The sequence below is a fragment of the Magnolia sinica genome, chromosome 12, assembly GCF_029962835.1.
Source record: "Magnolia sinica isolate HGM2019 chromosome 12, MsV1, whole genome shotgun sequence".
NCBI lineage: Eukaryota > Viridiplantae > Streptophyta > Magnoliopsida > Magnoliales > Magnoliaceae > Magnolia > Magnolia sinica.
In genome coordinates this window covers 6,059,749-6,131,837 of record NC_080584.1, presented here as the reverse complement: position 1 = coordinate 6,131,837, position 72,089 = coordinate 6,059,749, and the positions used below count along the sequence as shown (strand labels likewise).

Sequence of the window (72,089 nt, the reverse complement as noted above, 5' to 3'; positions counted from 1 at the left end):
AAAATCAAATACACTTTGATCATCAGATCATTCTGAATGGTGTAAAATCATGCCTAAGAGTTCTAATGGCCCACATGAGTTTTGGACTGTACTGATTTTTGGGATCCATCGATCATGGTGTGGCACGTCAGATTGGATGGCATATATACACCATGGTGGATCGGGTGCATAATTTGGACAATTTTAATGGTGGGACTTTGCATCTCAACCGTTCCATGTGTTTTAGACCATTTGAGTTTTGAATTGTCCTGATTTTAGGGGACTGGCCCAAACACAGGGTGACACACCTAACGGGACAGGGTGGATTTCATCCACGTCCACATGAAGTCATGTGAAGCGGATTGGCTGGTGTACCACACACACCAGCGATATAGCTGGTGTGGGTACATATCGTGCCAATACAAGCGCTGACACTCCAGGAGCTATGATTTGTACCAACGGTTCAAAGGAGATCAAAGTTAAATGAGCCCCAAATGTATTTATTATATCCACACCATTCATCCATTTTTTAATATAAATTTAGAGCATGAGCCAAAAAATAAATTATACCAAAATCTCAACTGGACCATGTCACAAATAGCAGCGGGGATTATGATTTTCAACGTTAAAACATTTGTAGGGGCCCACGTAATGTTTATTTTCTATCTAATCTCTTCAAAAGGTTGCAAAGACATGGACGATGATGAAAAACAAATATCATATTGATCCAAAACTACTGTGACCCTAAAAGGGTTTCAATGGTACACGCAATCCCCCACTTCTTTTTGCAGTGTGTTCCACTTGACTTTAGATCTGTTTTATTTTTTGGCTCAAGCATTATGATGGACATGATGGGACCACTAACAGGTTTAGTATCGATTCGTGATGTCACCGAGTTCTGTGGGTCCCACCATGATGTATGTGTTGTATTCACACCATCCATCCATTTGAATAGATTATTTTTGGGCACGAACCAAAGAATGAGCCAGATCCAAGTCTCTAGTGGCCATCACCATAGAAAATGGTAGAGTGAGTGATGCTCACCATTGAATCCTTCACAAGATCCACCGTGATGTTTATTTGAGATCAACTTGTACCTTAATAAGGTAACACAGGCATTAAAGAAGGGAAACACAAATATCAACTTGATCCAAAACTTTTGTGGCCCTTGGAAGTTTTGAATGGTGTGCCTCACTCTCTCCACTGTATTTTGTGTTTCCTGCATTGAGGTGTACTTGAGCTTTGGATATAACTCATTCATTGATCTCGTCCTAAAATAGTCTCTCACCCCATTCTTTGGACTCACATATAACTTGGTGATGTGACTCTAGTGTTGAGTCCCACTACGAAATTTGTTTTTCCTCTTCATCCAAGTCTTCATGACCTTATGAACAAATTGGATGGAAAATAAATATTATGGTGAGCCCTAAGAATCTTTTAACAGTGAAAATCATTATCTCTTCTGCTATTTGTGTAGTCTAGATGATCTTTAGACATGATTCATTTTTTGGATAATGTTCTAAAATGATCTCTAAAAATGGATGAACGGTTTAGATCTAATAAATACATAATTGTGGAGCCCATGTAACTTTGATCACCTTTGAACCATTCGAAAAACTTGGAAGCTCAAGGAGCACAGTGCTCGTCTTCGCAGCTATATAACTGCTGTGCGGTACACTAGCGAACCGGCTTCCACAAATTTCATATTGATGCAAAACTTTGGGACCCCAAAAAGGGTTTCACTGGTACACGCTTCAATCTGGCACTGCCTTTTGAAGTCTCAAGCCTTAAGTCAAGCATGCAAAATGGATGGGCCGTTTGAAAATAACACTAATCTCATGACCAGACGCACGTAACTTGCTGTCCTCAATGCAGGCTATACAGGTGGTGTGAGGTACACCAGCCGATCCTTCTCAACCTGTCCACATCCAATCTACGTCGTATGCACGAATATCAACACATCCCCCACTAAAGTCAGTTATGCACGAACATCAACACGTCCCCATTAAAGTCAGTCATGCACGGAAGTGGATTGGTTGATGTACCACACATCAGGTAGGTACGTGTCGTGCAAAGAAGAGCACTGGCGGTCCTCCATCGAATGGTTGGAAGGAGATCAAAGTTACATGGACCCATAGTGATGTATTTATTATATCTAAGCTGTTCATACATTTTTAGAGATCACTTTAGAGTATCATTCAAAAAATGAATCATATCCGAGGATCATCTGGACCACACCACAAATAGCAGCGGAAATAATTATTTTCACTATTAAAAAATTTGTAGGGCCCACCATAACGTTTATTTTCCATCCAATCTATTCATAAGGTCACAAAGGCTTGGATACTTTTTGCAATGTAGTCCACTTGATAATTAGATCTTACTTATTTTTCCTCTCAAGCTTTAATATGAGCTGGCTAAATGATGAGCAGTTTGAATATAACACGTACCGATAGACCCAATGAACTTCCTAACGTCACCACAAGCTATATACGTAGTGTGAGGTACACCAGCCAATCCTTCCCAACCCGTCCACATGTAATCCACGTCCCCACTAAAGTCAGTCATCCACCAACATCAACACGTCATATTAAAGTCAGTTATGCACGAACGAATTCTGTTCTAATCATATTAGTCCTTGTTTTGTCTTTCCGTGGAAGAACATCAGCAGGTCCAAACTTGATATGACTGCTTCCTCTGTAATTTAGCACACGCGGACAGCCAAACGTGACTCTAACCTTTTCTTCTTTCGAGGCAAAGTCATGCGACGCGCTGGCCACTGCACGCGCATAGCGTACATTCAACGACACCCTGGACGGACGCGGATTAGATACTGACAAGGTCAGTAGCCGAATAGCTTCTGAAGTGACGTCACCAAGCTCCGTGGACCTACCATGAGGCATGTGTTGTATCCATACCGTCCAATCATTTGTAGAGATTGTTCTATGGCATTTGAAAACGAATAAGATAGATCTAAAGTTCAAGTGGACCCACAATAGAAAACCATGGGATCGGTCACACCCAAAGTTGAAAATTTTATAGGACCCACCAAGATGAAAGAAATATCAGCTTGACCGGAAACTACCGTGGGCGCTCAGAAGTTTTGAACAATGGATGTCACTGTCTCCATTGTTTTTTTATGGCGGGTCTACTTGAACTTTAGATCTATCTCATTCTTTTTCTCTTGCTATAAAACGTTCTCTCCGAATGGATAGACAGTGTGGATACAACACATGCATCATAGAGGGGTCCACATAGCTTGGTGACGTCAATTCAATAGCAATTTGGCTATTGACCTTGTTTGTCATTATCTAATCGGAAGGAAGCGGATTTCCTGGAAACGGATTGGCTGCTTCCCTACCACTAGCCATTCAGTGCTCCGTGGGCTCAACATGATGAATGTATCTCTCCATTCCGTACACTCAGTTTTAAAAATAATTTTATGATATGAACCAAAATTGAGGTAGATCAAAATTCATTTTTTAACTTCATCTAGGTCTGTATCACGTAATCTATATGTTGGATATCAAATAAACATTACATTGGGCTTAGGAGGTGTGATCCACCTGAGATTTTGATCTGCCTCATTTAACGGATACAATTTTAAAATTATGTTTAAAAATGGATATACAGTGTGAATAAAACACAGATCATGGTGGGACCCACATATCACCGACTACTAGACACCTGGCCAGGGGCATCCTCAGCCAAACCGCGTCCGGATTTCATGGGAAAGCCTTTCGCATTGCGAAAAGGGGAAGTGGATTGCGTAGTAACCACGCTTAGTGCGTACTGAGTGACCTTTGTGAGGTCCACCATAATTTATGTATTCTATCCGCTCCGTCTATCCATTTTATTAGATAATTTTAGAGCTTAAGCCTAAAAAATAAGCATAAAAAAATGTTCAAATGGACCACATCACAGGAAATGGTTGAATTGAACCTCTACCGTTGAAAATTTCTTATGGGCTATAAAAGTTTTGGATCAAGCTTATATTTATGTTTTGTATTCATCCATGTCTGTATGATCTTATGAACAGGTTGGATGACAAATAAACATCACTTTGGAGCCTAGCAAGGTTTCAACGGTGGAAATCATTATCCGAAATCATTATCCCTCCGAAATCATTATCCCCACTGTTTCTTGTGCCATGATATCTTTAGATATGCTTCAATTTTGGGTTACACCTCTTAAATTAGATGGAAAATTGGATGGACGGATTAGATAGATCACATACATTCAAGGTGGGCCCAACTGAATTTAGGAGCATAGTGAGTAACTAAGTAGGCAATACGATTTGCGCCAAAAGGATGCTTTGTGCGGCCCATTAAGATGTTTGTTAGAAGTTTACCAGTCCGTACGTTTTGCAAACTCATTTTAGTGTATCCGACCAAAACTAAGGTATATCCAAAACTCAAGTGGTTCAGATGAGAGGAAACAGTGGGGACTCCGTGAGGACCGTTGAAAAATCTTGTGGCCATAAAAAGGTTTTATTCAGACTACGTTTTCGGGAAGGGACTCGTTGGTGTACCACACACCTTCTATCTATCACCGTCCATTCATTTGGCGACCTAGTCACCGAAAAATAAGAAAGATCTAAAGATCAAGTGGACCACGCTGCAAAAAGTAGTAGGGGATTGAATGTCTACCATTGAAAACCTTCCGGAAGTCACATAAGTTTTGGATCAATATGATAATTGTTTTTCCTCTTCATCCAGGTCTTTGTAACCTTACCAACAGATTGGATGGAAAATAAATGCTATGGTGGGCCCTACGAATGTTTTAACGTTGAAAATCATTATCCCTGCTGCTATTTGTGGTGGGGCCCAGTTGACCTTTGGATATGATTCATCTTTTTTTGGTTCATGCTCTAAAATATATTCAGAAATGGATGAACGGTGTGGATATAATAAATATATCATTTTGGGGCCATTTAACTTTGATCTCCTTTGAACCGTTAGTACAACTAGGAGCTCTAGAAGCCTAGCCAATCCGCTTCCATGTTTTTAGGTTTTCAGTTCATCCCATTGGAAATAACCTTATAAACGGTTTGGATGGCATATAAACATCAAGGTGGAGCTTAGGAAGGTTTCAACGGTAGAAATTTCTTTCCCCAATTTTTCATCTCACATGACCCACTTGAGTTTTAGACCCACCTCATTTTTAATTGCATGTCTTAAAATGAGCTTGCAAAATGGATGCACGGGGTTGATTTTTCACAAACATGCTCCACCCAACAGCGGCTGCCCACTGTCACGGAGCAAATCAGGTGCTAGGCCTCACTCAAGATCGCGTGGCCCTTGCCGTGGGGCCTACCTTGATGTATGTATTCTACATCCAAGCTGTCCATCCGCTTTTGCTAGATCATTTTAGGGCATGATCCCCAGAATGAAGCAGATTCAAAGATCAGGTGGACCATACCATAGGAAACAGAAACAGTGGTGATTGAATGCCTTACCACTGAAAACTTTTCAAGGGCCATGATAATGTTTCTGTATTGTTTATCTGCCATCTAACCTATTGATAAGGTCACGTGAACCTGAACAAAGTAGGAAAAAAGAAAAAGAAAAAAAGAAGGAAGAATAAACTTGTTCCAACACTATCATGGCTCCTACCTTAATGGTTAATCATCACTATTTCCTATTGTATGGTCCACCTGAAAACTAGATTGCTTCATTTTTTGAGTCATGCCCTGAAATAATCTGAAAAAATGGATGGACCAAAAATGTGGGCCCCATGGTAAGGGCCACAACATCTTGGGTTAGGCCAGGCTGAACCTAATATGCTCCCCATGTGGGGACGGCTTCGATGGATCCCGGGATCTATGAAGGTGGATGGATCCCTTACAGTGAGGCTCATTGTGATGCATTTGCCTTACATTCATGCTGTCCATGTATTTTGAGAGCTCATTTTAGGACATAGTCCAAAGAATGAAGCAGATCCAAATCTCAAGCTGATATTTGTGTGGTCCTTCCACCCAAGTCTTTGTGACCTTATCATCAGGTTGGATGGAAAATAAACATTCCATGGCTCCTAAGAAGTTTTAAGTAGTGGGTATTCAATTACCATTGTTGTTTATGGTGTGGTCTGCCTGATATTTGGATTTGCTTCATTTTTGGGATCATTTCCTAAAACAAGTTATCAAAACAGAAGGACAACATGGATATAAGGAGATCATTTCCTAAAACAAGCTATCAAAACAGAAGGACAGCATGGATATAAGGAACGTACATCACAGTGTGCCCCATGGTCAAGGATCTATCTACTTCAATGGATATGGAGATCCACCCAAACAATGCCCGCCCTTGCCTCACCTGAGAAGGTGCAGCCCTTACATTGGGGTCAACATTGATCATTTTAGGATATGAGTCAAAAAATGAAGAAGATCCAAATCTCAGGTAGACCATACTATGGAAACATCAGTGATTGAATGCCATACCATTAAAAACTTCCCAAGGCCCATGTAATGTTTCCGTAAGTTTATTTTCCATCCAACCTATTGATAAGGTCAGACAAACCTATATTAAGGGGAAAAACATATCAGCTTGATCCAAAACTTTTGTGGCCCATTAATGGTTAATCACCCATATTTCCTATGGTATGGTCCACCTGAGAACTGGATCTTCTTCATTTTTGGCTCATGCACTAAGGGGCTACTTGATTCACTTTTCCAACCGATGAATGCTAACAAATGAGTCATCATCATTATTTACCTTCTACATCTAACTATATATACTTGTCAGTTGAAATTGTACTGGAATGGGAGTGTTTGGTAGCATGTTTTGACTATTGTAAATAGTCATCATTATTTCAACATACTGGTTTGGTTTTTATGTGAAATGTTTCATCATAAGACAATGGCCCCATCTACCCTGGTTGAGCATGTGGACACCTTAGCTGAGCATGCAGACGTAAGAGCACGTGTGAAGTGCGGCCTGGGTACTACCCCCGCCAGGACCTAGCTAGGGATAGACGGGTTTGTACAGGGCTCTGTGGGCTCACGGTGATTTGTTAATCTAATTCAAGTCGTTCATCTATTTTCATAGATCACTTTATAGCCTAATCCCATTAAGGAGGAAGATCCAAGGCTCAAGTAGACCACACCACATGTAGCAATGGCGATTGAATTCTTACCCTTCAAAACTTCCAATGGCCCACTGTGATGTTTATTTCTATCCAACCTCTTAATAAGGTCCCATAGACATGTATGACCTTGTTGATTCTCTAAATATCAGTTTCAAACAAAACTTCCGTGGCCCAAGAAGTTTTCAACAGTAAGCTTCAATTCCCCACTTCTTCATGTGGTGTGGTTGATTTCAACCTTCCATCTGCCTCCTTCTTTGGCTCAAACCCTAAAATGATATGTCAAAATAGATGAATAGTGTGAATAAAATAAATAGATCATTATGGGCCCCACACCTTATTTGACATGGCTATTATTCTTTATGTAGGTCCTAGTGGGGGTGCTACCCAATCCATGCTAGCTTGTGACAAGATATGCATATGAGCTTTTATAAATTTAGGAGTAAACAATTATGTCATACACCACAACGTTGTTTAAACCATGGCAGGCATAATGACGAGCAATATGCCTCATAGGAATAGCACCATAATATTGTCAGCTTCATTTCCAGTGGTCTCCGCCATGATACATGGGGTTGATGAAGTTGACGCCTCATATCCTATTGGAATCTGGTGACTAGTATGGTGTATATGGACTTCGTGGCCATGAAGCGCCTGATATACATTTGGAGGATTATTATCATTATGTCCATTTGGAAGTTCATCCATTGGCATGTTCAGATGTGGGGGTATTGCAGTGAATGCCTTCCAGGCATGGATTGCTTTGTCTTATGACTTGTATGACTTAAAGAGCGCCCTACGGAACCCATCTACCTTGGCAATACATTCCTCTCATGTAAAACAAATACCAGAATGTCTTCCCTTGAATACAACGTATGTCAAGATCGTGTCCTAGTGTCTATCTCGTTCCGTAGGATCCCGCGGTCCTTTCGGTCAAATTCCGGTGACTTGCGACCCTTAAATTTCATTTGCGCGCGACCTTGAGTTCCATCCTGTAAACCCGAAATGATTCAGCCCGAGACATGCGCCATTGCGACCACGTCGATGCCGTGTCTCGTGCGCCAATCCGACGTCTAGATCATAAGTTGTGGCCCGTGCACTATAAAGGTTATGGACCACATGTTGCAGGACCCACTTATCATATGGCACCATTCCCGACTGGGGTGACATCACCCAAAGTCATCATTGCTTTTTAGTCAAAGTAATGATTGTCTTACATCTCATTATGGCATGCTTCCTTACAATTAATGATGGCCTTACAAAGCCATCATTACATATCTCTTTCTCTTACCCCTCTCTCTCTCCTTCTCCATTTATATTCCTTGCAATCTCCAACCGTCCATGGAAGCTCTCAAATCCAGCAACTTCAAGCTTTAGCTCCTCCTAATCCAACCCTCCAAACCCCATCTCCACCGTTAAAATCCCTCCCTTGAAGCTGAGAAGACTAAAGATGGAAGAAGAATGAGATCTAGAGCCTTGAGGTGGGTGCTTCTCTCTTTTTTTCCTTTCTTTTATGATGAGTGGCCAACCTGATAATGCATGTAATATCCTTACCGTCCATCCAGTGGGATTGACCCACTTTGTTGCCCACCATCCAGTAGCCACACTGCCTGATTTTGGGCCGGTTTGGCTATGGGAAAACACAAATATTAGATTGATACAAATCAAGTGGGCCACATCCATGTGGGATCCACTAGCTGTAGTCTCCACACGTGGGACCCATCTTGATGAAATGTATACCCACGCCGTCCGTCCAGCGTCCAGGGACGCTGGATGTTGTGAAGAGTAAACAGACGGTGAGGTGTGCTCACTACAAAAAGACAGTTTGGTTTTAAGGCTTTTGGTTGGGCTGCTCATACAAGCCCCACCTTGATGTATGAACCTTATCCACGCCATTCATTCCTTTCCTCAGCTCATTTTAGGAGTTAAACCAAAAAATGAGGCCAATTCGACTATCTGGCGGGCCATAGCATAACAAACAGTATTTTCTACCGTTGAAATCCACCTAATATTTCTACACGCCAAAATACCTCGAATATTAGGCTTGATGGGTTTGTCCTGAGCCATGGAAACCAATAGCTAGGTCGGATTCCCCTGATGCGGGCCCCACCTATGAAAAACCTCAAGAAAATATTTTAAAAAAATAAAAATAAATAAACAACACGTATATGCATCAGGACACAACTGTTGCCTGAGGACGTGCAAGCAGCGTCCTGCTCTGCTGTGGACGGACGGACAGGGACCCACGGTCCCAGCTGTGGGCCCCACCATGATGTGTGTTGATCATCAACACCGTGCATTTGATGGGTCCCCTTTGCATATGGGGTGCCCCCAAATATCAGCCATGTACACAGCTCAGGTAACCCACGCCACAGGAAATAGTGGGATTGAACACCTACCATTGAAACCCTTTTGGGTTGTTACAGAAGTTTTGGATCATTATGAAGTTTGTTTTTCCTCTTTATCCCACGTGACCTTATCAAAGGTTGGATGACATATAAACATTATGGTGGGCCCCACTTGGGACCCACCTAGATTGGAAAAGGATTGACTGTTGTACGCCACACACCAACTATGTTGCTGCTGTAAAAGACGTCAGCAAGTTCTGTGGGTCCCCACTGGCGTATGTGTTTCACCATGCTAACCATCCGTTTTGTTGGTGGGACCCACCTGCCAACTGACGTAGTAGGTCCTGTGGGGTCCCACGTGATGTGTATGTATATCCAAGCCATCTATTGAAGTGGGCCCTACCATTTTCTGGTGCTGTATACGCATCGTCCAGCAGCCGTCACTGTTGGACATTGAAAACCACAAATATCAGCTTCCTCCAAAGCTGTGGGTCCACACGTGTGGACCCACCTCATATGTATGTGTTCTATGCACATGGGACCCATTTTACATCCATACCGTCCAGCCACTTGAAGAGATTGTTTTATGGCATTTTAGGGACCTACCCTGCACGTGTGGGGTGGGCCCACCTTGCTGGATGTATTCTAATCCAACCGTCCGTCTGGACGCTGTCACTCTCACCCTCCCTTACACACACGTGTATGAATATACATATATGATATATATATTACTTTATAATATAATATTTTATATTATAAATGAATAGTGGGCCACTCTTACGTGGGACCCACCTTTAATATATATATTATCTATACCGTCCAAATGAATCTGGACGGTGAGTTTGGGCAGCCTTCTGCAATTATGTAGTATATAATATATAATATTATATTATCTAATATTTATTGTATTAATAATACTATATGGTGGGCCACGTACGTGGGACCCACCTGATGAACGGTTTGGTTGGCGAACTTCACACAGCTCGCTGCTGTGAAGTTAACGTCAGCAAGTTCTGGTGAGACCCACCGCAGTGTATGTATTTCATCTGCACCTTCCATTTAGAGGGTGCCATTTACGGCCCCACCTGATGGTTGTGTTCCATCCAAACTGTCCATCTTTTGGGTGATCCACACTATCCATCCTATTGGCAAGCCCGTCTTAGGCTTAAGACTAAAAATGAGGCAAATTTATCGGGTGGACCACACCACAGAAAATAGTGGAGAGATGAATGCCTACCATTGAAGTACTTTTGGACCATGACAGCCTTGGACTAAATTGATATTTATTTATTTTTCCCTCCCAACCAGATCTTTGTGACCTTACTAGCAGACTGGATGGGAAATGAATTGATGGTGGGCCTTGGAATTTTATAACGGTGAAAATCATTATCTCCACTGCTATTTGTGTTTTAGTCCAGATGATCTTTCGATACGATTCATTCATTTGGAAATGCGCTAGATTGACCTCTAAATGGGTTAAGGGCCCATTGGTGCTGCCCATTGATACAGCCCACTTGATGTATATGATGGTCCATTGGTGCGGCCCATTGATGCGGCCCATCATGATGTATTTTTTATGGCCCATTAGCGAGGCCCATTGTAACGTAATTCCGGCTCATATGTCGTGGCCCATTGTGATATGTTTCTGGCCCATACGATTAGGCCCATTGTGATGTACTGAGGCCCATGGGTCATGGCCCATTGAGAAGTATTAATGGCCCATATGCAAGGCCCACCTGTTATGTATTTAAAGCCCGTGCGACAAGGCCCATTGTGATGTATTCCTGGCCCGTAAGATGCAACTCATTGTGATATATATAGGCCCAGGTATGTGGCCTGTTGTAATGAATTTGTGGCCCATTTGGCGAGGCCCGATGTGGTGTATATGTGGCACTTGAGTGAGGCCCATTGTGATGTATATTAGGCCTTTGTGTGAGGCCATGGGCCCACTATATGTTTAGCTCTATGTGGGCCACTCCTTAAGAACAATGTGGGTTAAATATCCACATTGATGGGCAATGGTGGTTTAATGTCCACATTGTGACCTTCTCTTAGGCCTTGTTCATCCAATTATCGAGGCCAATTATTGATCGATTCCGATTGTCGTGGCCGATTACCGATTAGCGATCAAGGCTAATTATCGTGACCGATGGCCAATTCCGATCTATCGAGGCCGATTATATAAACCAATCCTGATTGTCAAGGCTGAGTATTGTGGCCGATTCTGATTTTCTCGAGGTTGATTGTATAAGCCGATTTTGATTGTCAAGGCTGAGTATCTTGGTCAAGTCAGATTATTGAGGCCGATTATCGAGATCGATTCCAATTGTTGAGGCCGATCATCGAGGTCGATCTCGATTGTCGAGGCCTAATGTAATGTATATAAGGTTGTGGAGCCCTTTGTGGTGTATATTAAGCCCGTGTTAGAAGCTCATTATGATGTATATGTGGCCCATGTGATAAGACCCACTTGATGTATATGAGGCCCAATGTGACGTATTTATGGCCATTCATTGAGGCCCATCTCGATGTGATGCATAATAGACCCGTGTGAGAGACCCATTGCGATGTGCTTGGGACCCATGGGTTGTGGCCCATTGTGATGTATTCGGGGCCCATGGGACGTGGCCCATCCGATGTATATATGCCCATGTGATGCAGCCCATGTGATGTGTATTAGGCCCATGTGACGCGGCCCATTATGCTTGTATGAGGCCCATTGTGGTGTATTTGAGGGCTAGGCTATGGAGCCTATTGTGATGTATGTTAGGCCCATGTGAAAGGTCTATTGTGATGTGTATTAAGCTCTTGAATGAGGTCCATGGTGTTGTATTTTTGGCCCTCTTGTGAGGCAATGGGTCCACTATATGTCAGGCTCTATGTGGGCCATTCATTGGGGGCAATGTTGGTTAAATGTCCACGTTTTCGAGGTTGATTATTGATGCCGATTATTGATACCAATTATGAGTATGTGACAGCATAGCATCATGATACATGCCTATACGCATCATCTGCATGTTTGTTATGAAATGTGGTTGACCATTGCATATGACATTGGGCAGGTTATTATGAGACTCCCAGATAGGCAGAGGTTATCTTACATGAGCGCACGGTATGCGTTAGATTGATGTATGACTGGATTGTATGACTCATGCATCTTCCAGTGTGATTACTGTATGCCCTAGTGATATCAGGGTCGTAGCCTCCATAGACATATTGTGGATGGCCAGATGGGACACCAGAAATCTGTTACTAGCATCGGGCTACCATAAATGGCCCTGTGTGAAAATCTTTAAACCCTCTTGGTACTAGAGGACGCCTCAACATCGAGACCAAATGGATACATGAGCGCCCGAGTGCCGAATACTAGGAGGTCGCGTCTCCCACTGTGTTGTGGTCGGTTAGGAGGGGGTGTGGCCTTACCCACCTGAGGGTAGGGGTATAGCTAGGCTGAATTTGACCAGCTCGTAAATGGGTCCGCTATCGACGTGCCTGGTAGATATTGGCTAACTACTTGACAGGCGGATGGTTAGGTCTCTTCCACTCACATGGTCGCTGGTCAGTGGGCGGCGGTTGCATGCAAAGTGTACTAGACCTCGGTGATGATCCCAGAGATGAACTGTACTGATATGTGGACTTATTAAGCATAAGTTACATATTCATTCATTCATTCACTATCCGCTTGGGCTAGTGATGCGCAACTATTTGTTACATGTACCTTCGCAATGGCCAGGATTTCGGTTGGGGTGTGAGACTAACCTGAGATCAGGAGTTTACCATATTGAGTCTAACTATCCAAATTTAGGTATGAGACTGGTTCAGATAAAAGTCCCTTGTGATGGACCCCATAGCCTGCGATACTACGTACTATCATACCGACTTCACACTTCAGCATGGTCATTCCATTCGCACCGCATATTGCATTACATCCGCGGCATATGACATTTTGGATTACTGTGTTTCTGCATTTATGTGGTCTAGGTATGACTGACCTATCTGTGAACTCATCAGGAATTGTATATGCATTGCATCATCAGCATCTGATATTTGACTCTTTATGATTCTACATTTGCATAGCTGATCTGTATTGCGTATTTTGATATCGATTGACTCATGGACTGGTCAGTATTTCTGCTTACTCTGATATCGTACGATTCATGATCTTACCAGTATTTTCGATATTGTATGATTATGGTATTGTATTGAATACTTTGCACTTACCTTGTGCACACACTTACACCACCCTCTAAGCTTTCTATAAGCTTATGTACGATAGATGCATATAGGTAATGCTAGGTTACAGCAGCTTGGAGCATGTAGTCGTCTTCTAAAGCTTTGATTTTTGATATATGTATTTCCCTTTCAGCACTGTATTCAAATGTTTATATTAGTGGATATATGATGATGATGTTGCCTTTGTGATTTGGGTATACTTGTGTTTGTGCTTCTTACGAGTAAAATGTACATTGAAAAATCCTCCTAGTAGGATCCCAGGATCGGAACCTAGCATATAGGCGTTGAGAGCCGAGAATGGGGTACTACAGAGGCTGTCGGCACCGGATTCAGCGATCGGGATTTCTGTGAATCCGATTTTCGGGTTTGGGGCGTGACAATATAGACCTTCCCCATCTTCAATAAAAAAATTTTAATCTTTAGAGAAAAATAAACATAATTATAAAATGTGAGAATGCCATATGTAGAGATTACCTATAAGTAAATCTAAGAAGGATATATGTATTGTCTGTTCACGATATTAATCAATCATGACATTAAACAGATACATAATAATACCACTATCAAGTTACAAAAAGTTAAAATTAAACTATAATATAAAAGTACTTATCAGTATTTAAATTATCAATGAATAGCATCATAGGACATAAGTAATAAAGAGGAAAGTTATTAGACCAAGTATTGAAGGTATGGATATATAAAGTACCACAAAAAGTCTAGTGTACTTCATAAACAAATAGTCATCTTCCAACCAAATTTGTCCAAAAAGTTACGCATAATAACATAACATATAGTTGTCTAATAAAAAAGTAACCATCAAATGAGTGTATCCTTCGGAAAACATAAAAGCAATCATATGCATAAAATAATTTTAGTGAACCTGATCACATGCTACTATCCTGAGCCAAGTGTTTCACTGATTGTCTTTCATTAACATCTTAAAAAATTCTAGCATCAATTGGTTCAGAAGGTTAAGGAAAGCGACGTTATATTTTTCCTCATTAGAAAGTATTTGGTCGCGCAAAGTACTTCGTGCCCATTAAGTCCCTCCAACCACTTCAATTCTGGAATAATAATATACATTTGTGCAAAAAATTTTCCCTGTGACATATTCGTCGCAATCGATTGCAAAGCCTCAATCATGTCAGTCAAACTGTAACTAATTACATCTGTCGAACGACTACCCATCGATCTCTTTATGGAGTTTGCAGTGTTGTTTGTGATGTTGGAGTTGTTTTTCCTTACTTGTGTGGTCGAATGTGGTATATTAGCGCCTTCACAGCTATCCCATGACCATTGGATGTTTGGGTTACTGTCACAAAAAATTATTAGAAGAAAGATCTACGAATATGAAATTAAGGTCCATTGTTTATGTCATCGGTTCATTTATATCCCTTGAGCCACCAATACCTATGTGAAAAGTGAAATTTTCGGTTGTGCATAATTTACAGTAGCACCATCGTCTCCAAATATATACTCTAGATCATTGTACATTGGACATGACTTACCATGAACATGTTGCGCTATGGATGTGACTATTAAGAAAACAATACTGTCAAAATGGTTGATATATACTAACTATAAATTATGAATAAAAGTTGTTAAATGAGATAATAAATTATTGCTTCTCACCCCTATACAATCCATCCAAACATTATTAGGTGCGACCACTACCTTCAAATCATCATCTCACCTGAAATCGCTAGCATTGCGCAAATCTCAAATTGTAAAGTAGTTTTTTTTCACAATGCGTAAGTGATTTATGATGTTTTTGGAAGTGAGTATTATCCCTAATCTATATCTAATGTTATCAATGATGAGTTTGTGCATCTATTTCTTAAAATCATGCCCACTCTTCTTGCCATTTGCAACCTGGTCCATAAGGCTATCGACAAGACAGTTGTCCATGTCATCTATCTAGCGAAGTATACTGCCTGGGGAGGGTACTTCATCTATTGATTTTCCCGTATTCTTCTTTGCAGTCCTTTTTGGTGTTGTTACATGACTATTTCCAGTACGCTTTGTGGGGGTTGACAGTTGGGACCTCATGTTCATTGATCCCGTTAAGGATATATCTTCAACAATCTATAAAATGAGAATTTGCAAAATCGTCAAAGCATAAAAGGTCAATAATTTAAAGTTGGGTTAATCATACTAATTTATATAATATGCAAAACATAACTAAAATATTGATTTATATGCAATCCTTATAACAATCCAATGAGTAATAAAAGTTCAACAGATCCACCTTACAGTTGCACATTGTGTATGGTAAAAAAAACACCATGGTTTTTTTAACTAAATACGTATTACAAGAGGGAAAAATAAATTAAACATCGTGAATCACTGAATGCGAATCATTTCACATCCTTTGTACAATGTCTTCATAAAATGACAACTATGCATCTCTCTCGGCCTGAGTGGCGTTGAGCATAATGTTATCCTCATTGATACCAGAAATCTCTACCAGTGAAGGAGTCACTCCATCAATAACATCTCTTGATGTGCCTTCGTCGTCCATAATTTTTTCATCTCCTAACATACGAATAAAATTATGAAGGACACAACAAGCAAGCACAATTTTCATTTATGTGAATACAGGGTAATATGGATCCATCTTTATTATGAAAAATCTAGCCTTCAGTACACAAAAGTAATGCTCAATAATGTTTCTGAGTTAAGCTGGCGATAATTGAAAAGCTCTTTCACATTTGCGGGATTATGTCATGTACGATATTCATTGAGATGGAAACCTACAACTCGATATGTAGCCATAAATCCAAAAGAATGAGCGTACCCAACATCAACTGCATAATATTTACCTACGGTGTATGGGGACTGATAGTCAATCAGTAATGACTTTCTATAATTTAATAGGTAAGGAATATATATCATTAGATGATGTTACCTTGTCGTATCGTAAAACGATAATGTGCATTAGTCAAAGCACTTTGTAGGATGTGTGCGTCTGAAGCGGATCCCTCTTAATCCACAAGCACGTAGACAAACTTCATACCAAAATCACATACGACCATTACATTATGAGAAATGACCCATTTTCGATTATGATAGACACTAATCTCAATCGCTGGAACAAATGTAGGTATATGCGTCCCATCTATTGCGCCAATGCAATCCTATTTTAAATATTATGTATCAAAGTGAAATTTATATTCTGCTATTCAAAATCTAAATGTGTAATATCATAGATAATATAATATACTCACCTAAAAGTAGTTATTCTAATTTGGATTACTGATAATCTCGGTTGGCTTTTTTGGACTGGGTAGTTTTACATACTCCGAGTATAAAGACACTATTGCGTTCAAAATCTAGTTAAAATAACGACTAACGGTTTCGCCAAACCTTATGAAGCGATGTCCAATGACTCGATTATAAACATTATATCCTAAAGTATGAAGGAACATTACAAGTTGTTTTTCCATATTTACATGCTTCACATTAGTTAATAATTTCTTGTCCCGTAGAATAGAGCATAGGTTGAAAAAAGTTGTCTTACTCATTCTCAATTAGGAGATGTAATCATTTTCAAATGCCTTAATTATCTCGTCGATGATCTGAGCTCGTTCATAATCGACACGCTTTGCTGGATTTTGAAACAGATAGTTACAACAATATTCTCCCACTGCAATTGCTACTGTGGTAGATGCAAATATAATGGCAAACAATTTCATCTCCTCTTTTGTTCATTCGCTAGGATCCATTATTACTCCATATTATATACTAGTCATCCAAATATTCTCTACCTGCAGATCTATATTTTAAATATAATTGTTATTGTTGTTAGAATGAAGACCATTAAAAATGTCTACATTCTAAGAGCTTATTAAATTAATAAACAGTTGTTAAAGGCAAACAATGATTTCACATAACATCTGATTTCAATCTCATCCCTTGCATTGCTTCTGATTGTGACATCAAATGAAAATGTGTAAGATGATCATCGTGCATGTCACAATTTATCAAGATGCTTGTACCATGTCACAAAAACTCTAAGACTTGATCAAGTCTTCACTCAATTTGACTTAACATATAAATTCATACATTATAAGTGGATCAATTTTTTTTGCTATAAAATGGATGGACAGTGTGGATGTCTGAAATGTAGGAGAGTGGGGCCCATGTAACTTTCACATGTCAAGAAATTTTGTTGCCCAATCACGACGTCTATGTAAGATCCACACATGATATCACTAATTGTCCATACCCTTTTAATCAAGGGGACAAAAAACGTGGCAGATCCCCAAACGTGCAAATAATGAGTTATAGAATGCTTTGATCAAGATGATATTTTTGTAATTCCCTTCGTCCAGGTATGTGTGGAGGAAAACTTGGGGTGAGACCCTGCAATATGGGTGGGACCTTGACCGTAGGGGCCCCATCATTAATATGACAAATCCACACTTGTTTATTATTATTATTATCATTATTATTATTATTATTATTTATAGTCAAGGCTCAATTGGGCCACACAATAGGAAACACAGTGAATATGATATCCGTTTAATTCTTGATGCTTTCATCTGTATGATCTACCTAAAGTTTTGGTTAGAGTTTGTAGTGTGGATAGTGCCATAAAAATGAGCTTTCACAACAAATGGACGGCGTGGATACCTTGCATGCCATGTCCGCAGGAATGTTTTCAGGGTAGATGCTCAATACCCAATTATTACCTTCCATGTGGCTCACTTGAGTATTGGAGGTAGGTTATTTTTGGTTGCATGTCTAGTAATGAGCTTTTTGAAAATGGGCGAGCGGACAAGATTTCACAACAAAAATCATGGTGGGCCCTAATGTCATTCCCATTGCAGGGACTCTCTGCAAAATTAATGGCTTTCATAGAAAAAGCCTGTCCAAGATCCGGGAGCAGATCAAATGAGAAGATGGATCAGTGGGGCTCACGGTGATGTATGTGCTTTCAATCCAAGCCGTTCAACCATTTCCAAAACTCATCTTAAGTCATGATCCCAAAAGATAAAGTTAACTCAAATCTTTATGGGGACCACATCACATGAAATTGTTGTGTTTCAATCCACATTAATAAAAACCTCATGGATTCTAGCCGTGTGTTTATAATTTGCAATCCAACCAGTTGATAAGATCACATACGCAGATGAAGAAACCACGTACCCAAATATCATCTTCATCTAACGAAGTATGCCGCCCACGTGAAGTTATTATTTGTTAATCACCATTGATTCATTTACAATTGCTCTACGTGGGACTTCAGATCTGCTTTATTTTTTTATAGAACCATGCCCTTAAATGGAGATTCAACACGGATGGAGTGTTTGGATGTAGTCACATACATCACAGCGGGCCCTACAGTCACGAGTCCCACTACCTCAGCGGATTCGTGGTCTCACCTCATCTGCCACATATATCACAGTGGACCCCACAATCACGGGTCCCACCACCTCGGCAGATCCGTGGTCTCACCTCATCCACTCACATATATCACAGTGGGTCCCATAGTCACGGGTCCCACTCATCTCGGCGGATCCGGGGTGTGACCCATATTGATAGCATGGAAATAACAAATAATGGTAGATTGTTGTAATTGTAGATCCAAAGGAAGATTTCCCTTACCCGAGTAATTGCCTGAAGAACCTCAGTAGAGCTTGTTTGCTTCCCCTTGCTGAAATGAAATACTCATTTGAAGTATAGAATTCAATTGAAATATACAAAAAGGTTAAAACAGAAAATTTACAGAAATTGCATCTGACATGAGACTGACTTTGATGCTGAGGAAGAGAGCTTGCAAGAGAGGAGTTTTCTTTTAATTCAGCATTAGTTTTCATAGAAATTTAGAGTATTTGGTGTACCAATTACAGTAGTCATGTGGATCACAGGAAGTATGTCTGCAGTCACTTCATGGCAGATGTGCAATATTGTCTCATTACATCTATGAATATTTTTCTTCAATCGACGGATTTCATTACTCAGGAAATACTTCCCTTTGTCATTTCACAGATCTCCCCTTCAGCAAATCCTCTCTGAAAAGGGAAAAAAAAAAAACAAATGTCCATACATTACATTGAGTAGGTATTTACGGTTAATTACATTCGGTAATTGAAAATCAAACAGGCCTTAAAATGGTATGCAAAAAAATGAACGGACGACGCGGATATAGAATACATACTTCAAGGTGGTCCCCATAGTAAGGACCACACCTAATCTGCTCCCATTGGCATGGACACAGATATACCATGATAATAAGCTAGTTAGGCCTGCCATGATGTTCGTGCGAAATCCACCATGTCCATTTATTTTTCCAGATCATGTTACAACTTGGGCCTAAAAATTGAGGCAGATCTAAAACAAAGGAGATTAATTTTGTGATCGATCATGTACACAAAATGGTCGTGTTACTGAAGAATTAGCGGCTCTTGAGAATCTCAACTTAGAAAAAATGTAAGTTTTTACTGTTTTACATATTACACGGTATTCCAATTCACGAAAACCTATATATATTGGTGGTTAAAAATATATTAGGCATGATAGTCACTATATAGGAACTACTGATCTTAATGTTGGTTGCAAAGCACAACGTTCAAAAAGAAAGGAGCTTCATCCCACCGTCTGAATCTCTGGAGATAGTATTACTGAAGACAGTGTTAGCCATCTAACTATTTCCAATGTGAATGTAACTAATGTAACTTCTTTTTCTGAAAAATCACTTGTATCCGGTCCTATCAAAACAAACTTCAAATCAAATTATAACAAGAATTGTCATTTTAATAAGAAAAGAAAGTAGCAAATATTATAATTATGAAAAATCGGTACATTACAGAGTTGAATTTAGTTGAAAAATAATAATAATTCTCAAAATAATGGTCTAGAATACTTAATATGTGTTCTCTCGGAATCCCTGCTCGCCGACTATAATTCAGATGCTTAGCAGATGGATTTAGCACTCCGTTCATTTAACTTCTCGGATCTTGTTAACTTATAGGACTAAAAATGGAGTTTATCTGGTAATCATGAGTGCCACACTATTTGGAAATCAGCTTAAACCTACTTACCATTGGTACCTTCCCTGTGGCCAGACCTGATGATCAGTTTGGATCCTCTCAGCGGGTCCCACTGTGATGAAATGGGTGATGTGTTCGGCGGGTTAGGATCCACTTCCGTTTTGTAACTGAAGGAGGAGGTTGAGAGGAGATAATGACAACGTGTGACAATGCAGCACGTTTCTGTTAACTTTCCTTCTTATATATATAAATTAATTAGGATAAGGAAAATTTTCAAATGCACATAACTCTCATTCATCCTGTCAGTTTTGAACAAAATTTTAACATGGCCCGTCATTTTACCGCTCTATCAACAGATTAAGTTTGAGCCTTGATCTCACCAAGATGGCCAAAATGCCTTTTTAGTGGGTCACATTTACCTATAATTCAAATCAATGTGTATTAACGTCTCATATGAAAACTAACTGATAATTGTAATGTATATTTTATGATATTTCAAATAAATAGTTTATTTTGATATTTTGATGGCCTATTTAGCGGATACAAATATGATAGATAGGCAGATGAATGGCTAAAATTTAAATAATTTGATAGTTAGGATATTAATTGTCTTTACATGTTATTATGGACAATTTTGTAAATGGATACATATAAAATAGTTTTTAGATGTAATCTACATCAGGAATGTACATTATTTGATTCTAGGGACTTGTTCATGTCTACAAATTATCTAGGTGATAATTTTGACGGTAGGTTAAGCATAACCATAAGTGACAAATAAGATGAACAAATCCAAATTTTAATTTGATGTATGTACAAGCGGATATGAAGATTAGATAGTTACTTTAGTATGATTGGGTGTTTCAAATTCAAAGTGGTTGGTCAGATATTTTCATCAAGTGGTGAATAGTTGATTTAACAGTTGTTTTAATGAACGGGTGAGAATACTAAAATATTTGAGGGTTCATCTTATTAATCAATAGTCGACTAACTTAATATATGAACGAAAAGTGCTCCTTATGGTTTAGATTTAAACTAAACTACAGATGGATGATTAAAATTATTGAATCTATAAGTATACAATTGAAAAAGTGTAACCGAACCTTCTTACATATGGGTAAACTCACATTCAAAATTTCAGGTTGTTACACTGTGATTGACGACGCACGTATAATTACATAAGTGCACAATTTGTTTCCTATTCCGGCTGTGAAAGTATATATATCGGGTGTAATTGGGATTAGGGCATGTTGATGATTTTCTAAGACGTTCCTAAGGGTTTCAAGGTGATAGATAGAGTAAAAAGAAGATTCGAGATGTTGTTCGAATCGATAAAATTGCCTATTTCTTATAATATTGTTTTCATGATGCATTACTCATCGCTTTGTGCCATGATTTTTTTTCGTAAGGATTTTTCCACGTAAAATTTGGTTGTTCTTGATTGGGTTTATTTGTGCGATTGTGATTACTTTGTTTGATTCCACTCTACATGCTTACGTGAGTCTCAATAGTTTTTACTCCAAGGATCCTTTAATGACAGCACCTTCAACTCCTTATTGTCCTAAGAGATTGTATCCTATATATATTCATTAGGGTGGTTTTTGAATTTCAAGATCGCCTGACAAGTGCATCTATTGTTTATCTTTTTCACAACTTTCTTGTACTCTTGGTGTGGGACTCAATTAAAGCTCAGTAGAAAAGAAGGCAACGGCAAAACTTCCTTCAAAGACCTCAATATTTGGCTAAATAGTCCTCCTAGGTCCAGTTCCTTTAGATGCTTCAGTTCAACGACCATGCATAAATCTCACATCCAAGTATGGTTATTGCAACTTTTTGTTAAGACTTGTTGAAGCACACATAGATGAATCAAACAAAGTAATTACAATCGCACAAGCAAATCCAATGGAGAACACTTTGAATTTATGTGGAAATTCCTTACGGGGAAAAACCCCATCCTAATTCAAAGTCCCAAGAGAAAAATCCCATCTTTTTTTATTCTCTCCAAAACCCTCTCAGCCTCTTAAGCACATCTTACATTTAACCCTAATCCCAATTACACCCATATATTTAAGGTAAAATAAAAATAGAAATAAATCACGCAGAAATGTACAAAACTACGAAACACATCAACCTGTCAATCCGACTAGTGGATACGGTTCGATCAGTTGGGTCGACTTGTCGACCAAAGTTTTCGAACGGTCAAAAACTTCAAAAACTGTCCAAAGATTTTTGCCAAAAAATCAAAATTTTTCGATATTCTTCGATCGGTTGACCAAATTGTCAATCGATATTCAAAGGTCTTTATTTCAGCGTGGATTTGAAGCATCTGATTTTCAACACTATTAGCACTCCAGCCACAGTTTTTCCGTTACATGTGAGGCTCGGAATATCTTTTTTCCCATGCGAGGTAGCTCATATAGTATGGAAGCACTACAGTCAGATGTTAGAGCTCCATTTTGTTGGAAAGCAGCCTCTACTAATGTGCAACTGCAATGGCTTATGATGGCTAGAAATTCTTCTCTTTTTTTATTCTCTCAAGGACTTCTAACCCTTCTCATCCTATGGGAATTATGGGTGAAAAGAAATAAAATACATTATGAGAATGGTTCCGGGATAGTAAGTCGAGATAGCTAGCGTGTCCCTACTATTCTATATTTTCAAAATCAACTCTAACCACCAGGTGTGCCTGACCCAATATTAGACACATTGGACAAAAACATCTGCTCGATTCATGATTCAAGTGAGCCACATCATTTGAGATAATGTACCTGATGATGCATATCCTCTAAACTTTTTTCCGTGATGTTGCTCACCTAAATGAAAGGGCCTAATTTTTGGGCCTTAATTAGGCCTAAATTTTTATATGAAATCTTATGATTCATGTGGATTTTATATAATCATTATGGTGGGCCTTGTAAAAAATCAATGGCACATGTCTCTTTTGGCTATTTCCTTCACTTGGGCCCACCTAAATCAAGAGTCGGCCTAATTTTTTAGCCTTATGCCTGACATGAAATGGAATATGTAATGGTTAGTGTGGATTTCATGTACAGACAACACGGTGGCCGGGCTTATAAAACATCTAGGGTGGGTTCCAAAATTTTTATCCTGTAGTCTTATACGTCTAGGCAGATGGTCATGAATTATAGTTACTGCCTCCACCACGACCTATCTTGGGACAGACGGTACTGTAGGGCCATCATGAATTATGTGTTTTATTCAAGCCGTCCATCTATTTTTACTGATCATTTCACAGCATGAGCTAAAAAGGAGGTGTATAGAAGGCTCAAGTGGACCACACCACAGGAAGTTGCTTCGGTGACAATTAGGTGGGGCCCACCGTGATGTTTACTTGCCATACAATCTATTCATAAGGTCACATATACCTTTATCTTCTTCTGTAGTCCCTAAGAAGTTATCAATGGCTGGGATCAATCGACCGTGATGTTTATTTACCATCCAACCTATTTATAAGGTCACATAAGCCTATATTAAGGGAAAACAAAAATATTAGTTTGATCCAAAATTTCTATAGCCCAAAAAAGTTTTCAACAGTAGGAGTTTAATACCTTCTGCTTCCTGTAAGTGGTGTGGTCCACTTGATACTTATATCTGACTTCTTTTTAGGTTCATGTTGTGAAATGATCTGTAAAAATAGATGGACGGCGTGGATAAAACACATACATCACAGTAGGCCCTGCAGAGTCTCTGTTATGACCGCACGTCTCCAGCTAGGTCCCTGTGGGAGTAACCAATCCGCGTCCTACCGGATTGCCTGCAAACCTTTCGCTGGAACTTCCTGTCCGGAGAAGTTAGGTAGGGGCTACCAAGGTGTTTGTGAGAAATTTACACCATCCATCCGTTGATGCTGGGACATGTCCCAAAAATGAGGCAGATCCAAAACTAAAGTGGGCCACATGACAAGGAAAAAGTGGGTAGGAAAGTGGGGCCACCTTAATGATGTGTTGTATATCCATGCAGTCCATCTGGTTTAGGATGTTTTCCCATAAATTAAGCACTTTCAAATCTCAGGTGGACCACATTAATGCCCACCGTAATATTTCTTTTCCATCCAAATCCTTAACGTCAAACAGACTAGATGAAGGGAAAATAAAATGATGAGCTTGATCCAAAACTTTTGTGGCTCATAAAAAGCTTTTAATAGTCGTTTACTACTGTTTTCAGTGGTGTGGTCCACTTGAGATTTGGATCTACTTAAATATGTAAATAACGTCCTAACATTATATGGGAAAATAGATGGACGGCGTGGATATACAAAAAATTCATCAATGTCTCGCCACCAAACTCGGTGATGTATTGATGTCACCGAGTTCTTTGTCACGCGACATACTGCATGTGTTCTATCCATGCCATACATTGACATGTCCCTATGTTTTAGGACATAGGGCCCAAAATTGAGATAGATCCAAAGGTCAAGTGACCCACAACACTGTGGGTACAATTATTCTTGTTGAAACCTTCATAGGGCACAACATTTTTATCTGCCATGCAACCTGTTCATGAGGTCATAGGCTTTGATGAAGGTACGCCGATTACTTGTGAAAGCCTTTGGAAAGAAGTTACTTGAGTTGGAAACCTAGGTGGGGCTACCGTGGTATTTGTGAGAAATCCACCCCGTCTATCCATTTTGTGAGCTCAGTTTGGACTTATGATAAAAGATAGCCACGTCTAATGCTCAAGTGGGTAAAAAACGTGAAGACTAAATGTCCACGGTTAAAATATTTGTGGGGCCACAGAAGTTTTGAATCAAGATAATATTTCTGTTTTCAGTTCATCCCAGTAGGAATGACGTTATGAATGGTATGGATGGCATGTAAACATCACTGTTGACCCAGGGAGGCTTCAACGATGGGAATTTCCCTACCCAACTTTTCCTTTAGTGAGGCCCACTTGATTCTTGGATCATGTTTACTTTTGGTCTCAAGTCCTAAAATTAGCTCACAAAATGGATGGACGAGGTGGATGTCTCACAAACATCACGGTGGGTCCCACCTAACTCCCATAGGTGTGGAACGGGTTGAATGACAAATAAACATCACCGTGGGGCCTAGCAAGGTTTCAATGGTTATTTCCACGGTTTCCTATGGTATGATCCACTTGAGCTCTGGATTTGCTTCAATTTTGGTCTTAACCCCTTAGATTAGTTGAAAAAAATGATTGGACGGCGTGGATAAATCATATACATTCATCGTGCGCCCAATTGCATTTACTTAGTACAACAAGAGATCAGATTTCCTACTGGCAGACTGAGTGGAGATACCTCGTTTCACTTGAGGTCTTTGTATCAATCTATAGCGGGGGTGGCTAACAGGGAGTGTGTGCACTGACATGGGTGTGTACTAACAAGCTAACGCCCATGACAAAAAAAAAAAAGAAAAAAAAAAAAAAGAGAGAGACCGGATTTCCTGGAGAGTTACTTAGTACGCTCTTATCCTATTGAGTAAACTCAATGTATGTGGTCTATTCAGGCCGGCCATCCATTTTTCCGTATAATTTAAGGGGTTAAGCCTAAATTAAAGCATATACAAAAATGAAGTGGATCATACCACAAAAACAGTTGGGATAATGATTTCCACCGATGAAACCTTTCTAGGCCCCACAGTAATGCTTATTTGTAATGGATGAATGGAAAACAAAAAAATCATAGTGGACCTCACAGAGTTTACTCGGTACGCTGAGCTAGTGAATTAGTAGGCAAACCGCTTCCCTTGGATGGAAAATAAATATTTCAGTGGAGGGTTTTAGTAGTAGGAATTTAGTTAAGATTCTTTCTGGTGGTGTGGCCTACTTGAGATTTGGATCAGCTTCATTTTTTGAATCATATACTAAAATGAGCTTTCAATACGGATGGACGGTGTGGATGGAAGGAAAGTACATCACTGTGGGCCCCGCAGTTAGGCATCCGAAACCGCCCCTGCCAAACAGCCCCGTTCCGCACTTTAAAAAAAAAGAATAATGGTTAGGGCTTACTTGCCAGAGCAGACAGAGGGAAGGAGACGCAGAGAGAGAGAGAGAGAGAGAGAGAGAGAGAAAGAGATGGAGACGCTGAGAGAGGGAGAGAGAGAGAGAGATGGAGACGCTGAGAGAGGGAGAAGGAGACGTTAGGTCAGAGCAGGTAGGTGCACTTTCAATGCAGCTGCGTTTCCACCACCCTCTCCCAAATTCGAAATGGATAGCCGTTGCCTGTAACAAAGTAACCTGTGACTTGAAAAACACCTAATTCCTCTGTTACATTTCTTGCAATCTTACCTGATAGAAAGTTACAGGTTGAGACTTTGTTACCTTTAACATTTCTCCCCCAAACACAAACCGTAAGAAAGTCACCTGTAACTTTCTTACATTTTACACAAGTTACAGGCATCCAAACGGCCCCTAAATTGATGTCTCCAAATGGATGGACGGTGTAAATACAACACATACGTCATGGTGGGTCCCACGGAACTTGGTGACGTCACTTCAGTTGTGAGTCTAGCTACTCTGTCAGTAGCTAATCCGCGTCCTGAAAAAAGGTTACAAAGACACGTGTGTAGCAAGGAATGGTCGCAGCAGTCCGGATCCTCTGCTTGCCACAAACGGGAGCCTCGTTCAATCAAAATTGCTTGACCGTTACCTGCCCGTTTCAAATATTTGAATATTGACATAAATACCCTCCCTTATTCTGCTTTCATATACAGACTCTCCACACCTGCATCCAATGGGATCAAAATTCAAGTCCCTTGTTTACAATCAAAATCTGAAGATAACCCAATTCGCCAAATCTGGCAGAATCGAAGAATCCATCAGAATTTTTGAAAACACGAAGAACCGCAACACAGTCACTTACAATTCGATGATCTCAGCCTACTCAAAGAATAGCAAAGTTGGTGATGCAAGGCGCCTATTCGATCAAATGCCGTTCAAGAACTTGGTTTCCTAGAATTCCATGATCGCTGGGTACTCTCACAACGACCATGTTTGTGAAGCTGCCCAGCTCTTCGATGAAATGCCTAATAGAGACATCTTTTCGTGGACTCTAATGATAACTTGCTACACCTGCAATGGGGAGCTTGAGAAGGCGAGGCATCTCTTCGATTGGATGCCGGATAAGAAAGATCCAGCCTGTTGGAATGCGATGATCGCGGGGTACGCAAAGAACCGGCAGTTCGATGCCACACATAGACTATTGGATGAGATGTTGGCCAAGGACTTGGTTTCACGGAATTCAATGTTAGCAGGGTACACCCAGAATGAAGAGATGAATTTGGGTTCAAAATTTTTTGATAAGATGCCAGTCAAAGATGTGGTTTCTTGGAATTTGATGATCGATGGGTTTGTCCAGATTGGTGATTTGGATTCAGCTTTCCAGTTTTTTCAGAGAATTCTTTGTGCTAATGTTGTTTCATGGGTGACATTGTTAAGTGCATACACAAGGAATGGTCAGATTACCAAAGCAAGAGGACTCTTCGATCAGATGCCAGAGAGAAATGTGGTCGCTTGGAATGCCACGATAACGGGTTATGTGTAGATCGAAGAAGTAGAAGAGGGTTATTGGCTTTTCTCCGAAATCCCGAAACGGAATTCTGTCACATGGACGACAATGATTAATGGGTATGTTCGTGTTGGGAAGCTTGATGAGGCGAGCGAATTGCTTGAGAGGATGCCTTTCAAAAACGTGGCAGGGTATGTTCAAAGCATGAGGATAGATGATGCTCGACAGATTTTTGAGAAAATTGGGTGCCGGGACTGTGTGTCTTGGAATACTATGATTGCGGGTTACGCCCAGTGTGGAAGAATGGATGAGGCAATGAGATTATTTGAGCGGATGCCAAAGAAGGACATTATTTCATGGAACACTTTGATTGCCGGTTTTGCGCAAGAAGGAAACATGGATAGACCACTTAGAATTTGCGAGGAGATGGGCGCGCGGAACACAGTTTCTTGGAATTCTCTTGTTTCAGGATACACCCAAAATGGGGTTTATGCTGATGCACTTAGGTACTTTCTATTGATGAGGAGAGAAGGTCTGAAACCAGATTGGTCGACATATGCCCGTGGTGTCAGTGCTTGTGCCAACCTTGCTGCTCTACAGATTGGGAAGCAGCTGCACTATCTCATTTTAAAAAGTGGCTACACAAATGATTTATTCATTGGGAATGTGTTGATCACCATGTATGCGAAATGCGGAAGGATCTTGTTATCAAAGCAAACGTTTGATGAAATGGATGGTGTTGATATTGTTTCTTGGAATTCCTTGATTGCAGGGTATGCATTGAATGGTTGTGGAAGCGAGGCCATTGGTCTCTTTCAAGAGATGGAGCGTGCTAGGGTGGGCCCAGATGAGATCACCTTCATCAGTGTTTTAGCTGCCTGCAGTCATGCTGGAATGGTTGATGGTGGATTGAAATTATTTGATTCCATGACGAAGAATTACTTCATTGAACCAAATGCAGAACACTATGCTTGTATGGTTGATTTGCTTGGCCAGGCGGGTCGACTGGGGGTAGCCTATAAGCTAGTGATGGGAATGCCAATTGAAGCAAATGCCGGCATATGGGGTGCACTTCTCGGAGCATGCCACGTACACCAGAACCTAGAGCTGGCGAAGTTTGCCGCTGAGAAGCTTTTTGAATTCGAACCACATAAGACTTCGAATTATGTGCTTCTGTCAAACATGCTTGCGGAAGCCGGCCGATGGGATAAGGTAGAGAGAGTGAGGATGTTGATGAAAGGCAGAGGAGTGCAGAAGCAACCTGGGTGCAGCTGGATTGAGGTTAAGAACCAGCTGCGCGCATTCTTTGCTGATGATTGGACGCAGCCACGGACGGCTGAGATCTGCAAAATGTTGAAGGCATTGACTGCGCAGATGAGAAATATGGGGTGCATGCCGGATGTTGATACGTCTCTGTTCAACTATGGGTGATTAGAGATGAATCTCTAACTATGCAGGAGAGGAATTGCTTCAGTTTGCAATAGAGGAATGGCACCATGAAGCAGCTGCTAGATGGCGATCAGGACCGTTGATTCTGTTGGGCGATCATGTGGATAGACCATATCACAGTAAGCAACACGATCAGATTGGGTATCTCTCTATTTGACTGTGGATGATTAGTGACGAATCTGTGGTGAAACAAAGAGAGGGAAACTCAACCCACATAGGCATCAACCGAGGAACAAAACAAATTTATTTCGTTCCATTTTTAGTCAAATTGTAAGGATATTAAATTAGTAATGCCAAATCAAAAGGGGTGGAGGGGATCCAGATTTGTGTCTCGTTTTTCAGCTGCCTCGAAACCCTCTCTCTACAGTGCCAGCGCCAACTACTTCTCGATGCAACTTTTGACTGCTCTTCATTCAAATCAGTGGTACTTCCTTCCTCAGCTGCTTCTGCAAGCTCTATTTGTTCATCAATCAGGTAATCAGGCAATATATCATGGGCAAGGCAAAAGGCCAGGTAGAACCATCTCTGTGCTATAAATATAGATTATTCATAAGCACAATGTGGTAAGCCCAACCTCAGAAAGCAATTGATAACCATTAAAAAAAAACCCTCCAAATTCATTATGTGGCTCACACATGGTTGGATAGGCCTGCCTTTTGTGTATCTAACTAGCATGGAGGACAAACCTGATGGACATGTTCGATGGCATGCACATGCCCAAGTGCGCCCTACATCTATATATGGTTCACATTGATTCTTAAGGGACCATGGTTTTTTCGGTTGGGTAGACTAATGGATTTGAGGCCTAAAGCATTTTTAGGATTGAACAACATTATTCGAGTCTTGACCTACTGAGTCATTCTGAGTCTTCATTGGGTTTTGAGTTGTTCAGTGGTATTCCGATTCAATTATGAGTATCGAGTTTTTGAACTGTGGATGGGATGGTTAGAATTGGCTAACCTAAGTGCTTGTAGAGAATCATTAGCAATAAAAATTGATTGTTTAACTTGTATCTGCTGATGATCTGTGCAACATATTGTGGCTTGCCTGTGAGTGATCTGGTCTAATTTTTATACCAGGTGATCTTCTTAGCACACCTATTTCTCAATGTTTAAACTAGATTGGGGGCTGAGAGCGGGATGATGTAGCTTGAATACATTTATATGCAAACCATCAACCAACCATCAACCACAACAATAAATCAGATTCATTCTTAATGGTTTGTTTTCCAAATAGGTTAAGGATCTTCTAGGGTTATATGCAAAGGAGCATCATATTCTAGTCACGAACAAACCTCAACAACTGAGAGAGGTGGAAATCTTTGTTTCATTCAAGGTACAATTTGTGTTCTAATTACAGATTTGTATTAATTATAAAATCACTAACTTGTAAACACTTTACACCATGTGCTTGGATAGAAAAATGGTGTAAAGTGTTTGCAAGTTGTAAAGTTTGCACCAAAAGGTTCAGAATTGTTTAAAATCTATACACCCCAACACCTTTTTTCTTTCAAATTTATAACAGTAATTTCTAGTTCACAAGAGCCTGTTACCAGTACCCAAACACAGAAAACTGTTTACTAATTAAACACTTTACCAGTTAGTCAAACATTATAGAATGAAACAGTTCACCTTAGAAACTCAAATAGTTTATATGTGGGATTCAAGAAACATCCTAACAACTCCAAAGCTTTTCATTCTGCCACTAATGTTTAGTAACCTGGATTTTCAATCTATGAAATCTAGAAACTATCTTGGCAAACTGGATTTGGAGGTGTGGAGAAGGCATGTACTGCTCTCCATAAGTAAAAATTTTGAAAAATACAGCTGTATTAAAGAAGATTTCAAATCCTCGCAAGCTAAGCTTTTAGAGAAGATTTGAGAAGTGGGCAAACACAATATCTTGGCCTGCATCTGGATTTCAATTCAAAATGCCCCAAAATCCAAGCTGCCAAATGACCCCTAAATTTATACTAGGGCAATAATGACCCCTAAATTTATACTAGGGCAATCAAAGCGACCCACCACAAGATAGACCTAGATTTCATTTCTTTCAACAAGTCAACATATGGCCTAATCACTATGACAGAGAACTGAGACTCAAAATCTAGAGGCCAAATTGGTGTTCAATAGGCAATTTCAACTAAGATATGGACCAAGTTTTCAAACCAATGTTTTCAAATTTCACAGGAAAAAAAAGAAAAAGTTTCAGCAATATTAAAAGAAATGGCCATAATAAAGTGCAATAAAAATTATTGAAAAGTTGGGAAAAATCAATAGAACCAACCAAGAGAAAATCAAGCATGATTTTAGGGAAAAAATGCACTCAATGGAAATTTTGGTTTACTTTATGGTAATCATCCATTTTTCTTTTCTGAAAATTCCTCCAATAGAATGGTTAGGATTGCCACCTCTGTGATTTTTGGCATATGGTTCTTCCAGAGTATTGTGTACATGATTATTGTTTTGAAGCTCGTACACGTTTGCCATATATACTAAGAGCCGGTCACTGATATATCAAGTGAAAGGAAGTGACAAGAGCCATAGTCTAGGCAGATCTGTTTTTGTCTCTCTTATGCATTCATGGAAATTTGATTAATTTACAGTTTATAGCTAATCCAACAGTTCCTTCCATGTTAAGTGAAAGGAAGTGACAAACCATAGTCTATGCAAATTTTCTTTTCTTCACTCGTGTATTCGTCCGAATTTTGTTTGACTTCTAAAGTTTATAGCTAATCTGCACCATTGGACGTTGAGTGCTTTATGCTAGTTCCCTATGAGTTATGCTCAATCGTTGTTATTAGGTTTCTTGATTAAAATCAAAGAGTTTTATTTCCCTATGAATGTAAGTACATGTGTAGCTATAATCTTGGGCCTTGGATTAAATGTTGTGTTTTATCTTTTGAACAGGTTTCATTTGAATTGACAGAGTATTTGGAACAGCATCCAGAAGTATCTAGCTGGGGGATTGGGATCTCTAGTTTTAGAAAAAAAATGCCTTGTTTCAAGATTACCATGGACTCAAAACTTTCAGACAGGTGTTTTTTTTTAAAAAAAAATAAATAAATTTGTTCCACACTTTGAATTTATTTCTATAAAGGCACCCATCTCTGATGTCCATTGTTTCTTTTGATGTTCATTCTTTTTAAATAAGCCACAGTTATATATATATATATATATATATATATATCATATGGCTTTTTCATTGTTGAAATTTAATGTCTCAAGTAGTTTAGTCTAGGAGCTTATTTACATTGATTACAATCTTATGTAGCTTATATTCTTGTATTTTCATGTTAGCAGATGTTGTTTACTTGTTTCACGTGACTCATGCATATGGGATGCAAAGAATATTCCCTACAAAAATCTGCATGATTCTGCTCTTGGATGTGTTGCTAGAGGTAGCTGTGGTGCAGCCCTGCAGATGGCACTATCAGGCTATGGGATCTAGCTTTGCAGTCAGATTTAGAGATGAAGAATGCTGGACCTGAAATCCCCATGAACCAACAACCCAATTCTCTGAACACTGACCAAGCAGGCACCATAGGTATAGGCCAGTTCTATATATTCAAGGCTTTAGACTTTAGACGCTTGGTGGATCCTGTTTAGATGTATTTACTAGATGGGTGCTTTCAAGGTAAAGCATTTAGATAGAAGTATATTCAGGAGTCAGGACATAGCATAAGTAACTTAAAAAAAAAAAAAAAAAAAAAAAAAAAAAGAAAATAAAAGAAGAAAAAAACATTATATAATTCTTATTTGTTTACTTTGTTTTCATGGCGAAATCCCCTGATTTTCATTGAAGTATGAATCTAGTGACTATCATGTAATACAATATCTTTATTTTTCTACAAGCAGTTTGATTATTTTAAAATCGGTAGAACATTATATATCCTTTCCTAGTCATAATGTAATGTTTTTTTTTTTTTTTTGTTATGTTGATATGTTTAATTCTTGTTTCATTTTTCAGTGACTACAAAACTACATTGTCATCATGCAAATCAATGGTAATTCCCAACTGTCCTTGTTTATCCCAATTGAATTAAAATTCAGTAATTCTTTAATTGTATTACATCGGGACCTTATAATTCCTGTTGTTGTTAATAAGAAGACTCATTTCTCAGACTGTTAGTAGGTGTTTGTACAATTCAGGAGCTGACTCTCATATGAATAGTTAGTGCATTCCCAACCAACATCAAGGAGCTCAATGCTCATAAGCAATCCCACGGGGTATTTTCGTGTTTCATCTAGCAATAGGTTAAGAAGCTCTTGCCTCTGGTGTTGGTTGTTGTTGGTGGGATAGCAACCCTTTCAGGGAAATAGATATTCCCAGTAATATTCCAAGAAACATTAAAATCTGAAAATCTCCTCAGAAATTTCTGAGAATGAGATTTGTCACTATAGAAATAAGAGGATACTGGTTCCTAGGCCATAGCTATTCAGTCGTACTTTGTTCATGATACCAGATTCTTAGCTGTCCATGCAATGGCTGTTATGTAATTGGACTGCTTCTATTCGGTTTGGATGAGTACAATATACGAGTGAACCTTCTCATTGTATGTACATTTTATTACCATGGTGGATCCTCTTTAGAAATTGTAGATGCTAATCTAACTCTAGTTGCTGGAACCTTCTATTTAAGGTGCCTTGCCCTCTCTTGCTCCCTCCTGCACTTCCCAGGCTCTTAAACTTGCTTCTGTTTTGCAACTAACACTTCCCTTCTCCTGCCCCCACGCCCAAATCTACACTTTGTGCTAACTTGGCTCTCTCACAGATTAGGTAAACCAATTTTTTGATGTGAATATTTGGATGTGTTGTCGAAACAAATTGCAATTATTTGTACTTATAAACTGAAATGACCAAATTGTAATTTCCTTGCTTCTAAATGTACACGTCAAGTCATGGTATATTGTTTGGGTGTTGATTATGTCAGAAAAATGAATTTAAAACATTCACTTGTGTTTTCTCAAATTGCAAATTTAGTTGCATAAGCAGGCAATATACGTACCTTTTCTGGAAAGAAAATCTGGATATATGGTAATCATAGGACTCAAGAAAATGGCTGGTAATAAAAACTCTAGGAGGAAAATGGAAATCAAAGAAATGATGCTCATAACAGAGCTCCAAATTGTTCAATAAGAAATGATTAGGCAAGTGGGCAGCTAAAGAGTTTGGTAGCTAATGGGAACTGTTCTAAGGATAGGGTCATTCATGTGACAATTATTTGTGATGATTTAAAGAACAAACTCATGTGAACTACAAAACAGTTTTATGTGTTGACTAAATGGACAGGTTACAAATCCTTTCTTAAAAAGCTAGGCAGTTCATATGAACTTAGAATCTTTATTTTCTTGAAACAATTTTTTTTTTTTTTAGTTGAAGTCATCAACGTAATATTTTTAATTGGTTTGATTATCAGAATCCCCTCAAATGGAGTTCAAAATAGCAACATATTAAGGTATGTCCCTTTCTTAGTTTTTCTCATGTCATAGTTTAAGTACATGAACTGTAATTTTTAATGAATTCTTGCCTGTTTGAGTTTTCTCTTTGACAGGGTGAAGAAGAAGAGTGTTAATGTTCATTTTCCATTCTTCTTTATACTTGGAAGTTGGGTTTAATATTGCTCAAGTCATTAGGGTATAACCCATGTATGGAGAATTTCATGTTTCCATGCTCGGGCCGCCAACCAAAAACAGAGTTCTCAACCTGTGGCTGGTCATGATGTGAGCTTTTGTGTTATTTGGATGGCAAAGAACCATCAATTCCACAAAACAATTGTTAACATTTTTTTTTTTTTTTTATAGTTGTTGTTGTTCTTGTTGTTATTGGGGTATGTTGATGAATAGTTTTGATTGCTTTTTCATTTTTGATGGTTAAATTCTTTATCACATACCATTGATATCATAATGTCAAGTCAGGAAAATGACTAGAAGTTCTTTCCTTTTTTTTTTTTTTTTTTTTTTTTTTTTCTTTCTTTCTTTGCTAAAATTTTATCTGAAATGTTTTTAATTGTTGTGTTTCAAATGGTTGTAGGGGAAAAGAAGTGCGTTCTGTACTGGTGGTGATGTTCTAAATATGGCCCATTTTGTAATCGCCAGTAGATGTCTGTTTTCTAGCTTGCGACAAATCCTTTAATGACAAGATATAATACATTGTAATAGACTTTTGTAGGTGATGTTAAGTCAATGTACCAAACGTTTTATGAAACTCAGTTTTGGATCTTTGTCTGATGTTTTTTTACTCAATTGCTATGGACTACTTCCATTTTTTGGAGAATTGAGCATTGTTAATGACAATCGTAATGCTTGGTTTTTTAATTAATCAAATTGTGGGTGCTAATGATCCAGGATGTTTGTCAAGCAGGTACACAGTGAAAGAAACAATGTCGTATTTTGTTCTCTCTCTCTCTCTCTCTCCCCCTTTTTGACAGTTTTCTGATTCATTTTGGCTATTGGATTGGAATCTTAGATTTGGTTGGTCATGTATTGGTTGTTTATATTGTGGATCAAATTCGTGCCTTAGAGAATGAGATGCTTTTGAGAACACGGAAGTAACATTTTTTAGGTCTTAAATATATATATTTTAAAAAATACAGGGTGCAATTGAATTGAAAAAATAAAGTAAAATTATTGCCTAAAAATAATGCACACCTTCCCTAGTTATTACCGGCGGCCAGCAGAATACATCGGCAAAAAAATAGAATGGGCGCCAGCAAAAAACCGTTAAGGTACGCCGGTCAAAAATGCAGTGAAAGGGTGATTACGCCGGCAAAAGACTTGCCAACACATCCCTTTACCGGCGCTTTTTTAGCCTTTGCCAACGCTTTTGACCGCCGGAAAATGTCTTTTTTAAATTGTCACTATCATCACCTGGCACAAAAAATGAGCCGGTCTGCTCATCAGCTTGATGACGCTGTTAGAATCAATAGATAACCAACAGTCTGACTCGATGGGTAGTTTTGAGTTATTGAAACTTTGGCGAGTTGGGTCGAGAATCGACCCCATGCCCGGCGCTTGATCCAACTCGGGCTAGAGGCATGTTTGTGTCCTACCAGCTAAGGTATACTGGTTGCTATATCTCTTCTCAGCCGCCTCATTCTTCAACAAGCACACAGTTAGAGATCTCTCCTCCCACTACTTTGGAGCTCACGGTTTCACGTTCTATTTCACTCTCCAATGGAGTTCTTTTCACGTTTCCCTCACGGTAGTATTTAGCCTTGCAAGTTGGTCTTTGCTGGTTCACACTGGGTGTAAGCTAGTGATGTGTTCCACTACAAAACACTAGTGACGTGTTCAGCTACAAAACACTAGTTTTCTCGGAGCCTCTTGCTCACATCTCTCATCAAAGGGTGTTATTCTATAATGTCTGTCCAGCCGGTCCCCTGCTAACCTGAGCAAGCATTCAAATATGTCCCACATTCATTTGCAAAGGTGGTACTTACGGAGTTTGCAAGCATTCAAACATATTTGAGCAGGCATTCAAATATGCCCCGCATTCATTTGCATAGGTTGAAGATCACATCAACTGATGTTCCTTGCAAATAGGGCATATCTCATCAATGGAGTTTGCATGGTCCAACTGACCAATGTTCTGGATTAGTTATTTAACCATGGGCCCCACTTGTCAAATCCTGTCTGAACAGACTCAGCTCAGTCTACTCAATTGGGTCAGTTATTATTGTGAAAAGGGAAACAACTTCACACCAGACTTGGATGTATCAAGGGCTGTACAATACCTAAAATTTTAGATACAAACATTACTACGTTTTGTTGTTAAAGACTCGAAAAAAGGCTTGACCAAGCTACACGACTAGACAGATCATGCTACTGTGCGCCTTGCATATACAGGCCAACATGTCATATACAAGACATCTGGGCCATTAATATGGTTGGCCCCCACATTGAATTACAAAACTGCTGCTTGAGATAGATGTGGATGTGTATAAACTCCAATGTCGAATATTTAAAACCACCATTAGTTTTAGCATGCCAGCCTGTTTAAGACCATGATTCTGCCACTGCAATAGGAGTAGAATTTCCAAAATCCATTAAAGAAAAAACCGGTTTATGCAGAGGCAAAGCGGAAGACAGGATAATGTGTGTCATGGAGTGCACCTGCTGTCATTTCTAGATGAAATGGAGCTGCTGGAGCACTCTCCCATAGAGAGACATTCAGCTGGAGTTTAAACATAACTCAATGCTGAGATCGCTAGCTGCACCATTTGTTTTCAATGACTAATTCCCACACCCAACCAAATGGCAAAGAAAAGTTTGCGAAACATAAAAGAGGAAGATTAAATAGAGATCTGTAACTGATCATAACAATATTCAGCACAATTAGTGTACAAGAATGGGAAGAAACCCTAATCCCTGTTAGGATGATTTGTATATTAGATGATCGCTGAATGCAGGTGGGTCACCCCTTAATGATGTGGGGATGATCAACTACATTTAACATGTTCAAAGGACACATCTCAAGGCTCATATGAACCACTGCTGCCTATCAAAACTGTGGGCCACAGAAGCTACGCTACCTGCATATAACCGCTAATGACAAAAACAGAGAATAATCATCCTAGGGTTCTGAAAGTGTAGTGTATCTTATCAAAAGGTGCCACCGTGACGGTTAGGCGGCCATCGGCTATCTGGTCATGCAGCCACAAGCTTTGTAAGTCACCGAGGGTCAGATTACAATTCATCATGGGACTCTGACTCTGCACTGGCGTCCGTGTCAGATGAAGCGGAAGGATCTCCTGTAGGTTGTTCAGTTTGGGAAGAGCTGTCCTCAGTAGTAGAGTTGGTGGTGCTTGTGTTCTCCTCTCCACTCTCAGTTTCTTCTTTTGGAGGTTTCTCGATCTTCGGCTTTGGCTTGGGGATTCTGTTGATGCTTGCAACCTATACGAATATGTTTCTCGTTTCCATAAGCAAAATTGATAGAATTTGATGAAATACAGCTTGTTCATGATGAAATATATGAAATTCAATGGAGTATTTGCAGGTCCCTATAAACTGAATTTCATATGGTTGGTCATTGGGAGATTATACCACGTCTTCCCCAATGGATGGATTCTAACCATTCCACTGGGACCCTGGTTAAGTGTGAGGCATTGGTTTCTCATTCTACGATTTGCATTTTTATGGCTAGGGTCATCCGATGGGGGAGTTTGGGGCATGGCTCATCAAATGATATTACTCACGAGATCAACAGCTTGGGGCACACCAGTAACACCGTTTCTTTTTGTCAAGCATTACATGATACCCCTCCTCTATTATGGGTTAGTTGTGGGTAGAGGCGAATTTGCATTTACCTTGTCTTGGAGGTTGAATGCCTTGTCATACACTTCATCTGATGTGAATATCGGTGTGCTTGATGCAGCAGCCCTGTCAAAGAACCACAATACTGAAATTAGCAGAGCTGGTTGTAAACGAGAAAACAAGGTATAATTTTGTCTTGATTTAATATTAAAGCTTCACACACACATACAAAGCCTGGAATAGAAAATATAATGAACTTGCAAGTCATGATTCTATTTGAGTGAAAAATAGCTCTATTTGCAAATGCAAACGTAAGAGCTATATATGGTATTCAGCCATTACTTGCATGTTAAAATAGATCTGGTGCTGGATGCTTGGGTAGCATGAAATGATCAGGAACTGGCTAAATATTTGTCGATGTAATCTAAATGCCTAAAAGCATAAGCTAAACTACATAACAGTACAAGAGATCCTAAGCATCCCAAGCTTATTTAACAATGTATATACTCATTATGATAGAAAATGAAAAATAAAAAAATGAAGGAGATCCATAACATTCTGATATCTGCTGCCGATAACAAAGCAGATACAAAGAACTGCTACACTCAAAATGACTGTTTGGTCTTGGGAATATCAATTTCAGAGATCTTCCGTGTTGTCCAATAGTGTTTTCTATCAACTTATATGAATGAATACAGGGATCCATATCAGCACAATAATATGTGAAAATGTACCATTTAGATGCGCTTGATATCTGGGCATTGATAATCCCAAAAAGGAAAAAGCGATGCATATCATATTTAAAAATAATCCATCTAAGAAGGCACTTTTATTAAAGGAAAGAAAATCCACAGTGCATTATCGCTTATAGAGGCTGAGAACATAGCCATATAATGCTGAGTGTCATCGACACCACTAGATGCACAGTGGACTAACAATCACTCTGTTTTAGCAATAATCAGGTTACTACCATCCACCAAAATACTTCCATGCAAAGTCAAAGTGAATTGATACCAGATCTCTCTCTACAGAAGGGGTTTAATGATTTGATACTACCCAAGTAAGAGATTTTTGCAACCCCTTTACTAGAGTACCCGGAGCTCATTCAAAAGTCATCACTGAAAACAGAACAATTTGAGAAACTGGGGATTTTATGATCTCGAGGAATGTTCTATGGGCTCAAAAGCCAGAAGCACCAGATCCTGATATTCTAATGTTTTCCTAGATTGTTCCCTAGCAGTTGCTAGTGTTCTTTGCATGAATCAAGTAGAGTTGTTTGCATTTTCCCTACTGGCTCAACTTTTAACTGACTTTAGAACAATCGTCTACACAAGAAAGATCCATCGATGAACAGAAAACTTGTTTGCTTCTTTCTTTCTTTCTTTCCCCAATTTTTAAAAAGAAAATAGCAACATATTCATGATAAGGATGATTAACAACTCTTGCCTAAAATGACTACTCAACACAGCAGATTCTTTCAAACAAAGAGTGGCACATACATCTTTTGTTGGGCTTCCTTCTCTTCTAACCATGTCTTGAACTTGTCAGCCTCAGTCACAACCTGAAAGCAAATATCATTTATATGTTATCAGTATAAACTTCCTTTATCCAAGAGGTAAAGCTCTAACTCATGATTAATCCTTAGATTAAACATAATAATAATAAATAAAGGGGGAAAAAAAAGAGAGGGAAACTTCACAGTTTAGAGCTCATACCTCATCTATTCTGGCTTTAGGTACCCAGGGTTTGTCCTTCTCCCAGCCACTTACAATCTGCAGGAGATGAAACAAGTAGAAGTCAAGGCAACAGGCATCTGCAACATCGGAATCTAGGTGTTTCCGGCTAAAACAACCAACTGATTAGGTGCTGGTTGTAGGACATATGATGGAGAGGAGAAATCAGACTGCAAAAGAGAGTGGGCTGGACTGACTCAGCCTGCAATAGCTCAACCCACTTTGGGCTGAAGCCTAGAAGACCATGGGCTGGACCTAGACCCAAAAAGACAGCAGGCTCTGACCAACTTATTCAACACTATTGGGCTGGGCTTGAGCCTGGAATGGATCCTCAGCTATAGGATTGGTCTTGGCCTATGCCCAGGCATTTAGCTCATGGTCTGGAATGACAATCCTTAACCCAGCTTGGCCCATCTATACCCCAACACTAAGAATCATGATTCAGCTTATGGAATAGAGGTGATGAATCAATGGGGATATGGAAAAAGACAATGTGGATTCTGGGTTAAAAGAAGCTTTTTTTTTTTCACTTTCCTAGGTGTTTCCAATTGCTCCTCGTTGTTGCTAGTTGCATGAAATGAGCAACAAAGAAGCATGGTAAAATAAAATTCTAGTCTCAATTTGAAAAGAAAAAAAAAAAAAAAATGTTGAATGAAAATTTATCTCCAATTCTAAAAATAAGCTGTTAAAATGGAATAACTTCCTATAGGTTGCCCCTCTTGGATGTTCCATGCGGTAAAGAAGATTGGCAAGAAAGTAAAGAAAGATGTGAAAAAATAAAATAAAATTAAAGAACATATTTATCAACTAAATCTGAGTTGCAGTTTCCTACAGAAATAATCATGAATAGTAGGTTATTCATGCATAAACAGAGACAAGTCCCAGTTAAATGGATCTCTCAGTGTACTTGTGCTGTTTTAAGTTGCTGATAAATAAACAAAACTTTAGAGCATTTTTGCAATTTCTGAATTACATTGAAAAGTCTTTATTCCTTTCGTTTTTTGTTTTTTTTGTTTTTGTTTTTTTCTGTATGCATTTGTAAAAGGATAAAGTATCTCCCTTTCTTGATTTCTATAACTCAGTCCATGGAATGGGTCTGAATTTGGGAATTTCAATCCCCTTTTGGATTTATCAGTGATGACAAAGAAGCCAAAACGTATCAGCCCATCCATATGCTCCATAAAGCAGTGTTGTATATCATTCAAGATAACTCCATACTATCACAGCACGCTACTAGTCACTATCTTAAGTACCTTTTGCAGCCCAGCCAGAAATTTTTGAGCATGTTCAGATGCCGCAGGGCGTGCACTTAACTCATTCAATCTGCATAAAATAGTCAAACATTGGGATATATTCCCTTCCTCGAAAACGAAGCCTTTTTAGAACTAATTGCAAAGGAACAGACCTGAAGAATATTGGATCACCAATAGCTTTTAGCGTGTCTAGTCGTTCTTGGAACTCGGTTGCAGAAGCATCCTCACCATCAGTATATAGCCATTCTTGCACCTGAAACCATAACATGTGGAAGAATTAAAAAGGAGTTAAGAATCTATCCATAATGGCAAAGATAGGTCATTTACAAAGAGATCTGAGAAGAGAAATCGAAAAACAAGGAAAAGGCACAGATTACAAGAGAGCGAGTCTCTAATCGATAGCAATGGTCTAAGCCCTGAGGAGCACCAAGCAAAGCTTTACCTCCTCAAGTTTCTTTATGAAGGACTGACGCTCCTGTTCAGTTGATATTTTCTGAATGTCCAAAGAATCTTCTAACTGGCAAAAGAAACAGTGGCAACATCGAAAGAAACATCATGTAAGTGAAAAAGTCAACTTCAAAGGATCTTGCTACAATCAAAAGAAAGAAAGACAAAACAGGTTACTTGGTCCTAATGAATGGAAACTGTAATGAGTTACAAAATGAGATCTTGTGAAACAAGAAATATCATTTCTAACCCTAGACAGAAGACTCAGTGCATGTTGTTTGCAGATGACAGTTTAGATTGACAAGACGTGGAAAGGCATAAACACAAAGCTAGATTGATGGAGGGGTGCGCTAGAATCAAAGGATTTAAAATTAGTTGGAATAAAACAATATATAGATTGTAATTTTAGTAACAATAGGAGTGAAAACAAGGAATTAGTTAAAGAGTGCTGACCAAGAAATTTCCCAAAATGACCACTTTTGATACTTTAGGTGAATAGTTCATGAGTTGAAAGATTGAGAAGGATGTTGCCCACAAGATTCAAGCCATGGTATGCCAAATCGGTTACGTATTGGCCGTATCGGCCGATACGTAACGGTAACGGTGCGAACCGTTACCCGTTTCGGGGCCGAAACGGCCGATTCGATTTTTTGTACCCGTATCGGCCGATACGGGACCGATACGGGCGTAACGGGCCGTAACGGGCCGTAACGGGCCCGTAACGGGCCCGAAACGGTAACTTTTTTTTTAGCTCTGTTTTTGTTGTTTTTTTAAAACATCTTGCTTCCAAACTGTTTCTAAGTCCTTCTACTACTAATTTCGACCAACCTTAGCTAGGTATTTGATAGAAAAATACATTATAGTATAGATTTTTTTGAATCAAAGCTCAGTGGGCCATTTTTCAGAAATTCGTCAAAAATAGGTATTTATACTTTTTTTAATATATTTTGCTGTTTTAATCATGTCATATGATGTGTTAATCATAGTAGAACATGTTAATGTGCATTTTACAGATTTGGGGTGCCATTTAATAATTTTTTAATATTTTTTTCTATTTACGCATGAATTTTGGCCCCTTTTTTTAAAATTCGAAAAATCAGTTTTTAATGGTTGTTTTGCTGTTTTAATCATACCATTTGATGTATTAATCATAGTAGAACATGTTAATGTGCATTTTACAGATTTGGGGTGCCATTTTATATTTTTTTAATATTTTTTTCTATTTACGCATTTATTTTGGCCCTTTTTTTGAAAATTCGAAAAACCATTTTTAAATGATTCTTTTGCTGTTTTAATGATGTCATATGATGTGTTAATCATAGTAGAACATGTTAATGTACATTTTACAGATTTGGGGTTCCATTTTATATATTTTTTATATTTTTTTCTATTTACGCATTTATTTTGGCCCTTTTTTTGAACATTCGAAAAATCATTTTTTAATGATTCTTTTGCTGTTTTAATGATGCCATATGATGTGTTAATCATAGTAGAACATGTTAATATGCATTTTACAGATTTGGGGTGCCATTTTATATTTTTTTTATATTTTTTTCTATTTACGCATTTATTTCGGCCCTTTTTTTGAAAATTCGAAAAATCATTTTTTAACGATTCTTTTGCTGTTTTAATGATGCCATATGATGTGTTAATCATAGTAGAACATGTTAATGTGCATTTTACATATTTGGGGTGCTATTTTATATATATTTTTTATTTTTTTCTATTTACGCATTTTTTTCGGCCCTTTTTTGAAAATTCAAAAAATCATTTTTTAATGATTCTTTTGCTGTTTTAATGATGCCATATGATGTGTTAATCATAGTAGAACATGTTAATGTGCATTTTACATATTTGGGGTGCCATTTTATATTTTTTTTTCTATTTACGCATGAATTTTGGCCCTCAAAAATAATTGCAAACACCTAAATGTAAGATATTTTCATATTACATTTATTCTAATATATCTATCATTGATAGTAGATAGTTAGAAAATTAAATATATGAATTTTGTAGTCAAATTCAGGTTATCTGGTTCATAAATTCATCAGACAGTCCGATACAACTTCTCACTAAAGAGTGGACCGTTACACCACCATAAACATGTTCCAATTTATAAATGAATGCATATTTGGAATGCTTAGAATATTCTGGATTTAATCCATATTTTTTCATATTTTTTTGGCAAAAAAAAAATTTTGCACCGTTTTGGGCCGTTACGCCCCCGTATCACCGTTACGCCCCCGTATCCGTATCGGTTTTGGAGGTCACCGTTACACCAACCGATACCGATACGGGATACCTTGATTCAAGCTAGCGGGAAGAAATGGAGATGTGCCCTCTGGAGCTTTATGTGAGTGTCATGTACCACTCAAACTGAAAGGAAAATTTTATAGGCTAGCTATAAGACAGCCATGCTTTATGGGACAAAATGTAGGGCAATTAAGGAACAGCATGTTCATGGGAAGTGCTGAAATGAGGATGTTGAGATGGATGAGTGGCAAGACAGGAAGGACCAAATTAGAAATGAATGTGTTCGAGGAAACTTTGGAGTAACACAACTAGGTAATAAGATGAGGGAAAGTAGATTTAGATGGTTTGGTCATGTGCAATGGAGACTAAGAACTTTGCCAGTTAGGACTGAGTTGGTACAAGTTAAAAGTCTCTAAAAGGGCAAGGGGAAGGCCCAAAAGGACATGGATGGAGGTAGTAAGAAAAGACTTGATGACCCATGGTCTAACTGAAGGGATGGCCCTTGACAAGTGGCATGTCAGAACAGGATTCATGTAGCTGACTCCAAGTAATTTGGATAAGGCTTGGATGATGATGATGACCTGCACAAAGGAAACAATACAATGGAGATTTTAATAAGGCTGGCAAAGGGCAGGGCCTGAGCCTAGCAAAATCAAAATTTTGAACAGGCCTGACCTGAAAACCTGCCCTGGGTCCAGCCCATTGCCAGGCCTAGATTTTAAGAACCCTTAACATGGGAGCAACCAAGATGGCAGAGTGAATTTTCTCTCTCAACCATACTTTCCTACCCAAAAAGTCATAACAATTATGGGTGGAAAAGAATGAAATAATGATTCCAGGGTCTCCAAGGATGGTCAGGCTTTTTTTTCCCTTCTTTTTTGAACAGTCTTAAAGGATGCTCAGACAAGCAACAAGAATTTCACAAACTTGAAAACGAGAACAATTCTAAAGATGGAAATATAAATTCTCAGTTCTATACCTCAAATACGATCACAATAACGACATAAATGAGAGGAATAGCAAACTTAACACAATCCAGAACCATCAACTATTGAAATCTGAAAGTAAGATGAGATACCCAAAAATGTTGACTAAAAAACCACACAACATGGCAATTGTCATCTCTTCAAAAAGCATACAATTTTATAACTTCGAACCTTTTCTTTTGTGGCATATATGTATTCCTCCAGGTTGTTTTTGAGTTCTGCAGTTCTCCTTCGCTCTGCATCTTTCTTATCCAGTGCCTCCAATCTGATCTTAGCTTCATCAAGAGCTTCTTTTGAAAGAGGCATTCCGGGGCCCACCGTTTTCTCCACTACCTATGTATGGAAGATGAAAATGTTAATGATGCGATATGATGGAAAAACGGTCAAATCAAAATGAGCCCAACTCACTGCACTCCTATGTCACACAACAGTACTTGATGGTGGGGGTGAACCCATTTTTGGGTAAGGAACCTCCCCACCAACAGTGGACCTTAACAAGAGGCATGAGGGAAGTGGGAAAGTGTTTGTTTCAGATAGTATATATGTATAGGAAGCAGGAGAAAGGGCAGCATAAGTTTGAAGCAGGAGGTTCCTGCAGCAGTGGGAGATCTTGGTACACTATACATTAGGAACACAATTTCCATTAGAAATTGCCTCCAGTCAAACTACAGTTATTTTCTATTACTGAATGATAGTGGTAGAATTCAGCTTCAAAGTAGCCTATCAGCTTTCACCTTCAGTTGGACCCTAAAGGTTCGCTTCTTCAACTTCTTTTCTGTAGCAACCTCTGTAGTACGTTGCTCCTCTACATTGGGGTTTGCTGTGTTATTAGTCTCCCCCTCAATATTCAAGTTGTCTTTGCTCCCATCTGAACTGTTCTCAGGGCTTGCCTCAGCTGACGCGTTAAGAGTGGCAGTAGTTGAATTCTCTGCAGTTAAATTTTTTACGGGAACTTCCACCCATTCTGAAATCTCAATGACAGCTTCTGCTCGATCGAGAGAAAGTATCCCACTTCTGCTCAGAGTGAAATGTAGATTTGCCTTGATGGGAGAAGACAGGTTGCGAGATGCATACCTGAAAAGGAACATAAAAGATAACACCATATTAAATGTTACCTAACAATGAGTGCCAATGTCTAAACATATCAAGGCAGGATTCAGCTCAGGATTTGTGTAAGTTAATTGCTCACCTTTCACTGGCATCTGTCAAACCAGACACTGCATACTGGGCAAACTTATCAGAAGAAATCCCAGGTGGCAATGCATCCAAACTCTCATAGCTAAGTGAAACTTCAAAATCTTTGTTATGCTTAATAGACCTGAACATCTGAATATGAAGTATATCCATACATGATTAGAAAGAAGCTGAGACTATTTTCTGAGTGTAATTTTAACATTTTTATTGTGGAGGAAGACATTCAAATTATGTTGCGCTTACCTTGCTGTTGAGCTTCTTCATTCGTGGTACAAGTAACTGTTTAGTGCTCTCATCTTTCAAAAGATCAGGACCATCTAATTCCATTATGAAACCATATGAAGAACCATCAATCATCCCTAGCTTACGATTTAGCTTGATTCCATCACTTAAATTAGCAGCATGAAGAGCTGCACCAAGCACTATAGCTTCATCAGCATCAAGGTGCTTGTCCAGATCCTGTCTCCCAAGAAATTCCTGAAGCTTTGCCTGTATGGAGAGAACAAAATTAAAACTGGGCCACATTGTCATCATGGATGAATTGTCAAAAGCTGAAATCCAGGCCCAAGTCAAGCATAAGCATGAGATGAAAATTTTGTGTCGGGTATCAGTTTTAAATTGTAAGGCATGCAAGGAATCACAAATATTCACGTACCCACAGAATGGTTTCAACTGGATCAAGCGGGCCATAAATCCTTGGAAATGAAGTGTTATATATACTAGTGGGTATTGCACGTGTGACGCGCGCGCGCACACAAAGAGATAGAGAGAGAGAGAGTTGCAGACTACACTTAGGGGAGCGTGGGTTTGGATTACACAGAGCAGGGGGGAGAAAGGGTTGTGCACTATTCACATGAAAAACTACAATGTAATGAATGCAAGAGAGGGTAAAATCTGAGCCTTTGATTGACTTGCAGGCTTGCAGCAGGAAAAGTCCAAGCCATCCATTGATAAGCACACAAACTTTCAAAATTCCCTAGATACACTAGAATATTATTGGGAATCCCTTTTAATGTCATGTTAAATGTCAAAGGTTACAACTCTCTTAAAACTAATTGTGTGGGCAAATATGTCTGTTTGCTCCTGTGTTACATGTAGAGATATATCAGCTTGGAAAAAGATAGAAAAGATTTCTTTAAAACAATAATTCTGGTAAATAAACTAGTTAAAATCACAATATAGCAATATTTACAGTAACAAATATAATATTATATATCAGAAATAATATTAAAGCATGAAAAAAAGTACTTTTCCACTTTTAAAACCTTTTTCTCTTTTTTAACACATTACATAGAAGACAAATTCTGTGTTAAATTAGCAGGCTGTCTCTACTTTTCCATCTCAAATCCCACAAACCACATAAATATTTTTTTTTCAATTGAGATAAAAACTCAATAATAGGAAGAAAAAGCAACATAAAAGGATAAAAAATTTAAAATATTCAATCCAGTTTGCTTGTGTCTGCGCGTGCACGGGCGCATATTCAGTCCGGTGACTCACGATTCAGTGTCATAGACTCATATTTTTATGAGCAAGGCTTTTAATGTGCAAAGCTGAATCTATAACACACATGTATAGGATGCATAAGCAAATATATGCCTGGATGTGCAAATGTATGTAAGCATGCATGTGTATAGACTGTGTGAATATACATGCATGCATACATCCGAATATCTTTATACATGTGTCTATATGCTTAATCACATGCTTTTTGCTGATAAAGAAGGCCAAAATTAGTTTCAGCAACCTAAAGAAACTATTGAAAGGGAAACCACTGTGTTTCCCGTTTGGTGTGCTGTTAAAGTTGAATCATATTCCATATCTTCATAAGGGAGAGATTTTTTTTTTTTTTTTAAATGTAAATCTAATAGTATGCCCTTGCCAAGTTCATTGAAGACATTGGAAAATCTCTTTTAGAATTTACAAGGAGCAGCTGTATAAATGCAAAACAATTTTGATCTCTATGGTGTTAAAAAAAAATTTTAAAAAATTAAAAAAAAATTAAAAAAAAAAAAAAGGAAAAAAAGCACTATCGATGCAGGCCACGGCCCATCCAAGATCATTGTATGGCTCAACAAGACATAGACCCATAGCCCACCATAGGCCCAACATGTTCTGATTTTTGGGTTGTTTATTTACAGATTTAAGTGTCTAAATCATGGATTTTAATTTACTATTTTTGAGTGATATGGGGGGCTGATTTAAAAATGTGATTGAAGATGTGATTTATGTGATTAAAGATCAATGTTTTAAATAGCGAATCGCGTGTAGAGTAGCGTTCACCCCTCTGAAGCATGAAGCATAAGCTACATAGCCTGTAGTATATGCTACATGCTACTTCTAGATTTTTAATCAAGGTCGTGCTTAGTTGCACCAATTTCATGATATTTTGGACCAAATTAGACTGATTAATAATAAAATTTAACAATATTTCATGATATTTGGTGCAACTAAACTCAACCTAAAATAATATAAGGTAATGATTAAGAGTAAATGTAAAGAAAGCAATGAAAATGATTTAATACTGTTACTTATATTATTTTTACTAAAAGTACTGAAAAATTAACTAATTTTATTGAAAAAAAAATGTAACAAATCATTGAAAGCATTAATTGATTTTAATGTTGTAGCGAAAAATTAATTGTAATGTGAGCAATATAGCGTGTAGGGTAGTCCATGTAGCATGTAGCGTAGGCTACACGTGACCTAAGCTATTTTTATGAGCTATGTAGCGTTAAGGCTAAGCTACGCAATGTAGCATAAGCTACACACTACATAGTGTAGTTATTTAAAACACTGTTTAATATATAAAGGGGATGTGATCGATATGATGGCAAATATGGGACTGATTTAAAGATATAATTACTTTCTATGTTTGCTTTTTATTATTAGGCTTCTACTATATTAAGGAAGATTAGATTGGTTTGAAATAAATTGTTATTGATTTAAAATCAATCTCTTAGTTGGGGATTTTAATTAAAGATTTATTTAGGATCTATAAAAGAGGGTAGTGGTGTAAAAGTTAATCATTCGATTTTTTGGTAAGTGTGAGTTTTCATGGAGTTTTTTTTAGGAGAAGAAAGTTGATGCCAATAAAGTTCTTTCCAGGAAATACTTCTTTATTTATTTTTTTACAATTTGGGCATCGAGATCTCATTGACTTGATAATTGGGTTGCACCAACTATTATATATTTTTGGCCCATACAGATTCATCTATAAGACATGCACATAACCAATGAAGACAGTGACCTGCAATTTCGGCACACGAGTTGAACCACCTATCAGCTCCACTGCATATATCTCATCAAGCTTCAACCCGGAATGCTTTAGCACTTCTTTCAAGGGGATAAGAGATTTCTCCCAGAGGTCCCCACATAGTTCTTCAAATTTCTCACGGGTTATAGTACTCCTGGATGATAACAAATAAAGGGGATCTATGAGAACATGGCTATTTCCGTCAGTGCATTACAAAACAAGAACAGAAAAGCATTTCAAGGTTTTTTCAGATGAAGAAAAAAGAAAAAACAGCAAACAACATCCTCTTACATCCCCTCTGTTAACTATTACCAATTTGTTAACTGTAAAAGTGATTATTACTTACGTTTAACAAGACAGGAAGTTGCATAGAGAAATCATGAAAATCAAATAATCAATGCTACACAAAAACAGGCTGCAGGAATGATAGTATTTACATGCATAGGAGAAATCAAAATTAAAACTCAACCTAATGAACAAAATGTAAGCATGAGTAACTAATCCACGGCATAATCACCACAGTTCGATTCATCATTCATCAGTATCAGCATAGCCTTTCTCCCAAGCAATTACAGGCAGCTTTTAATGTTAGATTGGCAGAAGTTTTTCTACTGGCTTCCACCAGATATCAAACTACCTCTTCTACCCAGGCTCTGGAACCATTCATGGCAGAAGCTTGCAAAAGATCTTTTCCAAATGTTGGCTGAAAATACATTACAATTTGCATAGCTCGTGTGGTAAGAAATCTTAATTACAGAGAGCTGCAGCTTAAGCTGACATAGCAACAACCCAAAAATCTCTTCCAGTTCCATTGAGCTTCTGACATCAGTGCGATGAAAAAAAAAAAAAATCCTTGGTAGTACGATATCATCAAAATGTCAATACACACTGTAAGCCATGTGTTACTATCCGTGTTTAACAGGATAGCAAGGTTTCGTTAAAGAATAAGTTTAAAGAGTATCAAAGTCAGATAACCGTAACAGAACACGGAAAGAACAATATATTTTGCCAAACAGAGGGAGTTCATGCAGGGGGAATCAGAATGGTGGATACTCAAAATGGTTATGAAAAAAAAGGCATACGCGTATGTAACTCCTGAGTCTCGCAATGACCATTACAATGCCTAAAAGAATGATTGATTATTTCAATCTAGGAATTTAGAGAAGGCGGTCAAAATTCTGCCCACCTAAAATCACGATCATCATAGAGAGAATCACCAACATCGGAGCCACAGTGTTTGCACCTACAATATCTCTGGGCATTTAACCTTAAGGTGCATCAAAGTGACATTACCATAGTTAAGCACAGAAAGGACAATATATATTGTCAAACAGAGGGAAATCATGCAGGGGTAAACAGAATGGTTACAGAAGCACTACCAAGACTCACAAGGATCACTACATGCTTACAAGAATAATTTTTTCATTCTAGGATGTAGAGAAGGGGGTCAAACTATGCCCACCTAAAATCACGATCCTCATAGAGAGATTCAACTGATATTGGTGCCACAGAGTTTGCACTTAAAATTTCTTTTGTGCGTTTAACCTGCTTCTTCAACTTAGCCATTGCCTTGGGGGACTTTCTCACATCTACTCCATTTCCAACTTGATTATTGAATTCATCTGCAAAATACTCCACCAAACGTAATTCCATATTCAGGCCGCCAAGTTCTGTGTTCCATCTAACATCTTTCACCTGCAAAAAGTTCAAGAGTAAAAAATAATAATAAATAAATAATAAAATAAAAATAGCAACAATGCTAACAAATTCAATGTGGGAACCAAGCAGAAAGAAAAAGATCGATAATACAGAACGAAGTACATGTAGAGATAATATCGCAACCACACTGAGGAATACATAGCATGACCGTCATAGAGTGCATAAAAATATACAAAAGAACCCAACAAATACCAGACATGCAAAGAGTGAGGAAACTGAAGGATAGAGCAACACATAGAGATGAAAAGCCATTACTTTAATATACTTATTAAACTAAAATTATCTTTCAGATTTACAGCTTAGAAGAAAAGGTTTGTACAAATGGAATTGCTAGTAAACATCTTCAATCTAATGTCGATGAGAAAAGCTCTTTAAAGAAACCATCTGCTCATTGTATCACCCTTTGCCTATATTTTCTAATGGCCACGACCATCAGGCATCATGCTAAGTTTCTATCAAACTAGCAATGCTAAATGATATACAAGATTAGGAAGAGGATCGAAGTACTTGGAAATCATCCAAAATCACGAATATGTTCACTTGTCACATACTGTTACGTAACACCCTCCGTTCTTCACTATCTTGCAAAAAAAATAAGAATGCATTGGCTGCCTTACAACTTATCCGAAATGAAGCAATACATAAATTGTGATATTAAAAATATTCAAAATCATCATTTCAAGGGTTCACGCAGATCAGTACTTGCCCATGTGAGATGGACATGGGTTTCAAGGAACAAGTGCCAACATAGATGATGGAAATGAACACGTCTAAGATACTCGCAATTCATTAGTTATGGCACGAGGATAACATAACTAAAAATTAGTCCAATCCACCCATCAAGAAAGCTACGTGAGTACATTAATTTGGATAGATATCCAGTCTTTTCTCTAACAATTGGTTTTTCTCATGCAAGACTGCCTGATGAATGGAGCAGTATGATATTTGGGCCACAACATCCAAACAACAGGCCCTTTCTAATGATGTCCTGGATCTCACAAAAAATTGCCACTTTGGCACATGTGATAGGAAGCCCCACAAAAGAGAGTACACTCAGCACTCCTCGTTCCTAAAAAGAAGAGTACAAATTTTACTCTCATCCTACCCCGTGAATTTCAAGCAAACCTAAGACATAATTCAAAATCTTCAATGGAAAGACCATCCAACTAATCCTACTTGTTCCTATTCTGACTTGACTGCTGTATATTATGAGAATGGAGTGCCTCAAACAACCTCTAAACCAAGAAACTATGAACTATAACCCTCTAAGCATCGATAATTTTCAGAAGTAATGACTTGTGTGTATCAATACAACAGGATATACAATAGGCAACCATTAAATTTAACACCACAGTTTCAATAAGAAACTGAGACCAATCAAAACTCGGTAATAAAATACAGAACCTGAACAGCCCCATCATCATAAGCATCTTCACATTTCTCACAGCAATTTGGGGTCAGCCCTTTAGATGGTACATTGGCAAAAGTTCTCAAGGTATTCCATAACAGTAACAGTGGCCGTAATGGCCACTGACATTAGCATTATGATACGGGCATTACACACACACACACACACACACACACACATTGGAAAAAAACCTATTACAGCCCAATTACAGCTGTTACCGGCCATTACAGGGCGATTTTTCGTAACGGCTGTTACAACCCTGTAACACATAATGGTTACCACCGTCACCATTACATAACAGCCGTTTTGGAATACCTTGGAAGTTCTACGGTCAGCTACACTGGGGATCTCATTGCAGCACTCACATGCCAACACGGTCCCACCAAGCATTGAGCCCCAAGACAACTGTGTTACATGCACCCCTCAAAGGGTTGGCTAGGCAAAGTAGGGTCATGGAAGGCAGTTGCCAGGCAAGCCAGTGAGCACAAAGTATCTGCAAACATGGAAATCATGCTTGAGTAGTTGGCTGCACCAAATACCCGGTAATTACTACAGGGGAAAGTGTCCAGTAGCAAGATACATTTCATTAGAATCTAGAAGAACACAGTCCGCCCTTTTCCAACAAGTTAATTTCAAACATTCCCATATCAGTTACAAGAACTTAAGGCTATTTGGACCCCGGGAATTACGAAACAGGGACTTTTTTGAAGGCTGCATTTTGGATTTCTGGAGGAAATAATCAATATCAAGAATGCTTCAGATACGACCTTTTAGGTAATCAGTTTGGGTAGGTAAAGTCAAAAAACTATATCCCACACAATGTAGTTCCATTTTTTCTACCACCCCAAATGCACAGCAGAACAGATAACCAACCTTTCTGCCAAACAATACATTCCACTTAGATGATTTTTCAGTACCAATAAAACATGCCCTAAATCATCTAAGTCGTGAATTGTGTCAAAGAGCGGACTATTCAATCCAGGAAATCACAAGCCCAATCATCATTTCATTCACAATTCCACCCCAATTACCCAATTTGGATTTCCACCCCAGTTTGAGGAATGAGAAATTTTTTGACGGAAATCTGTTCCCATTTCCAACCCTAATTACGTAATTTCCCAACTATGCTGTTAAAAATAAATAATAATAATAATAAACAAATTATTAGTTTGATTCAAGTCAAGATTCACCTGGAACTGATTGACTGAGACTGTCTTCCCATACTCCTTCGTATTATACGCCGAGAAATACACAAGTGCCGCGTATGTAGTCCTTGACCCCATATCATAGATCACGACATGGCGGGACCCGTTCGAGAAATCCTTATCAATGCCATACTGAAGGGCCGCACCCGAATGCTCATTGATCAGCGAAAGCACGTTAATGCCTGCCAGCTGGGCCGCCTGAACCATACCCCTACGCTCTGCCTGCCCAAAGTACGGTGGGACTGCGATCACGGCATCTTTGATCACCACCTTCGAATGGAACTCCGCCAAATTCATCCCATACTTAAGAATCATTGCAGTCAATTCCTCGACGGTGTAGACCGTGACTCCATCATCGATCCTGATGCTTGCACCGCCCCTGGGATCCTCCACCAGATCGAACGGCAAGTACAGTGAATCAATCATGGATTTGACATAGGCAAAGGGCTTGCCGATCATGTCACGGACCTGGGAATAGACCTTCTCCGGGTACCGGGCCACGATTCCGGCGGCCTCCTCGCCGACTAGGCGAGCACCGGCATGGAATGCGATCAACGGCGGGGATTTGCGTTTGGACATCTCGTTGATCGCGATGGAAATCGGAGCTTGGCCCGGCTTGAGGTTAACGACGGCAACCTTCATCCATTCCGAGCCGAGATCGATGCTGGAGACCGCCGATTCGGATGGTACCGCGGACAGGGAGATGACTGAGATGAGCAGGAAAAGTCGGGACCACCATATGGACGGTCGAGATTGCATCCTGGGGCCAGATCTGAAGCTCTGTCTCCCTCTCTCACAGAGTCGCTGTGATTGACGAAGGGTTAAAAATGGAACGAAAAGGGCGTTTTTTATTTATACGGTGGTCTTGAAATGTCCAGTTGAAAAAAGGAGGGAAGAAGAAAACCAATCATATTGAGACACGTGGCGATTGTGACACGTGTAAGTTCTGGAGAAGTCTGGTGCGTTGTGCTCTCGACGGACGTTAGATGGGCTGCGATGTAGGACGTGGATTTCCTGCGAAAGGCTTTCGCAGGAAGTTCCTGCACTGGGATGCTAGGTGGTCCCAGCGTGATGTTTATGAGAAATCCACACCGTCCATCCATTGTGGGAGATTATTTTAGTTATTACTACAAAAAATGAGATGGATCCCAAACTCAAGTGGGCCGGACGAGAGGGAAAACCGGGGAAAGAGTTTTCTACCGTTGAAACCTTCCTAGGATCCACGTTGATATTTATATGCCATCCAAACTGTTTATAAGATCATTCCTACTCGGATTAAGTGAAAACATGAAAAACTTCGCCTGATCTGAAACCTTGTGGCCATATGAATGTTTCAAACGGTGGTAACTGAATCTACGCTGTTTCCTCTAGTACAACCCACTTGAGTTCTGGATACACTTCATTTTTGGCCACATGTCCCACAATGAGCTCCCAAAACGGATGTAGGGTGTGGATTTATAACAAACATCACGGTGGGATCCACCGAGCATCCGCAGGTACTTCATGAGAAAGGCTTTCGAAGGAAATCCGCGTCCTGCGTAGCCTTTTGCAGGAAGTTCCCGCGTTGTAAACCTATGTGGGGCCTATTGTGATGTTTGTGAGAAATCCAATACGTTCATCTGTTTTTTGATATCATTTTAGAACTTGAGGCCAAATTTGAGAAGGATCCAAGAGTCAAATGGGCCGCACTAAAAGAAAATATGCGTAGAGAAATTTCCACCGTTGAAACCTACTTAGGGTTGACACTGATGTTTAACTGCCATCCATACCGTTCACAACGTCATTACTACTGGGATGTTCTGAAAAAAAATATATTATCCTGATTCAAAATTTCCTTGGCACTACAAATATTTCAACTGTGTACGTTCAATACTCATGTTTTCGGCCCGCATGAGTATTCGATCCCGCTTATTTTTGGCCTTAGGTCTTACAATGAGCTCCAAAAACGCATGCACGGAGTGGATTTCTCACAAATATCACGTTAGGGATACATAGGTTACAAGGCGAGAACCTTCCTACGAAAGGCTTTTGCAGAAATCCGCGTCCGAGATGGAAACGGATTGGCTACTCCCCAACACCATCCAATGACTGGTGGTCGGTGCTCCATGGGCCCCATCATGATGTATATGTTTCATCCATTCTGTCCATATATTTTTACAGATCATTTTACAATTTGAGACGAAAGATGAGATATATACCAATCTTAGGTGGGCCACAGTACAGGAAACAGTGTTGACTAAGCATCGATCATTAAAAAGCATTTTGGGGCCAAAAAAGTTTTGGATCAAGCTGATTTTTGTTTTTTCCTTCATCTGGGACTGTATGACCTAATCAACCCATTGGATGTCTAATAAACAGTACATTGGGCCTTAGAAGGATTTTAATGATGGATATCCAATCACTATTGTTTTCATGTGGTGTAGTCTACCTGAGATTTATATACCTCTATTTTTGGGACTAAACTATAAAATGATCTTTAAAAATGGATGAACGGAAAGGATGAAACACACGCATCATGGTGGGGTCCACAGAGCACCGACCACCAGCCACGGGGCCGGTCTCAGGGGAGTAGCCAATCCGTTTCCTGTCCGGAACGTTCGGGTTCGACCCGTCCTGGACGCAAGGAACGAGATATGGAGTTTTGGTGATTGTACTCGCAGATTAGTACACACGGGCAAAGACCACACGTGCCACTGGTGAGATAGAGATCCGAGCCGTTCACTGGGTTTTCCATGTTTACATGATATAGAAGAAAAAAGGTGGGAACATTCTATTGTGCGGAATATGTTTAAAATGTGGATGTCAACATTGGATGGACACGTGTCCCGCTTGATGAGTTCCCCGGCCTGTGTTTTTAGATGACAACATGCGACACTGGAGCTGGCCGATGAATTACTTGGATTTAAATGCCAGTGGTAAAGGGCTTGGCCCGGACGCCAAGTACCTACTCACTCTGCCGGTAGCCAGTAGCTACTCGACATTGCAATGTGGACCCAATGTGATCTATGTGTTTTATCACACCATTCGTCCATTTTTCGCTGTCATTCCATGGCATGAAACAAAAAAAATAAATAAAAAATGAAACATATCCGAATCTCATCTTAAGTGAGACAATAATAAATGAAATGGCTGCCATTAGAAACCACAGTAGATTTGATAGGATTTGAGGGGATTTGAGAGGATTCTATACTCCCTCCGGAAAAAGCATGCAATCGATATTGACATCTTTCAAGATAATTATTTCTTGATATAGAGTGTTAAGATGTGGAGCCACATCTGGACAGCCGCTCGACCAATTGAGTGCCCTGCTCGACTGGTCGAGTGGCCCACTCGACCAGTCGTGAACTGGCTCGATTCAAAGTCCAGCGAGCATTAGTTTTTTGGTTCTGGGGTACTCGACCGGTCAAGGCCCATGCTCAACCAGTCGAGGGTCCGCTCGATCAGTCGAGCACCCTGTTCAACCAGTCGAGGTTACGCAGATTTGCTTCCAGATTTGATGCAGACTGCGGATTTTTTAGTCGGTTTTCGCAAATGTACAAAATAGGAGTTGCCTAAACTATAAATAGGGATCTCTAGGGCTTTTCTAAGTATTATGAAAGTTATTCTAAGGTGTGGGCAAAGAGTTTTCTCTGTACTTTAAAGAGAGAGGTTAGTATATTGTCTTGTAATCTTCGTTTTTCATCATAGTGGAAGTTTGCATCCGTGTTTTTTTACCATTGTTGGAGTTTTTCTAAGTATATCTTGTCTTGTGGTTTGTTTGAAATACTTTGATTCTTTTCTACTTTATATTTCTTCTTGTTTATCGTTTGTGGGTGAGACCGGAGATCGGATCTCTGATCACTGCGTTGTTGGCGTGCTGCGTAACAACTGGTATCAGAGCTATTGGTTTAGTTCTATTAGGAGCGATGACGGAAGAATGGAAGACTAGAATTGAGAAGTTTGATGGTTCAAACTTTTCCTTCTGGAAGATGGAGATGGAGGATTATCTGTATCAGAAGGACCTCCATATTCCTTTAAGAGTAAAAGAGAAGAAACCAGAAAAGATAACAGATGATGAATGGTTTTTATTGGATCGGAAGGCTTTAGGAACGATCCGACTCTCTTTGTCTAAGAGCGTCGCCTTTAATATATCCAAGATGAAAACTACAAAAGAATTAATGGAAGCCCAAGCCACTATGTATGAAAAAGCCTCAGCATCCAACAAGGCTCATCTTATAAAACAGCTTTTAACATGAAGATATCTGATGGTGAGAGTGTGGCTGAACATCTAAATGAGTTCAATACAGTCACAAGCCAGTTGGAATCCGTTGACATTATTTTTGAGGATAAGGTCGGGGCGTTATTGATCTTGTCCAGTTTACTAGACAGTTGGGATGGTTTGGTGATTGCTGTGAGCAATTCTTCAAGGTTGACAAAACTGAAATTTGATGATGTGGCCAGTCTAATTCTCAGTGAAGAATCTAGAAGAAAGGCATCAGGAGTTTCAGGGGATTCAAGGAATGCTCTAAACATTAAAGGAAGAGGAAGATCGTTGAACAAATGAGGTAAGAAACATGAATGTTTTAAGTCGAGGAAGAAGATCCAAGGGACTGAAAGACAAAGACGGGTGTTGGCATTGCGATAAAAAGGGGCACATGAAATGTGATTGCAGGGCACTTAAGAAACAAGAAGAAAGCTCTCAAGGTGGAAAAGATTCAGTGAATCTATCTAAGGAGAGTGACATAGAGGCATTGATTTTATCTCTTGATGCGAGGAATGAGTCTTGGGTTATAGACTCGGGTGCTTCGTTTTACACCACTTCATGTAAGAAAGTTCTTCGTGATTATGTATCAGGTGACTTTGGGAGAGTCTACCTGGGTGATAATGAGTCGTGCAGTATTGTTTGAAAATGACATGTTCATATAAATCAGAAAGACGAAATGACTTTAAAATTGAAGGATGTCAGACATGTACCAAGTTTGAAATGGAACTTGATCTCAATGGGGCAGTTGGCCGATACTGGTTATGTGACGACATTCACCCGTGATTCCTGAAAGATCACAAAAGGTGTCTTGGTGATATCTCGAGGCAAGAAGGAAGGTACTTTGTACATGACTTCAGGATCGTATAGTTCACTCGCAGTCGTATCAACTGGAGTGAATGGGCAGTTATGGCATCAGAGGTTGGGACATATGAGTGAGAAGGGGATGAAAGTGCTATTGTCAAAAAGGAAGCTACCAGGGCTGAAGTTTATTAACTTGAAATTCTACGAGGACTGCATGTATGACAAGTAGAAGAGGGTAAGTTTTAAGAAGACAGGACGTGCTCTAAAGACGCATCTATTGGAACTAGTACACACTGATGTGTGAGGACCGGCACAGGTATCATCTCTTGGTGGCTCATGTTATTTTGTTTCTTTTATTGATGATGCTAGTAGAAAACTGTGGGTCTACTTCGTAAAACATGAATCTGATGTATTTGATGTATTTAAGAAGTGGAAAGTAATGGTAGAAAATGAGACAAGTAAAATAGTAAAATGTCTCAGATCAGATAATGGGAGAGAGTACTGTGATAAGAGATTTGAGGAGTATTGTGTAGCAAACAGAATTAAACATCAGAAAATGATTTCAGAGATATCGCAGCAGAACGGTGTGGCTGAGCGCATTAACAAGACCACCCTTGAGCGTGCCAGGAGCATGAGGTTACATGCAGGGTTGCCTAAGACGTTTTGGGCAGATGCTGTGAATACTGCCGCATATCTCATTAATAGAAGTCTCTCAGCATCATTGGATGGTGGGATACCAGAAGAAACATGGACTAGGAAAGAAGTGAACCCTGCACATCTTAGAGTATTCGATCGGTTGCACTTTATATGTTTACATTGATGCAGAGTACAGAAATAGGCTGGATGCGAAGTACAGGAGGTGTACGTTTATAGGCTACGGGCAGTATAATTTTGGTTACAGGTTTTGGAATATAGAAAACAAAAAAATTATCAAAAGCAAAAATGTAGTCTTCAATGAAAAAGTGATGCATAAGGACAATGTGCAAGAAAATAAGACTGAAGAGAAAGAATTCGTAGAGTTGGAAGAGTTACCGGACACGGGTGTTGCAGCGCCATAGGATGATCATGCACAGGAGCATTATAAGGTAAAGCCACAGACACCGGTTGTGAGGAAGTCTACTCGGGAGAGGAGACCCACGGTCCGATACTCACCCTCCTTATATTATCTACTGCTGACAGATAATGGTGAACTAGAATGTTTTGAAGAGGCATTACAGTCAGATACACAGGTTAAGTGGGAGCAGGCCATGGATGATGAGATGGACTCTCTTGAGTCTAACGTACATGGGAGCTAGTCACTCTACCTAAGGGTAAGAAAGCTCTTCATAATAAGTGGGGTTTACAGACTGAAGGAGGAGCATGATGGTTCGAAACGGTACAAGGTTATATTGGTTGTGAAAGGGTTTCAACAAAAAACAAGTATCGATTTCACTGAAATATTTTCACCTGTAGTGAAAATGTTTACGATTCGCATGGTCTTGAGTATAGTGGCTATAGAGGACTTACATCTAGAGCAGCTAGATGTTAAGACAGCCTTTCTTCATGGGGACCTTGAAGAAGAGATATATATGCATCAGCCGACAGGATACGTGGCACCAGGAAAGGAGAACAAGGTGTGCAGACTGAAGAAGAGCTTATATGTCCTGAAGCAAGCCTCGAGACTGGTACAAGAAGTTTGATAGTTTCATATTGGAAAACGATTTTAGGAGATGTCATGCAGACCACTATTGCTATTTGAAGAAGTTTGATACGTCTTACATCATCCTTCTTCTATATGTTGATGATATGCTTGTGACCACTTCAAGCATGAAGGACATCTCAGATTTCAAAAGATAACTGTCTAGAGAATTTGCCATGAAGGATTTAGGAGCTGCAAAACAAATCCTAGGCATGAGAATAAAGCTTGACAGGGAAAACAAGAAACTAGTTTTGTCACGGGCAGAGTACATAGCCAAGTTACTTGATCGATTCAATATAGGTGGTGCTAAGCCGGTTAGTACTCCATTAGCTAACTACTTCAAGCTTTATAAGGAACAAGGTGCAAAGATGCAGGAGGAATGAGACTACATGGCTAAAGTCCCATACGCGTTAGCTATTGGAAATCTCATGTATGCTGTGGTGAGCACGAGGCCAGACATTCCTCAAGCAGTGAGAGTTGTTAGCAAGTTCATGAACAACTCCGGGAAGGAACATTGGGAAGCTGTGAAGTGGATCCTCAGATACTTGGTAGGTACTGTGGATGTAGGGCTATGCTATGGTGGATTGAAAATCAAGGTACAAGGCTACGTAGATTTAGATTTGGTAGGAGATACCAACAGCAGAAGAAGCACTACATGTTATGCCTTTACTCTGGGTAGTGCTGCAGTCAGTTGGGTCTCTCAGTTACAGAAGATATTATCTATCAGTACGATAAAAATGAAATATATTGCGGGTACAGAAGCGTGTAAGGAGATGGTGTGGATGCAAAGTTTCATGGAAGAGTTGGGTAAGAAGCAAGTAAATTGCAAGCTGTACAGTGATAGTCAGAGTACAATACACTTGGCTAAGAATTCAGCCTTTCATTCAAGGACCAAGCATATTTCCATAAGATATCACTTCATACATTCGTTACTAGAAGATGGATCGATTGCTCTGGAGAAGATTCATACAAGTGAGAATACTACGGATATGCTGACCAAGGCGGTCACACGGGAAAAGTTGAAGCTCTGTTTAGCTTTGATTGGTTTTCAGGCCTGAAGACGGGGAGGTGATGCACTCCAGATGTAAAAGACGAAGGTTTATGGCAATGTGTCTCCAAGTGGGAGATTATTGAGATGTGGAGCCACATCTGGACAGCCGCTCGACCAGTCGAGTGCCCTGCTAAACCGGTCGAGTGGCCCACTCGACCAGTCGTGGACTGACTCGACTCAAAGTCCAGCAAGCATCATTTTTTTAGTTTCGCGATACTCGACCGGTCGAGGCCCATGCTCGACCAGTCGAGGGTCCGCTCGACCAGTCGAGCTTAGCAGATTCGTTTCCAGATTTGATGCGGACTGCGGATTTTTGAGTCGGTTTTCACAAATGTGCGAAAAAAGAGTTGCCTAAACTATAAATAGGGGTCCCTAAGGCTTTTCTAGGTATTATGAAAGTTATTCCAAGGTGTGAGCAAAGGGTTTTCTCTATATCTTTAAGGGAGAGGTTAGTATATTGTCTTGTAATATTCATTTTTCATCATAGTACAAGTTTGCATCCATGGTTTTTTACCCTTGTTGGGGTTTTTCCACGTATATCTTGTCTTGTGGTTTGTTTGGAATGTTTTGATTCTTTTCTAGTTTATATTTTTTCTTGTTTATCGTTTGTGGGTGAGATCGGAGATTGGATCTCGATTCACTACGTTGTTGGCATGCTGCACAACAACGGGTCTACTCGATCTTTGGATCTGCCCCATTGTTTTGAGTTCATGCCCTAAAATGTGCTATTAAAATGGATGAATGAGGTGAATAAGTCACATATATCACAGTGGGCCCAGAAATTATTTTCAGTATTAATAAGGCTTTTTCTAGACCCATTTTTTTATACAATTCCTCACCGATTTTCATCTCAGTGTCTAATGGACAAAGGCCATCATCATGTAATTTCTACATGTAATTGCCATGGTAATTTGAAAATCAAATAGCCCCTAAAATAATTGGGGGTTTCGAATCCACAGTGAGAGCTTGGATTACATTTAAAATCCTTACCAGAGTTGCATATGTAATATGTGTGTCACTACACTATTAGACTATTGGGACATGGCCCACTAATGATATCCCAAAACAATTAGATTATCAATTGCATCATTATAATTACTTTGATATGATTATTTGCATCGTGCAAACATTGTCCATTTAAATCAACGATTAGTCACTCGGACATGATCTTGTGCTTGTGGCCCATTCGAGACTCGAAATTTTATCATTTTCAGGCAAAGTATATGTTTCAGTGGGTTTATTACAACCATTTGTGTCAAACATTATGTATGTTCACTAATTAGAGATATTAATTTGATTTACTAATTAAATTCAAACACTTGTAAATACATCGCGCATAGATACTTTTCGATTAAAGTGGATTCCCAATCCAGGGTGCCAAACACAATAGGAGGATTTCAAATCCAGGGGATTCTAAATCCACGCTCCCAAACCGGCTAAGGTTACAAAAGTTTTGGATGAAGCCGATATTTGTGTTTTCATTCATCCAGCCCTATGTGACCTAATCAATAGGTTGGATGCCAAATAAACATTACAATGAACCATAGGAAGTTTTTAATGATGTTCAACTTCCATTGTTTTCTTGCAACATGGTCCACTTTTGATCTGGATCTACCTCAATTTTGGACTTATGGCTTTAAATGAGGGGAAATATATGGATAGAGTATATAAAATACATACATTATGGTAGGGCTCACAGGCTCACCTGATAGCATCAATAGGTAATTTGTAGGCAATCTGTGTTGGCTTAGCTTGGCCTCTGGCACTAAGCCTGGCCTTATCCTACCTCCCCCTTGACAAGCCACAGAGGCCCTATAAATTAAGGATGAGTATATATTAGCTGCCTCATTCAAATCAGTGCAACCCTTACTTTGAAGGCTACCTTGATGCATGTATTTTACATTCACATCATCCGTTTATGTTTTGAGGTCATCTTAAAGCATAAGCCCAAAAATGAAACAAATCCAAATCTTAAGTGGTCCATACCATGGGAAATATTAGTGATTGAATACCCATGTTAAAAACCTCATACCCCATTGTAATATTCATGTAATGTTTATTGACCATCTAACCTATAAGGTCACACAAATATAGATGAAGGGCAAAAAGTAAATACAATTTTATGCTCGAGGGCCTATATTGATAGGGTACTTGAAAGGTATGACGTGCAAAACTATGCTCTTAGACAATTGCCCATTGTAAAGGGTATACATTCAGTGATCAGTTCCAGTGTCCTAAGAATAATTTGGAAAAGAATCGAATGAAGGATTTTTTGTATGCCTTAGTAATAAGGATCATCATGTATGCTTAAGTCTACACGCGACCGAATATTGCCTTTGCAGTTGAAATGTTAGGCAGGTATCTATCTAATCTAGGAATGTAACATTAGATTGCTGCAAAAAAAGTGTTATGTTACCTACAAAGAATAAAGAATTTTAGACTCACATGTAGAAGATCTAATCATTTAGAGTTGGTTGAATACTCAAATGCAAATTATGTTGGCTACATTAATGCAAAAAAAGTCCACATCAAGCTACATCTTCATGATGTTTAGCGGAATTGTGCCTTAAAAAACTGTGAAACAGTTGACCACGACTTTATCTACCATGGAAGTTGAGTTCATTGCTCATCATAAGGCGTTTAATTAGGCATTATGGTAACAATATTTCTTCTTAGGTTTACAGATATTAGAGCATTTCCCGAAACCATTGAGAATTTTTTGTGATAATTTAGCTATGATTTCCTTTTATAGTAACAACAAGCATTTATTAAGGTCGAGGTATATCGATATCAAATATCTTGTTGTAAATGAAAGAGTCCAGAATCGTCAAGAGTATGTGGACTTCATCAGCACTAAGTAGATGATTGTGGATCCATGCTCACTGAAGGGCTCCTTATCACACCATTTCAGCAACATGTAACATCCATATGAGTCATTGATCCATGAATATTTTTAGTTAGTGGGAGTTGAGCATGTTTTACTTTTATAAAAAAATGAAGAGATCTCATTTGATAAAGTTTTGATGATTCTGATGTTAAGTTTATTTCTGCTTCTCTCTAAGTATGAGCAATCTATTTTGAGTAAGTAAAACTCAAGTCGTGTCTCGTAGGAGATATTTGAAAGTTCGAGGACCTCTTAAGGATATGCACATATCATCACACTACATGTGTAATCCTTATACTAAAATTCCTAGATCCTTATCTATGTCGTTAAGACTAATAGTATTTGTGATTGTGCCTAGTCTTATTTTGCTTAGATTAAATGTTGTGATGGCTATCGTGATCCGATACTAGCGATCTTGATGGACCAGATTTTAATAACATTGCCTATATTATCCAACAATTGCTTAACCATTTGGATGTTTCTTCAATTTAAAACATGTTTTCAAAATGTTTTTTCAAAGTTTAACATTGACATTAATCAATGTGGCCTAAGTAGGAGAATGTAAGAATTTTATGAGGTGGGTTGGATGGTGTATGATCAGGAATACTAGTGGACCCCACTCAGTTGTGATACATTTAAAATCATGTAAGGGGTGGTGTGCTACAACTATGATACACACACAGTGTTTTAGTTGAACTGAGATTATCAAATTCATGTGGAGCCCTAGGAAGAGAAGTTTTGATGGGTTTCAAACTCCTCAATCCTCTAAAACTATATAAACAAGGTTGTGTCCCCAATTCTACATACAACAGAAGCTAGAATTCCCATCCTAAGGCTTCTCTAAGGGTGTAAGGAGAGGAAGACTACGACATCAAGCATACAGTGATGGCGTCTCAACAAGGTATGCTATCTAGTTCATCTGATCTTCATACTCAATGCACTCACAATCCCTTTGCAATTTTGCATACTACTACATTCTATATCAGCAAAAAAAAAAAAAAGAAAAAAAGAAAAAAAGAAGAAGAAGCTCTTCAACCTGAGCCCCTACTAGTCAAATGCTTTTATTAGAAGAAATATTAAAAGACAAAATTTTCCTTCCAAACTTAATTACATATGCAAATTAAAACTATCTCTTTATGTGCGTATGAACAAAAATGACATCTACTCTCTGTCTAAACCCTAATCCGGCACAATGTGCACATGTTACTTTTCTTCAACCACCAAGTAATGCAAGCTCCATGAAAAACATGAAAATATGGCATGTGCTTAACATCCATACCCATCAGTGAACTCGTCAAGACAAATTATACAATTCTCCCTCGAATCTCTTCCTTCGTCCACCTTTGTCCTTAAATATCTCCTTGATCAATGATCTCGAAGCAGACATTGTGCCAAATCATCCACTCCAACCATCCAAATCTCTCGAGTATGTGCTTTCCTGAGAGACCACTTTATCTTCATTGCACAACTCCTCCGTCGAATCTTTAATATCCAAGAAAACCTCTAGCAAGTTATATCTTGATGCATACAAGTGTTTGATGCATTCGATAGACCGAAGGGCATGATCAGCCACTCATACAACTCTTCCTTGGTTTAAAATATTGTTTTTCACTAATTACAAGGACATACGAATTTGATGGCACCTGCTTCCCGGCCCCGCTCGGTTACCAGCTGCACTCAGCCCGAACTCAGCCCGGCCCGGTCACCAGGCCAACATGTCCAGCCCGAACCCGGCTCGACAGCAATTGGGCGAGTTCGGGCCAGTTTCGAACCTTCGAGTTCGGGCCAGTTTAGGTGTCCAGATTCTAGCATTTAATGTCATGAACTTTGTTGAGATAACCTACACCTTAACAACCCCTCAGCCATGGCATTTCCTCCCCAGTGAAAATGTGAAATACGATAGAACTTCATAGGTTCAAGTAATTGATCCATCTCTAGAAAATGGGGCCAGAAATACCATAGTACAAAAAATATTTCTTCAACCAATAGATGCGGATGAGAAAAAAGTAGGGATTCTTGATCCAGATCCTTGAGAGGGATGAACTGTGGAAGAGCATGTTCCATTTCACAAGTACTACTTTGATGAGCAGTCCTGCCAAGCCTGCAAAAGCTACGATGACCAATCCTTCACTATCTGGATAAAACATGTTATGATGCTCTTGAGGGTCAAATCATACATATCAGACCCTAATTATTACCGAGATTTACGAACATGGTACTGTTTAACGGCCCGATTTAATCGTGTTTGTGATGCAGGGCGTATTTATGAGCCTAGACTGGAAAAGGGTACTAAAAGCATAGATTTAACGCTCTGAAGTCACCAAGGCAAGTGACGGACCCCAGGAGACCAAGATTAATAGATTTGCATGCTAGGGATCCAAGAAAATCGAGAAACTGAAGCTCAAGTGGCCCGAAAGACATCCAGAATGCAAGATCACAGGGTTCCCACCATCCGTTCAGCTCAAAAATTCATACGTCGCCTGAGGACCATAAATTAACCGTACACGTCAAATTTCATCTGTTCAATCCCTGTGAAAGTGTCCCAACGGACAGATCAGCCTATTAACCCTTGATTTGGGGCCCACCTGATCTTTGGATACGCTTCAATTTAGGACTCAACATCTTAAATCAGATGAGGAAAATGATGGATGGTACAGATTTCTTGAGAATATCATAGTGGACCGCACCTGCACTTGAGTGTGCACAGTGCGTAGGTGCGCTGGACGCGCACCGGACGGTCAGCCCGGTCAAAGACGGGCTGACCCGTCTTCTTCTTGTGAAGTAACAGCAGATGGATGCTGTCCGTCCATTTTTCAGTAGTAGGGCCCACTCATCATCCAAATGGATGATCCAGACCGTCCATTGAATCTCTTAGGTAGACGTAACCCTCACCTAGGTGTCCTTCTCAACCCATGAACGTACGGATAGGCAGATTACCGTTTAAACACAAGATGGACGGTGGAGTAAATAATCTCATGGGCCACACCGAATTCAATCCAAAAACGACCATATCCAAATGGTTTTTCGAGTAGACCTCAATGGACGACGTGGATTTTCCACCTGACATCGATCGTGAGCTCCACCAAACACAACAGCGACTTACGGCGGCTCTATTTCACAATCAGACGCTGGTTTCGTGTGGTGGGCCCAGCCCTCACCCATCAGGGCCCATAGGTCTAATCTAGACCGTCCATCAGGAGCCATGGGTTCTCTCTCCTTAACCTAGGTAACTCATTTTAGGAAACCACAGAGATCAGTCCCCATTCGTCCAAACAGAGACTGATGGTACAACGAACAAGGCGGGTGGGGCACACCAAATTCGGTCTAGAAATCATCCGGTTCTACTAAATTTTCAAGGGCAATCCAATGAATGGACTGGATTTCTTGATGATTGTCAGGAATGGGGTCCACCAAACAACCAGAGTAAGCTCTGATTACACGTTTTGTTACAGTGCGTGAAACTTTCGCACCTATGTCTGCTATGCATAAGGGGTACGCACGCAAGCTACCACGGAGTCCTTGCTCTATAAAAGGAAAAGAAAAAGAGAGAGAAAGGCATCGAATTTTGTGCTAAGCGTGGAGCAAAGAAACCTGGACGGGAAGCAGTTTCTACAGAGTTTTGTTTTCTTAGTTTTCTGTTTAATTTCTTTATGATATTTGAGGATAGCCTAATCATGTTGGGCTAAACCTCTTAACTAGGGCTAAGAGGTGAAGCTTGTAGTGAGATGGGAGACTCTACTTTATGTCTTTAATTTAGTTTTAATTTACGAACTGAATTTGATAATGGTTTGATTATCAGGAATGTTTTTAGTTTTTAATGGTCTGTTGTGACTGAAATTATAATGGGTCTGTGATAGCTTTGAGCATGTCCCTTTCCTTTTATATTTATGATGTCAGGAAGCCCTGTTGTTCACCATCGTCTCCTGGGCATGGTAGGATGACGGTACCCTTCCTAACCTTCATAGCATGTTGATTGGTTGGTAATTAGTTTAATTTTGTTGTTTGCTTTGTCTCCTGGGCATGGTTCGGTGATGGAATCCATTCTAATTCATATACCTTTCATCTCTTTAAAATTATATCAGAAAAAGTTCAGTTTAATTTCCATGATTCTTGAAGCAGGCATAAGATCTCCCTGATCTCTACAAGTGGATCCTCTGAATCCCTAGTTTCTTACCTTTAAATTCTACTTATTTTAGTTTACTATTTCATCATTATTCCTCAAATCCACCTGATTTAGATTTCATCTTTTTCTAGTTCTAGTTCTAGTTATTTTTAGATTACGTACAGGTTTCAGTCCCTTGGGATTCGACCTCGGTCTTACCGAGTTTATTACTACATCACAACCCTATACTTAGGGAGTGAACAAGTTTTTGGCGCCGTTGCCGGAGATTAACAGTTACGATTCTTTGAAATTAATTAGTTTGAGATTAGGATTTTACTAACTTTAGTTTTAAAATTTTATTTTTATTTGATTTGTAGAACTAACTTGTTTCCGGTTTTGTAAGATTCTGACATAAACTTCTAAATTGGTAATCATTTTCTAATTCCTCTACTTTTTCTATTTTTAGAATTAGGGTTTGAATTTTAAAAAATTTCTAATTCTAGTATTTTCCTATTTTTAGGAAATAGTTTATTTTTAGAAACTTTCCTCTTTTGTTTTTAGAAACTTTCTAATTCTGGAACTTTTCTTTTTAGAAACTAACTTTCTATTTTTATTTTTAGTAACTTTCTAATTCTAACACTTTTAGAATCTAATTTTGTTCCCTAATTTATTTTTAGAAATTTTCTACTTGTAGATTTAGAAACTAACTTTCCCATTTTGTAGGCTTTTAAGATAGAAATTTCTAATTCGGGAAGCTTTTTCTCTACTTTCAATTTTTCAGATATCTTTTAGCAACTTACTTTCTAGTTTAGGACTTTCCTAATTTATTTTAGAAATTTCCACTTTCCTTTAGGAATTTCTTCTTTTAGAAACTAGTTTACTTCTATCCTTCTTTTTAAGGATTTTCTAATTCTAGACCTTCTCTTTAAAAATTGACTTGTTTATTTTCTTTTGCAGGTCTTTAACTTAGGGACTCCAATTTGGTAACTTCTTTCCAACCCTCTCTTTCTTTCTAGATTTTTTTTTCCTTTCTTAGGATTAAGTTTCGAATTTGATTGAGGGCTACGAGTGTTTCATGCCCAAGTGGGCCTGTGACAACACTCGACGTCTCTTGACTGAAGGAGGATTGGTTGAGGGGTTAACTATCCATCGCAGGACTAATCACCATTCGAAATCTCCTGAGTTAATTGAAGTGATGGCCGAGAACCAACCTCTTCTACTTCAACCCAAGGTGGAGGACATTCAGGATGAGAATGAGGTGCATCAAGCACCCCCCGCCTCGTACTTTACGGGTTTATTTACAACCAGCGGGGCTGAGTACGCTCTCATGCATGATTTTTCCTGAAAATACAGGACATATGGACATCAAGCCAGGGGTTATCCAACTCCTTAAGTTCCATGGGCTTGAATCTGAAGAACCATATCTACATTTGAAAGAGTTTGATGAGATCATAGCCACTTTATATTTTCAAAATATGTCTAAGGACACAGTCAGGCTGAAACTCTTTCCTTTTTCCTTAAAGGAGAAGGCTAAGACGTGGTTACATTCACTGCGTCCTAGATCCATCGGCACATGGAATGATATGCAAAAGGAATTTATAAAGAAATTTTTTCCACATCATAAAACAGTTACTCTTAGAAAAGCAATCATGAATTTCACCCAAAAGGAGGATGAAACATTTTACCAATGTTGGGAAAGGTTCAAGGATTTGGTCAGTTCATGCCCACAACACGGCTTTGAAACGTGGCGCATTACAAATTTTTTCTACGATGGACTGACATCTTCTATGCGCCAAATGGTCGAGACAATGTGTAATGGAGAATTCATTAATAAAAATGTCGACAAGGTATAGGATTACCTCGATAGTCTTGCTGAAAAAACACAATCATGGGATTATTACCCAAAATCGAACACCACATCTAGGCCGACTCAATTAAAGGAGAAAGGTGGATTGTATCTCTTGAAAGAAGAGGATGATCTCAAATGTAAAGTAACTACGCTCATAAGGAAAGTTGAGGCCATGGACGGAAAGAAGGATAAGGTTAATGAAAGTGTTTGCGGCATCTGTGATTGCAACATTCATACAATTGAAAATTGTCCTACAATACCCGCCTTTCGAGAAGTGTTGAATGAACAATCTAATGCCGTAAATAATGATCAAAGACCTTTCAATGGACCAACCTCTAATACGTACAATCCTGGTTGAAAAAATCATCTAAACTTTAGTTGGAGAAATGGACAAACTGCTACCCCTCAAAGTTTCTTCAATCAAAATCCAAATCAGGGGAAACCTCAAGAAGAACCGGTTCAAAATTCCATGCAAGAGCTGACCCAGGCAATGTGAGACTTTATGCAAAAGATGGATTCACGTATGACGGTTATAGAAAAGGGGATGCTTCCTGCACAACTGCTCTCCAATCCTAAACCGCAATACGAGATAAGTAATCCCAGCTTTTCAAATTAAATGGAGTACGCTAAATCCATCACCACTCTTAGGAGTGGGAAGATCATTGATAAAACCCTTCCGGTTAGGCCCGAAAAGCCTCAAGAACCAGAAGAGAATAACAATGATGGATCTAGTGAGGCTCCACAAAAATTAGAATTGGAACTTCTAGAAAAGCCAGTTGCTCCATTTTTCCAATGGTTGGTCTCACCGAAACCTCTCTCTAACTCTCAGGATATCCTAGAGGTGTTGAAACAAGTGAAAGTTAACATTCTTCTACTTGATGTCGTAAAACAGATACCTTCATATGCCAAATTCCTTAAAGACTTATGCACGACCAAACGACGACAGAATATTCAAAAGAAGATCTTCTTGACCGAGAAAGTGAGTGCCATCCTAAAGCAAGACGTGCCATATAAATTCAAAGATCCCGGTAGCCCAACCATATCATGTATAATCGGAGACCATCGAATTGATCATACACTTCTTGACTTAGGAGTGAGCGTCAATCTGATTCCCTACTCGGTATACAAACAGTTAGGTTTGAGTGAATTAAAACCCACCCTAACCACACTACAACTTGCTGATCGCTCTGTTCGTGTA

At 39.1% G+C, this 72,089-nt stretch overlaps 1 protein-coding gene, 1 non-coding gene and 1 pseudogene across 2 annotated transcripts; 1 reads left to right on the top strand and 2 right to left on the bottom strand.

The window, feature by feature from the left end:
- The first annotated feature begins 26,656 nt into the window (after window positions 1-26,656).
- On the top strand, window positions 26,657-35,958 carry LOC131220839 (pentatricopeptide repeat-containing protein At4g02750-like; annotated as a pseudogene).
- Window positions 35,959-37,844: 1,886 nt separating this feature from the next.
- Window positions 37,845-55,124, bottom strand: LOC131220838 (heat shock 70 kDa protein 17-like). The gene is made up of 14 exons (XM_058215688.1): window positions 54,269-55,124; window positions 51,414-51,646; window positions 49,946-50,105; window positions 46,939-47,184; window positions 46,691-46,827; window positions 46,236-46,575; window positions 45,673-45,834; window positions 42,258-42,332; window positions 41,968-42,068; window positions 41,816-41,885; window positions 40,545-40,601; window positions 40,329-40,390; window positions 38,883-38,955; window positions 37,845-38,469 (listed from the first exon to the last, which is right to left on the bottom strand). Exons 1-14 carry the CDS (start codon window positions 55,040-55,042, stop codon window positions 38,263-38,265), a joined length of 2,697 nt encoding a protein of 898 aa, XP_058071671.1. The 5' UTR covers window positions 55,043-55,124; the 3' UTR covers window positions 37,845-38,262.
- A 15,549-nt stretch (window positions 55,125-70,673) lies between these two features.
- On the bottom strand, window positions 70,674-70,780 carry LOC131222052 (small nucleolar RNA R71). The gene has a single exon (XR_009159760.1). It is a non-coding gene; the product is annotated as a small nucleolar RNA R71 (small nucleolar RNA).
- Between the last annotated feature and the right edge of the window lie 1,309 nt (window positions 70,781-72,089).

Excerpts from the sequence above, each read along its gene's own strand:
- LOC131220838 (XM_058215688.1), bottom strand. The coding sequence starts at position 55,042 with ATGCAATCTCGACCGTCCATATGGTGGTCCCGACTTTTCCTGCTCATC. Across the intron at positions 47,185-49,945 it reads CTCGTGTGCCGAAATTGCAG|GCAAAGCTTCAGGAATTTCT; the intron begins GTCACTGTCTTC and ends CTCTCCATACAG. Across the intron at positions 41,886-41,967 it reads GGTGATCCAATATTCTTCAG|ATTGAATGAGTTAAGTGCAC; the intron begins GTCTGTTCCTTT and ends TATTTTATGCAG.